We start from the raw sequence: 72,089 nt of genomic DNA on the forward strand, positions 1-72,089 counted from the left end.
CCTTTCTGATATTTCCTACCCATTTCTTCTCCCTTCCCTTATATTCCCTTTCACTATTATTTATATTCCCCAAATGAATGAGAACATATAATGTTTGTCCTTCTCCGATTGACTTACTGCACTCAGCATAATACCCTCCAGTTCCATCCACGTTGAAGCAAATGGTGGGTATTTGCCGTTTCTAATGGCTGAGTGATATTCCATCGTATACATAAACCACATCTTCTTTATCCATTCATCTTTCGATGGACACCGAGGCTCCTTCCACAGTTTGGTTATTGTGGATATTGCTGCTAGAAACATCGGGGTGCAGGTGTCCCAGCGTTTCATTGCATCTGTATCTTTGGAGTAAATCCCCAACAGTGCAATTGCTGGGTCATAGGGCAGGTCTATTTTTAACTCTTTGAGGAACCTCCACACAGTTTTCCAGAGTGGCTGCACCAGTTCACATTCCCACCAACAGTGTAAGAGGGTTCCCTTTTCTCTGCATCCTCTCCAACATTTGTGGTTTCCTGCCTTGTTAATTTTCCCCATTCTCACTGATGTGAGGTGGTATCTCATTGTGGTTTTGATTTGTATTTCCCTGATGGCAAGTGATGCAGAGCATTTTCTCATGTGCATGTTGGCCATGTCTATGTCTTCCTCTGTGAGATTTCTGTTCATGTCTTTTGCCCATTTCATGATTGGGTTGTTTGTTTCTTTGGTGTTGAGTTTAAGAAGTTCTTTATAGATCTTGGAAACTAGCCCTTTATCTGATACGTCATTTGCAAATATCTTCTCCCAATCTGTAGGTTGTCTTTTAGTTGTGTTGACTGTATCCTTTGCTGTTCAAAAGCTTCTTATCTTGATGAAGTCCCAATAGTTCATTTTTGCTTTTGTTTCTTTTGCCTTCGTGGATGTACCTTGCAAGAAGTTACTGTGGCCGAGTTCAAAAAGGGTGTTGCCTGTGTTCTCCTCTAGGATTTTGATGGAATCTTGTCTCACATTTGGATCTTTCATCCATTTTGAGTTTATCTTTGTGTATGGTGAAAGAGAGTGGCCTAGTTTCATTCTTCTGCATGTGGATGTCCAATTTTCCCAGCACCATTTATTGAAGAGACTGTCTTTCTTCCAATGGATAATCTTTCCTCCTTTATTGAATATCAGTTGACCATAAAGTTGAGGGTCCACTTCTGGGTTCTCTATTCTGTTCCATTGATCTATGTGTCTGTTTTTGTGCCAGTACCACACTGTCTTGATGACCACAGCTTTGTAGTACAACCTGAAATCTGGTATTGTGATGCCTCCAGATATGGTTTTCTTTTTTAAAATTCTCCTGGGTAGTCGGGGTCTTTTCTGATTCCACACAAATCTTAAAACAATTTGTTCTAACTCTCTGAAGAAAGTCCATGGTATTTTGATAGGGATTGCATTAAATATGTACATTTCCCTGGGTAACATTGACATTTTCACAATATTAATTCTGCCAATCCATGAGCATGGAATATTTTTCCATCTCTTTGTGTCTTCCTCAATTTCTTTCAGAAGTGTTCTATAGTTTTTAGGGTATAGATCCTTTACTCTTTGGTTAGGTTTATTCCCAGGTATCTTATGCTTTTGGGTGCAATTATAAATGGGATTGACTCCTTAATTTCTCTTTCTTCAGTCTCATTGTTAGTGTATAGAAATGCCACTGATTTCTGAGCATTGATTTTGTATCCTGCCACTCTGCCAAATTGCTGTATGAGTTCTAGCAATCTTGGGGTGGAGACTTTTGGGTTTTCTATGTAGAGTATCATGTCATCAGCAAAGAGGGAGAGTTTGACTTCTTCTTTGCCAATTTGAATGCCTTTAATGTCTTTTTGTTGTCTGATTGCTGAGGCTAGGACTTCCAGTACTATGTTGAATAGCAGTGGTGAGAGTAGACATCCCTGTTTTGTTCCTGATCTTAGGGGAAAGGCTCCCAGTGCTTCCCAATTGAGAATGATATTTGCTGTGGGCTTTTCGTAGTTGGCTTTTAAGATGTTGAGGAATGTTCCCTCTATCCCTACACTCTGAAGAGTTTTGATCAGGAATGGATGCTGTATTTTGTCAAATGCTTTCTCTGCATCTAATGAGAGGATCATATGGTTCTTGGTTTTTCTCTTGCTGATATGATGAATCACATTGATTGTTTTACGAGTGTTTTGAATTCTTGTTTTAAAGTAAATGTATCATATACAAGAAGTAATAGAAAAGAAGAAGCCTTTGGAGAGCTTGTCAGTAAATACACATAGCTGAAGAAAGAACTAATAAACCTGAAGTTAAGGAAACAGAAATTATGCAAAGTGAAAGAATGGAAAAGGGAAACCCAGAACAAAACATCCAAGACCAGGAGGCAATGTCAAATAGTTGAATTTACTTATAATCTTCAGAAGGAAAAGAGAGAAAAGATTAAGAAGAAAAAATATTTTAAGAGATAATGGCTGAAAATGATGAAATAAACCACAACTCAAGAAGTTCAGAAAACACCAAGCAGAAGAACAAATACCAGTAAACATTCCTAGACACACCATCTTCAAATGCTGAAAATCAAACATAAAGAGTAATTCTTAAAGGCAGCGAGGAGAAAAAGTCACCTTACACACAGAGGGGAAAAAAAAGAAAACAGATTTCATTAAGTTTGAAAAACAGAAAAATAAGTTATGTGAACTTTTAACTCAGAATTGTATATCTTGCAAAAATGTTTTTAATAATTAAAACATAATAAAGACTTTTAAAAACAAAAAAGTTAAATATACTAGGTATTTTCTTTAATACATTTATTTTTCCTTTTAAATAGCCTCCACATCCAATGTGGGGCTTGAACTCACAATCCTGAGATAAAGGGTCACATGCTCTACTGACTGGGCCAGCCAGGGATCCATTATACTCGTATGTTTTTCCTTTTAATTGCCCTGACAAAATTAGCTCTTTCATGCAAGAAGAGTGAAAAAAAAATTTTGGTTCATAGATTGTGTAAAGGAAAAATAAGTAACAATGCATAAAATGTGAGAGGGAGGAATTATAAATCTAAGTTCTTACACTATGCATGAAATGGGAAATAACCTTTCAAAGATAGGTTATGATTAATGAAAGATCTTTATTGTAACCAATTGAAAGATGCTACAATAATTTATAAAAAGAAATATAAACTATAAGTCAATAGTGAAGATAAACTAATCATAAGAAATTCACAATTACTATAAAAACAGGCAGGAAAGAGGAGAGAGGTAACAAAGCCCAGCTGAAACAAATAGTAAACAACAAACAGTATGTAGGCTTAAATCTAATCATATTACTGATTTATTAAATTTAAATGATGTAAACCTATCAATTAAAATACAAAGTGTCTTGATAACAAAGTAAAGACTTGAAAACAAAGACAAAACCATATGCTTTCTACGAGATGTGCATTTTAAATATAAGGAGATTGAGAAGTTAAAAGAAAAAATATATAGCACACAAATACCAGTCAAAAGAATGATGTATCTATATGAATTTCAGGTAAAATGGATTTTAGCACAAGGAAAATTGTCAATGAAAGAAACATTACATGATGTTAAGTGGGCTGATTAATTCAGGAAAACATACATATTCTGAATGTGAACGCAGCTAACAGAACTTCAAAATATGAAGCAGAACTGCAGAAGAGAAAGGAGAAATAAATCCATTATTATAGTTAGAAATTTTAAAACTTTTTCAGTTTATAGTTAGAAAAGATAGGCAAAGCATTGATAATGAACCAGAAGATCTGAACAGCCCAAGCAACAAACTTAACAATCGAAATTTGTGAAAACACGTCACTAAAAAACAGCTGAAAATACATCCTTTTCAAGTGCATATTGAACATCCACCAAGGGGATCCCTGGGTGGCGCTGTGGTTTGGCGCCTGCCTTTGGTCCAGGGCGCGATCCTGGAGACCTGGGATCGAATCCCACATCGGGCTCCCGGTGCATGGAGCCTGCTTCTCCCTCTGCCTGTGTCTCTGCCTCTCTCTCTCTCTCTCTCTGTGTGACTATCATAAATAAATTAAAAAAAAAAAAAAAAGAACATCCACCAAGATTCCGGAACATATTTTCTGGAACATATAAAGAAATCTCAACAAACTTAAAAGAATTGATATTCTAGAAATCATCTTCTTTGACCATTGCAGAATTGATAAAGAAATAAATAACAGACCTGGTAGATATTTGGACTATCTCCAGTTTTTTTTTTCTTTAAAAAGTGCTACTATAAACATTCTTGTTAGTTCTTTATAATGCATATACGTGTGCATGGAAAGGTGAAGCCCTTATATCTCAGAAGTGAATTATTGGTTTATAGATTATGCAAATGTTCATCTTCAGTGGATAATTCTAAACAAATTTCCTGACTGCTTGTAACAATTTGCAACTAACAGCAGAGTACGGGATTCCCAAATTCTTCCTTTCACTTGCTACTGTCAGATTTGTTTCTTTGAACTTCTAGTGGGTACATAATCATAGATCATTATTCTTATTCCTCATGATGTGACTTGTCAAATCCCCCATAAGGTACAAAGCAGAAGTGAATATGGAGCTGCCCCATTGTATTTCCCTTTCTCTAGGATTTTGACCTCTTGATACCTAACTGCTGCACTTGCTTTTTTATTTCTTTAGTTCATTTTATCAACTAGCTTTTATGATTATTCTCAGAAAAAGAATGAGTTTGATAAGATTACTGTAGCATGGCTGGAAGAGAATTCTCCTCATATCTTCTTTGTAATTGTAAAATATTTCTTTTTTTAAATATTTCAATCCTTTATTGAATAGTCCCCTATCATACAGATGTAAATCATATCCCATTTTTTTGCTATTTTTGATGTTACAGTGAATAATGTTGGACACGCATTGATAAACATATATAAATGTGTATGTATGCACCTCCCACACACATAAGGCTAAATTCATTGAAGAGGGATTTCAGATTCAAAAATAACATGCATTTATAATTTTGTAAAAGACTAATTGTTTCCAGATAACCTTGTCCCTGGGTATTGCTCCTTCTGAGGACTCTGAGTTGTTCATAGTGGTTAACATTTAGTATGGGGCCATCTCTTTATGGAAATGAATATTCACTGCTGGATTTTGAGCTCTGTCAATGCTAGGCTCTTCCATAGTCTGATTCTGAGCACTGTGTGCAATTGCCCATATAGATGTTGTTGATCTCACTTATGTTGGTTGCACTTAAAAACAGTTTTGAGTTTTCATGGGGTTTTTGTTTGTTTGTTTGTTTGTTCCCCACTTTAATTGAAGATACATGATTTTGGATTTTTTATTTGTTCATTTGTTTGGTTCTTTGCTATCCTATGTGGATTCCAAGAAGTAGAAAAATTGGATGCCATATTTCTCTTAGAAACAGAATAACATTCATTTCAAAAAATAAAATAAAATTTGGGGCACCTGGATGGCTCAGTGGTTGAGCATCTGCCTTTGGCTCAGGCATGATCCCGGGTTCCTGGGATGGAGTCCAACATCAGGCTACTGTGAGGAACCTGCTTCTCCCTCTGTCTATGTCTCTGCCTCTCTCTCCGTGTCTCTCATGAATAAATAAAAAGAATCTTTAAAAAAATTAAATAAAGCAAAATTCAATATTTTTAAAACTGGAAAATAAATTGTTTTAAATTGAAAGTACTCCATTGCTAACATCAGTTTACTGCTAAGGCTTTGGATGACTGAAATACAGAGACTTTTACAATTAATAGCCACCTGTTTCCTTCAAATAAAGTTTCAGCATGGATTAGGAAGCCAACCATACTTTTTTGAGCAATGGGGAAGACATTTACATTTGTAACTCTTAGTTACAGAAATTTGATAATATTAGGCAAAGATTTTCTAATTGGTCATTCTGAGTAACAAAAATCTGATGCCCACATTTCAGATCTCTGGAAATAATACCAACTTTTAATCTCATTATGAGCTATATGAAAAATATTTTAAAGAAATAAAAAGATCATAATTCACATTGTTAACACCCTCTGCTTTACAATTGTACCTTTGATGTGAAATAGTCTTTAGTTCTCCTTAGTTCAAAGACTCTGCCTGAAATATATGATAAATCCCATTCACATTCTATTTTATTCAGTTCTGTTAGAGTTTATAATCCCTGTCTAGCATGAAAGAAACTTATTATATGCATGTCTAAAATGACTTAACTAGCTGCTTAGCCATGCTAAAAACTGTTCAAAATAAAAAAGGCTTAAAATGGCTTCAATCCATGCTGTTGATATCCATCCTACTGAAATTTGTAATTATAAATCCAGTTTAAAAATATATTTTTTACTTTTAACTACAAACTCTTAGCTAGTTGAGGAGGAATTGGTAAATGTTATTTGCTTCACTAGTTGCTTCATATCACTTTTTACTATAACATAATACTAACCCCCTCAAAAAATAAAGCATATTTAGTATGTTGATTATTTAGAGCACATTTTGAGAAATGATATAAAAATTGTCCTTTACATTTTACATGACATAGCAAAAAAATAGCATATTTTACATGAATGGAATATCTACTGTGGAATATGAGACCACAACACAATTACATTTTCTGTAATTTAATTTCAGTGTTACTAACTTTACTCAAGAAATGGGCGACCTTTTGAAATAGAGAAAACAATTTTGAAATGGGCTGAAAGATTTTTATTCTTTGGTTACCAGGCCAATTCCTAGATCTATAAAGATATTTTTAAAGTATCTAATAGAATAAGAAGAATAAGACTCTAACCAAGTTAGAATAAAAATGTCAAAATCATTCCATAGTAGACTAACAACTAGAGCATAATAGTAATCAAACTAATAATCAAAAGTATAATGCTATTAGCTTACAGTTAATGAGGACATAATTTTTTTATACAAGCATACCTAGGAGATGTTGTGGGTTCCAATTTTAGACCACTGCAATAAAGTGAATCAAATGACTTTTTGGTTCCCTAGTGCATATAAAAGTTATGTCTATATACTGTAGTATTAAGTATGCAGTAGCATTATAAAAAACAATATAGATACCTTAATTTAAAAATACTTTTTTGTCAAAAAATTGCCAATGATCGTCTGAGCCTTCAGAGAGTCATAATCTTTTTGCTGGTGGAAAGTCTTGTCTCAATGTTGTTAGCTACTGACTCATCAAGGTGGCTGTTGCTGAAGGCTGGGGTGGCCATAGCAATTTCTTAAAATAAGACAACATTGAAGTCTGCCACGTTGTTAAGTCTTCCTTTGCAAACAATTTCTCTGCAGTGTGCTATTCTGTTTGACAGCATTTTATCCATGGTAGAATGTCTTTCAAAATTGAAATTAATCCTTTTAAACCCTGATGTTGCTTTATCAGCTAACTTTATGTTGTATTCTAAATTCTTTGTTGTCACTTTTTTTAAAAAAAAGATTTTATTTACTTATTCATGAGACACAGAGAGACAGAGAGAGAGAGAGAGAGAGAGAGAAGCAGAGACACAGGCAAAGAAAGAAGCAGGCTCCATGCAGGGAGCCCCACACAGGACTTGATCCTGGGTCTCAAGGGTCACACCCTGGGCCGAAGGCAGGCGCTAAACCACTGAGCCACCAGGGCTGCCCTTTGTTGTCATTTCCACTATCTTCACTGCATCTTCACCAGGAGAAGATTCCATCTGAAGAAACCACTTATTTTGCTCATTCCTAAGAAGTACCTCTTCCTCTGTTGAATTTTTATCATGAGAGTGCAAGAATTCAGTCACATCTTGGGGTTCGCTTCTAATTCTACTTCTTTTGCTCTTTTTACCACATCTGCATTTTCTTCCTCCACTGAAGTCTTGAACCCCTCAAAGTATCCATGAGGGTTGGAATGAAGTTTTTCCAAACTTCTGTTGATGTTGATATTTTGATCTCTTTTTCATGAATCACGAATGTTCTTAATGGCATCTGGAACAATGAATATTTTCCAAAGGTTTTTAATTTACTTTGCTCAGATCCATCAGAGGAATTATCTATGGCAGCAGTGGCTTTCCTCCAGCAGAGCTTTTGAGTGACCAGTGTGTTGTCAATGAGAAGTAATATTTTGAAAGGAATTTTTCTGAGCAATAGTTCTCAAGGGCAGACTTCAAATAATCAGTAAATCATTTTATGAACAGATATATTGTCATTCAGGCTTTATGGAGCACAAGCAGAGTAGAGTTGGCATAATTCTGAAGGACTTAGGATTTCAGAACGGTCCATAAATGTTGGCTTATACTTAAAGTCACCAGCTGGATTAGTCCCCAACAAGAGAATCAGCCAGTCTTTTGAAGCTTGGAAACCAAATATTGACTTTTTCTCTCCAGCTATGAAATTCGTACATAGCACGATCTTCTAATATAAGGCTCTTTGATCTACGTTGAAGATCTATTGTGTAGTGAAACCCCCTTCATGATCTCAGCTGAATCTTTTGGATAACTTACTGTAGCTTCTACATGAGCATTTGTTGCACCTCTTCACACCTCTATGCTTTGGAGATGGGTTCATTCCTTAAACTTCATGAACCAACCTCTACTTGCTTCAGACTTTTTTTCGTTAGTTTCCTCGCCTCTCTCAACTGTCATAGAATTGAAGAGAGTTAAAACTAAAATCAAAATTGGCTAACATAAAAAAACACAAGAAACAACAAGTGTTGGCAAAGATGGGGAGAATAAGGAATCCCTACACACTGTTGATGAGAATGCAAACTGGTGCAGCCACTGAGGAAAACAGTATGGCATTTCCTCAAAAAGTTAAATATAGAACTACCCTACTATCCAGAAATCACACCACTGGGTATTTACCAAAAAAATACAGAACATTAGTTCAAAGGGATACATGCACTCCTAAGTTTATAGCAATATTATTTACAATAGCCAAATTATGGTAACTGTCCTAGTGTCCATCAATTAGTGAATGCATAAAAGAAGATGTGGTCTATATATACAATGGAATATTTTTCAGCCATAAAAAAGAATAAAATCTTACCATTTTCAACAACACGAATGCAGCTAGGGAGTATACTGCTAAGTGAAATAAGCCTGACAGAATGACAAATACCATATAATTTCACTCATATATGGAATTTAAGAAACAAACAAACAAAAAAAGCAAAGAATAAAAAATGAGAGAGAGACAAATCAAGAAACAGACTCTTAACTGTAGAGAACAAAATGATGGTTACCGTGGAGGGGGTGGGTATGGAAGAAATAGGTGATGGAGATAAAAGAGGAAAGAGTACACTTACAATGAGCACTGAGTAATGTATGGAACTGTCGAATCCCTATATTGTACAGGTGAAACTAATATAACACTGTATGTTAACTATAATGGAATTACATTTTTAAAATTTTTTTTATTAAAATAAAAGAACTAAAGAGAGTTAGCTTTACTCTAGACTATGCTTTGGCTTAAGGGTATATTATAGCTGGCTTGATCTTCTATCCAGACCACTTAGACTTTTTCCATAACAGCAATAAGGCTGTTTTGCTTTCGTATCATTCATGTGTTCACTGGAGTAGCACTTTTAATTTCCTTCAGGAGCTTTTCCTTTGCATTCACAACTTGGCTACCTGTCTAGTCCAAGAGGCCTAGTGTTTGGCCTAGGACATACCTACCTCACTAAACTTAATCATTTTTAGCTTTTAATTTAAAGTAAAAGACATATAATTCTTCCTTTCATTTGAACACTTAGAGGCTATTGTACCACTGTAGGGTTATTAGTTGGCCTAATTTCAACTTGGTTGTGTCTTAGGCACTAGGGAGGCCAAAGGAGAGGGGGTGATGGGAGAATAGCTAGCTGGTCAATACCCACAACAGTTATTAATTTTGCCATCTTACATGGGTGCAGTTCATAGCACCGTTCCCCCCCATTACAATAGTAATATAGTAACATTACAGATGACCATAACAAATATAGTAATAATTTAAAACTTTAGGGGATCCCTGGGTGGCTCAGCAGTTTAGCCCCTGCCTTCCGCCCAGGGCTTGATCCTGGAGTCCCAGGATCGATTCCCACATCGGGCTTCCTACATGGAGCCTACTCTCCCTCTGCCTGTGTCTCTGCCTCTCTCTGTGTGTCTCTCATGAATAAATAAATACAATCTTTTTAAAAATAATAGTAAAATAAAATAAAACTTTAAAATATTGCAGGAATTGCCGATATGTGACAGAGAGGTAACAAATTTTGTGAAGAGAATTACTCAATGTAGGGTTGCCAAAACCTTTAATTTGTAAAAAGAAAAGAAAAGGAAACACCAATAACAAAACACAATAGCTGCCAAGTGCAATAAAGCAAATCACAATAAAATGAGATATGCTTGTATATGGAACACCAATTCAATGATAACAGGAATAAGTAACTTTATTTTTCCTTCAGAAAGGAAGTCTTTTATAAAAAGGTTTTTTTATTAAAAAAAAAAAAGTTTAAGAAATCTGTCCAGTTAATATTTATACTTATTTCAACAGGGATAAATTTTAAATGTTAGCAATGTTTCTTTATCCTTTACAGTCTATAGAAGAAGATATTATGTTTTGGGGGTCAGCCCTGTAACTCTCATTTATCAATCAGCTGAGAAATTAGTATTCGTGGATTTTACTTTTTTTAAAAAATAGCCATTCTAATAGGTACGTAATGATATCTCTTTGTGGTTTTATTCTGAATGATTAATCTACTGATTAATGACATTGAACATCTTTTCATATGTTTATTTTCCATCCATATATATTCTTTGATGAGCTGTCTATACAAATACGTTGCACTTAATAAAAATTAGACTTTCCTTATTACTGTATTTTGATGGGTCTACATACATTCTAGATGAGTCATTTGCCAGAAAAAAGTGTTTTGCAAATATTCCTTTGGTCTGTGTCATGTTCTTTGATTCATTTCACAGTGTCGAGTAGATGTTCAATTTGTCAAAATTTTCTTTTATGGATCTTGCATTTGCAGTCATATCTAAAAAAGCACTGTCCTATCCAGGGCCATAAAGACATTCTGCTGTTTTCTTCTATGTGTTTTACAGTTTTGAGTTTTACATTTAGGTCTCTGATCCATTTTGAATAAATTTTCACACATGTGCAAGATACAACAGAATGTCAGAGTTTATTTAATATGAATGCTAATTAGTCTATCATTTATTTAAAAGGTTATCTTTTCCACATAGATTTGGTTTTGTAATTTTTTTCCAAAACCAATTGATCATATATGTGTGTACCTATTTTTGGAACCCTTTTCCTCTTCTGTTGATGTCTATATCTTGCATTACACTAAAACACATTCATTGAATTTGAGTTGTTAATATTTTGTTAAAGAATTTTGCCTCTAGGTTCATGAAAGTTATTGATATTTGGGGTTCTTTCCCCCTTTCTTGTAATATCCTTGCTTAATTTTGTAAATGAGTAGAGAAATGGGTCATTTTCTTTTGTTTTATGGAGGGATTTGTTCAGAATTGGTGTTATTTCTTTCTTAAATGTCTCATAGAATTCATCAGTGAAGTTATCTGGGCTGTGAGTGCTGTCGTTGGAAGATTTTCAGTAAAAATTCCATTTTTAATATAGATACAGGATTGCTCAGGTTATCAATTTCTTCCTGTATGAAATTTGATAGTTTCTGTCTTCCTAGGAATTTGTCCTTTGTATCTAAGTTGTTGAATTTATAGACAAAGTTGTAATATTCTTTATTGGCCTTTTAATAACAGTAGAGTTGGTAGTGATGACCCATTCTTCATTTCTAATATTGGCAAATTTTAGTCTCTCTCATTCTGACTGGATGTTTATCAATTTTTTGAGCTTTTCAAAAAAACAGCTTTTGATTTCATTGATTTTTTTTGTTTCTCTATATTCAATTTTATTGGTTTCTACTATAACCTTTATAATTTTCATCCTTCTGTTCTGAATGTATTCACTATGTACATTCATGAATACTATAAAACAATGAAAAAGAATAAACTTCTATATGCAATAAAATGAATATGTCTCACTTGTATGCCTTAAATCACAGACTAGATACTGAACACAAAAATATGTAATTTACGATTTCATTCATGTGAAGGTCAAAACAGTCAAAACAATTTGGTAATAGAAGTCAGAGTAGCGGTTACCCAAGGGATACTGACTGGGTAAGACATGAATGAGACTCTGGAGCACTGTTAATGTTCTGTATAATGTTCTGTATCTTGACTTAGGTGATGATTTCATAGATGCATCTAGCTCTCTACTTGAGTTATGTACGTGAGATACCAGTCTATAGATGTTTATTAATAGGGAAGCTGTGTATGTCCTTGAATAAAGAAATAATCCAGGATACATTGTTAAGTGAAGAAAGGAAAGTACAGGATGATGTTTATGATATGCAGTGTTTGTGTAAGAAAGCAACAAAATGAGAATATGTATTTGTTTTCATTTGAATTTGCAGAGGATGGATACGTACGAATCTGTAAATGTGACTAGTTGTAGGAAGTAGAGGAGTGGTTGGGGAACTGAGGCAACAAGGTTGGGATGATATGACACTTTCCATGTATACCTTTAATATCATTTTGACTTTGAACAAGGTTAATAAATTCCCAATTTTAAAAATACTTTTTCATACATACATATTCCAAAGATGAAAATAAATTATTTATTTGCTACATTTGTTCCTCTAAATTGCTCAAATTCAGAGTTAGTTGTCTTTTTTTTTCTTTTTTGTAAAATATTTCCTTCTTTGTAGAGAATGCACCTTCCATTCAGGTCATCCTACATGTTCCTAATGGCATCAAATATATACAAATGCACAAATGATTTGTCACTGAGTTCTGAACATGAGCGAGAGATGCTTCTTCCCTAAGAAAAGACATATGCTAAATGTTTTGAGATACAACACTTAGTATTTATTTTGACACTGCCAACTTATGTTGCTGAAACACCTTCATATCTTCTAATGAATGTTTAATTCCATGGCTGCATCTCTGATGGGCTCATGAGTCACTTAGAGCTCCATCTCGAATTGCCATTCAGAGTACCACTTTTCCATAGACATCTCACAAGGACTGTGTGTTCTGATTCAGTCTTTTGAAGGATATTTTGCTATGTGATTTATAGCAATTCCCTGAAAATAATGCAAATTAATGGAGTTTCTCTAAAAAAAAATTATTTTTTTGCCAGTGGCAATGTTTCCATTTTTGTGGTTGGTTCATGGGGGTCTGACTTTCATTTGCTGCTTTGGCTTATACCACTTAGCAACACTTGATCTTCAGGGTAGGGCATATATGATCCATTTAATAACAAAGCTGGAAGGGAATTTGAAAGGTCTTAACAGTAATATCCCTTTACATGGTGCTTCCCCATAATTTTCCTCACCAAAGATGAATGTCCTTGTGCCACAGGAACTTTTATTTTTATTTAGAAGATGAAAAATTGAAGAACAGAGAAGATAAATGACCTGGAATTAGATAAATACTCCCAGAATTAGAATCTGACCTTGGGTTTGAGAGCCACTAATCCACCAGACGCTACCCCAGCATATTTATTCTGAAAACACATCTGGCCTGGCAACTCTGCTCAGAGGATGAAGTGTACTCCTGATAAGTTTTTAAAGAAAGATTTGCATGTAGTAGGGAAAGAAGTAAAATAGCACTACTGGCTTGATGCAAGTAGTTAGTTCTTGCTAAAAGTTTACCACAGAGTGTGGACACGGAGGTTGACAATCTTCCAAGGTGTACGTGACCAAGAGATGAATGTGGCTGTATAAGAAACCAAGAATTTCCTTCTTTGCTCTTACTATTTGATGACATGTACTTACTGGAATTTGTATGACTTAAATATTAACAAGCATTAATTCACTTCATTATTTATTCCGAGCTTTCCTTTAGAGTATAAATATGTTTTGAAAAGCATGTATTTTTATTTTAACTCACATTTCGGATGAGTCATGATTAATTTAAAGAGAGTTTTTTTTTGTTTTGTTTTCTTTCTATTTGGGGTAAATATTTGGGGTCTCTCAGTGACTTATAACATCTTCACAGTTAAATAGTATGGGAAAACGAAGCTATGTATCTTTGTACACAAGAGGAAACATCTGCAGGAATGTCCAAATGTTTTATGGGGACCCACGATTAACAAGGGGAAAAGGCACAGGGTAGCAGTAGCAGAAGTGTGAAAGGAGTAGAGCAATGGTGTCAGGAGGCCAGTTTCTGGAAAGCTGTGCTGAGTTTCCATGCTTTAATGAATTTGCAAATCACAGAGGGAAGCTTATAATGGTGGAAACATCACACGGAGTCACACGGAAAAGAATGTGTAGTGATTAGAAAACAGGACACTTGAGTTTTGGGTTTAGTTCTGCTCCTACTAGCAATGTGACCCTGGCATATCACTTAATATCTCTGAGATTCCTGTTCTGTATCTCTAAAGCAAATGAATGTGATTCACTCTTAATGTCCTTTTCAGCTCTTATATAGGAAAAAGCGAGCCTTTTCACATGGGGTTACATATCTGATACCAATTATAATTCAAAAAATGGATTTTGAGATGCTGGGTAAATTAGCTAACTTTTATAATAACACACTGAGGATGTAATTAAGAACAGTTAGGAACTAGCAGACTAAGGTTCTAGGCCAGGCTTTGAAGCAGTCAGTGACTTTGAGCAAATTTATGCATTTCTCTAGGGATTAGGTTTATCTTTCTCTATGTGCCAGTTGAGCTAGATGGTCCCTGAGTTTTCTTTTCTTTTTTTTTTTAAAGACTCTTGGATTGGTTGGATTCTTTTATTTTTTATTTTTTATTTATTTATGATAGTCACACAGAGAGAGAGAAAGAGAGGCAGAGGGAGAAGCAGGCTCCATACACTGGGAGCCTGACGTGGGATTCGATCCCGGGTCTCCAGGATTGCGCCCTAGGCCAAAGGTAGGTGCTAAACCGCTGCGCCACCCAGGGATCCCTGGTCCCTGAGTTTTTTTTATCAGCAATAACATTCATTATTCTCTTTGCCTTTTTCCAGTAAAATAACGTAAGGAAATATAGTTTCAGTTTCCAAAAATTTCTAGAGGAGTTTTTACATGGATATACCAGGATGATTTAATATGCAGGCACTTTCCATGGGAATTATTTTGAAAAAGACCTGTCCCTTTTGAATGATGATTTTTCTGACTTTATGAAAACTAAACATAAATAAAAACCTTAGGTAGTTATTAATTTTCTATAGACCTTCATCTATAAAGAGGAAGTGAAGTTTGGGGAAGAGTGGATGGTTGGGATAGGTACCTCATACCAATTGGACAAAATGGAGAACTAGGACAATTATTAAATATCACATACTTTTGACCAATATGACATGAATTGTGAGTGCTCTACTAAAGACAAAAACTTTTAACTGAACCATTTATCTTTTCCTTTTTAATGTAAAGCACAAACTTGAAAGGGCTAGAAATACTTTATTTAATGAAACGATTCAAACAGATGAGTTTCATCGTTTTTCAAGTGCTATCATCATTGTAACTTTAAGCAGATATATCTTTAATAATCATTATTAATGTTGTTTACATCTTAATTATTTGTTTAAATTCTAGTTACAATAAATTGTCCTTTTTTACTTCTTATTGGTTTTTATAATGACAGTAAAAGAAACAATGATATAATGTAGAAAAGCACTCAGGAAAAATTAGTGCCGCATCCAAAAGTATTATTTCTGAAATTTATTTTGATGTCATATTTGTATTAAGATATATTGTCATTGTCCACAGTACATCTGTGAGGTATCAGGTTGTTTGTCTTGATCCCTATTTCACACATAGGGAAACCATCATAGTACATTTAGGAAATTTTCCAAGGCCACATGTTGTGTCAGGACAGCACTGGGAATAGAATTTATCTCTAATAATTTTCTTATGTAGTCCAGTGCTTAACATAGTGCCCTAGAAAGAGTAAGTAGAGTAAGTACTCAATAGCCATTGAATGAAAGAATGGATAAACCATTCTATGAAATCTAAACAATTGTCATATTTTCTCTCCATTCCCTTCTTCATTAAATTGGACAAGCTGTAGGAACAGTTGAGTAATAAAGTTTATCTACAGTCCTACCCAAAAGTTTCCATTGCTACATGAAAGGGGGCTTTGCAAGATTATACCATGTGGTCAGTCCTGAAGGTACATACTCCAGGTCCCCCCAAAAGAGTGTCGTTAATCTTGGTTCATTAAAACATTGGCTTTTGTGGTGTGAGTTAGATCCACTAGCATGTGCCTGAGACCAACTCTTTTTGCCAAAGTCACTGAAAATCCATTATTGATACTGAATGTGTAACTGATGCCCTAGCCTAGTGATATTTTAGTAAAATAGTGACCTAACTAGGACTTAAAGAACTTACATAGTTACAGTCCTTGAAAATAAGTCACTTGGCTAGTATTGGCTCTGGCTACCCCACCAGAGGGTAATTAGAATGCCAAAAAAGGAGAACTTATTTCCTGAGCTTATTTGTCATAAGTTGAGTTGCAACTGTAAACATGATAAAGGTCACAGTGGCATGACTTTTAATGTTGATAGAAAAATGTGGTAAAGAACACAAGTGTTCATATCACTTGGAGACAAAAAGGTGACAAAACCATAATAGTCATTCCCAGTGATGCATTATCAAGTAACTTAAAGATAGTCATTTATTTCCTTGGCACTGATCACCACTTACTGCAAAAAACAAGTAAGACATCTCATGAAGCATTTATGGTTAAAATGCATTTCTTCAATTTTGATGACATTAACTTCTATATTTATATATGTATTTTTTGAGAAAGTAAACATATTTAACTGCATAGGATAATCCTATTAAAATGAAGTGAAATACGTTTGTGTCTGTCACCCATATTTAGTGACTGATCTAAAATTTCACCCAGGTGACATTTCTATTAGGACATAGTCTGGAGAAATCTGAAAATACTACATCTCATTTGCTTTTATTTTTTAAAAAACACTTTCACCAGACCTGCCTAACTGGATGGTTTATTTCCACTGGAGACAATGTCCTAATTATAATTCAAGATAAATCTTTGAAATAAGATTTATCAAACATCAAATATTTCTACTCCATCTTGCCATGTCCAAAGTTCAGAGATATTTTGAATTCTATGTGAAAGAGCATCACAAGGAACTTACAGCCCTATTTGTGGCAACTACTACCCATTCTTAGAGCATTACTGTAACTAAAATAGGAAGAGACATAAATAAAATTAAACTATTAACATCATCTTAGTGGTCAGATTGCGTTCAAAGATCCACATGATAAAGAGCAGCTTTCGTATAAGCTCCTGCACTCTTTTGAACTGAAAGCATCTGTGTTGTCACTTAAAACCACATCGCACTGAAATCAGGAATTCCATTTTGTAATTGCGTCAAGTATGTTTAAAAGATCATTAAGTAAACTTTAAATTAACTTGTGAGCAAAGCTACAGTGAGTAGAAATAAAAAAAAATATATAAGCATCCACACTAGCAACAAACACTAATAACAGATTCTTGAGTGCCAGATCTTTCAACGTGTTTGCTTATCATTCAAGAAGAGTAAAACAGTTTCAGAGACACTCCCCGGATTCATGATTTCAGTTGCCTATGTCACTGCAGACAAACAGAAGGTCCTATTTTCAAAGTCTTAAAGCACTTGGAAGGGCTGTGCGTAGGGGGTCTATTGTCCTTGTTGCTTCTGTCCTGGAGAACTTGGTTGGCCAGAGCTCTCTCCAGGACGGTATGCGGGAGTGACAGGAAACTGAAATCCGTAGCCATTGTATCCATCCAAGTAGACACACTGGAAGAAACTGATGGGGCCTAGGGAACAGAGCATGATAATCTGTTAAAACAAATAGAATGCGAGCAGGAACAAAGGTGAAACATGGCCTGATAGTACAATGTCAGTGAACATGGGATCTTCAGCCACAGAGACTTGACAATAACTAGCCAGTGAATCAACCATATTGTGTCTTGCATTCCTCACATGTAAAGTCAAAACACTATAGCGAAAGCTTCCTAGAAGTGTTGTGGAAAGTAAATCAGTAAGTGTATGCGAAGCACTTGAAATCTTTCCTGGCACCTAATAAGCCCTTAATAAATGATAATAAAAATGATCTGACATAGAAAGTCAAAGCACCGACATTACAGGAATCTGTTGGTGTGCGCAGCACTCAGAAAACTGTTATGTGGTAACAGATGCTAAAACATGAGCTTATCAATATGCCAAATAACTGATTTTTTTCTTTGAGTGTTTTAATAAAAGCACAGAGAGCCTTGTGGTTCCTAGAGTTGAGGTTTTCCACATGCCTTTACTCTGGAGGCTCTCCTCAAATGGCACAGTTACTTTTTACGGCAATGCTTCCAGGTAGCAGCTCTGCCGGCAGAGCGGAAAGCAACACAGAAAGACCTTAAAGACAAGCAAGGGCTGTAGTGCAGCAGGTAGGAGCTTGTGCTGCCGATGCCCCCCATGCTCCTGGTTGCAGTTTTGTTCAGAGACGGTAACTTTGGCTTTTCAAACCATCACGGGCACCCGCTGACTCTTCAGTGTTTTCCATTTCATTTATTTGCCATCTGTTAATGAGCCACTTTTTGCTGATGGCCAGGAAAGAGAAGGACCATTGAAGAGACTGCCATGTGGACTGTGGTGAAGCTGGCCAAATCCATATGAGTCTAAGGGGCTTATGAAGTAGCATAAAAACAAAGCAAAGCAACAGAAGGAAGCAATGAGGGAAATTATGAACTTAGTTCTTTCTACTTCATCTCATACAGAATCACTGTTCTTTTTTTTTTTAAGATTTTTTTATTTATTCATGAGAGACAGAGAGAGACACAGAGAGAGGCAGAGACACAGGCAGAGGGAGAAGCAGCCTCCAAGAAAGGAGCCCAATGTGGGACTCCATCCTGGGTCTCCAGCATCAGGCCCTGGGACGAAGGCAGGTGCTAAAACACTGAGCCACCGGGGCTGCCCCAGGATCACTGTTCTTCTTCTTCTTCTTCTTCTTATTATTATTTTGTTCCAGCTTCAGAGAGAGGCAGTAACACAACCTGTCCCACCTCCAAGGTTGTTGGGTGCTAACGGGGATGGCAATAAAGCTGGCTGCATATAAGCAATGGCAGCACCAGTGCTAAAAGTGGAAGAGTCCAGCTGAGGCAGGCTACCTTCTAGCTGAACTTACCACACATGGGCACAGTTCCGACACTTAATTGATGTCGATAGGGCTATTAATGAAAATATCATTATAGCTGCAAATTTTAGCTCTTATATAAAAGACTCAGGAATATCCGACTATAGAACCACTCCATAGTAAGATGAATATAGGAAATATTGTTTTTCTATAGTAAATCCCCCAATTGAACTTAAATATTTGGTAACTGTTTTACTAAAAATATTGAATTGATTTATTCATTCATTTATTTTTACTTAGACTTTTTATTTTGAGATTAGTCTAAAGTTGCACACAGTTGTAGGAAATGATACAGAGAGATTTCTGTATCTCTTTCACCGGGGTTTCCCCACAATGGTGACAACTTTGTAAAACTATAGTACAATATTCTAAACAGGAACTTGACATTGATGCAATCCACCTATCCTTCTGTGTGATTTTTTTTAATTATGTTTTTTTTGATTTTTAAAAAAGATATATTTATTCATGAGAATAAAAAGATGTATTTATTTATTCATCCCTTAAATTATGTTTTAATATTAATTTATAGAATAAAAGGCTTCAGCTGTTTCTGTGACATAGCCACAAATTTTTACCAGTAGATGAACAATTAGGAAACTACTATTTAAATCAGAAATATACCCAGTTTGATTTTATAAGATTTTGCGATAATATTGAGAAGTATTAAGACTGCTTATTTCCCCATATTTGTCACAAGCTGATGGTATGGATATGAAGGCTTCCAATGACTATCTCTCCTCTGGTGCAATATCCCCAGCATCTAAGGCAGAGCTTGGAACATAGTAGGCACTTAATATTTGTTCAATGAATCAAGTATTAATGCAGAGTAGGAGGCATTTGCTATTATAGTACGCATTTTAGTAATTTCCTTCAGAAATACATTAAAGAAACATTTAGAATTTGGAAAACATTATTGATGTCATTTCCTCAGATAAATGTGTATTCTTTACTTTAAAATCATGATGTGGGCAGCCCCGGTGGCCCAGCGGGTTAGTGCCGCCTTCGCCTTCAACCCGGGGTGTGATCCTGGAGACCCAGGATGGAGTCCCATGTCAGGCTTCCTGCATGGAGCCTGCTCTCCCTCTGCCTGTGTCTCTGCCTCTCTCTCTCTCTCTCTCTCTCTCTCTCTGTGAGTCTGTCATGAATAAATAGATTAAATCTTAAAAAAATAAAATAAAATAAAATAAAATAAAATAAAATAAAATAAAATAAAATAATGATGTGAGGGGCACCTGGGTGGCTCAGTTGATTAAGTGTCTACCTTCAACTCCCATCATGATCCCAAGGGTCCTAAAATCCAACCTGCATAGGGCTCCCTGCTCAGTGGGGAGCCTATTTCGTCCTCTCCCTCTGGCCCTACCTCCCCCAATGCCTGTGCTCTCTCTCCTTCTCAAGTAAAAAACAAAAACAAAAACAAAAAACCCATTATGTGAAACAAATCTCTGTCACACTTATTTCAAACATTGCTTCCTTTCGTCTGTCCAGCAATGACTTTAATGCAAATGTGGATGCAAAATGTATTGCTTCACCATTTGAAGAAAAATGTCTAATTTGGAAGTACCAGAATAATGAGAATCTTGGATATTGAATTTTGTAGCTGTACCTGAATGTTGATTGCATTTGAAATCAACAATCCCAAGGATTGAATATTGAGCCCCTGCCATATATCTAGAAAAACCAAAAAGAACTTTCAATCTTAGAAGTGAGTTTCTAAGCAATTGAATTGCCGAGTCCTAGAATTCTACATTTTTTTCATTTTCATATTAAAAAGTTTAGCATGTCACTTCAGCTGTCTTATTCTTACAGCAAGCAGTGACACACATTTAAGCATGGGTTCAGTGAGGGTGTTCAGGATCAGAGTTGTGCAGAATGGTTTGCAACAAATGCCACTTCAGTCATTACTTTTAATTCTTCCAAATACGTGCCTCTTGCCTGATGCAAAAAATGATGAACTTCTTTTAGAAATAGAAATGACCTACTTTAATGTTATTCTTCACGTCCAGGCTAGAAATCTTTTTCTTCTATTATGGGTCTTCTTAAGAGTCTTAAAGTGTCAATTTACACTTACCATCTTAATATAGAATGACTTTATCATTTTAATGTAACAATGAACTTACTTTTTTGCCTCTTTGTGGAAGACACATCTTCAGCTTCTTCTAATGGATACAAAAATATGAAAGTAAGTAATCTGTACATTCCCAGCTATCATACAAATATGGAGGGAGATGAAAATGTCTAAAGAGGTGTGCAGTATGAAAGAAACAAGAGTGAATGCTAGGTTCTTTTAATATATGCTAGGTTCTTATTCAGATTCTGCTCAATCTTTCACTATTTTAAAGGAGAGAAGAACCAGTTGAAGAAAAGAATGTGGCATTTGACAGGCAGTTGTTAAAACAGGAAAACTGGTCCTGATGTGTTGGATGTTAGTGGATGAGAACTAGATGACACACATTCTTTTCTTAGAAGAGGTCTTTGATTTTCAGAGTTGTAATATGGTAAGGGTAAGTTGGCTAAATGATGATATTTCAGTCAAAATCATTCTAAATTTTTTAGGAACTGCAGTTTTTTTGTGACCACCATTGCCATGAAAGAATATCACAGAATGGTGTCCTGTATCCTTCCCTTTTCTCATCTGGCTCAAGGGCTTCTCTCCTGTAGTGAATGGGCACCAGGCAGTTATCTAGTGATGGAGAAATTGAAGCTATCTCTGTGAACCCTTTCTCCAAGTTAGAAGTTCTTGTCTGGTATTCATATTTGGGCTTTTGGGGGGTTTCCTATAAAACTCTGAAATGTTAGAAAGATGTGAGTGTGTGTGTGTGTGTGTGTGTCTTTCATCAAAAGTTAGGTTTTAGACTTCATCAAAATCTGAATGAGCTCAAGGACCTTTTTCTCAAAGTGTGATCCAAATACCAAGAGTTTCACTATTACCTGGAGACTGACATAAAGGTAGTTCTTAGGCTCCAACCCAGATTTATTCCATTTTAAGACTGTCAGAATATTTATGTATAAAATAGTTTGAGAAGCAAAGATCTAGAAGTTGAAAACACATTAAGAGTTGTTGTTTTTAGGGGATCCCTGGGTGGCGCAGCGGTTTGGCGCCTGCCTTTGGCCCAGGGCGCGATCCTGGAGACCCGGGATCGAATCCCACATCAGGCTCCCGGTGCATGGAGCCTGCTTCTCCCTCCGCCTGTGTCTCCGCCTCTCTCTCTCTCTCTGTGACTATCATAAATAAATAAAAAAAAAAAAAAAAAAAGAGTTGTTGTTTTTAATAATTCAAGTTTAAAAAATATCTAAAAGTTCAGTATTCAAAACATATCTTAGGGAAAATGTAAATCATTTCTTAAGACTCAGGTGTCCATTCCCTTGTGTCTTTTCTCAAAGCACTACTTTCTACACTATTAATTAATTCTGGGCCCTGCTATAGTACTTATATTTTCATGGCAAGAACAACTTTTAGGAAAACTCTATTGCGTACAGGAAAGTTTAGAAGTAGAATAGAAAATATTTATTATATAATAAGCCAAACTATGGAGCCAGAAAACTCCTCAGAGAAAACACACACACTCACACACACACATCAAATTAGTTGAAACCCTTACAATATAGATAAGGAAATTTGGTCCTGAAAATACTTGCTCAAGATTATGCATCTGGTTGTGGCATATTTTTCTGAGGTTTGTCTTTCCATCCTCCTTCCATTCCTTTTTCCCTTCCTTCCTCTATGTAATTTCTGTCAGTATAGGCAAATTATTTCAAATATTCTTTTTTTTAAAAAAATATTTTTTAGTTATTTTTTTTTATTTTTTAATTTATGATAGTCACACAGAGAGAGAGAGAGAGGCAGAGACACAGGCAGAGGGAGAAGCAGGCTCCATGCACCGGGAGCCCGATGTGGGATTCGATCTCGGGTCTCCAGGATCGCGCCCTGGACCAAAGGCAGGCGCTAAACCGCTGCACCACCCAGGGATCCCTATTTCAAATATTCTTAATAAAAATATGCCAGGAATGCCTGCGTGGCTCAGTCTGCCTTTGGCTTAGGTCCTGATCTCAGGGCCTGGGATCGAGCCTCGAGTCTGCTTCTCCCTCTCCTCCTACCCCTCCCCCTACCCCACTCATGCTCTCTCTCTCTCTCATCTTTAAAAAATATATCAATTTCATCTTTGAACACTTAATGTGGTCCTCTTCCTGTCAAATAGCATCCCCACAATTCTTGGTGAAATGATAATTTTGAAATATTGTTCTTGTAAGTAGTTTGGACAATAAATGCATCTAATAATTACTTTTATTTTTTTAAATATTTTATTTATTTATTCATGAGAGACACAGAGAGAGGCAAAGACACAGGCAGAGGGAGAAGCAGGCTCTCTGCGGGGAGCCTGATGCGGAACTCGATCCCAGGACCCCAGGATCATGCCCTGAGCAAAGGCAGATGCTCAACCACTGAGCCACCCAGATGCCCCTAATAATTACTTTTAAATAAACCAGTGTCCATCCAACTAGTGCCTTCAATATGTGCAGATATTCACATATATCTATTTTTCCAAATACTGCAAAAAAGCTATTTGTTTTAAAAAATAGGCCTACCATCTAACCATTACTTAGGAAAAGCTGAGAACTAGATCAAAAATAGCTTAATAAAACAGACAAAACATTACAGCCTTAAGAGAAAACTTATAAATACATTGACAATCACAAACTCACCTTTAGCTTTCTTTGAAGCTGATACATCTTCCAAATCTTCTCCTAGAGAGTAAAGAAAGGACACATCAACCCACAGTCTATTTTCCAGATTTCCCAAAGAGGAAATTTTGTATTTAAAGATTTTTGAGTCACAGGATGTCTTACTCTATGAACTCAGCATCTAGTGTCCCTATGAATAGGAACTTCCTGACAAACAAGACAACTTCTCTGATGTGGGGAGAAGGTGGGGAGGAGATGGATTCCATGCCAGGCTGTGATCAGCAGGCTGGCAAAGGCTGGCTACGGAAAGAAGGGCTGACCGACAGTGCCTTTCCCAAACTTACTTTTCTTTCCTTCCCAAACCACCAGCATCCCTGGGATTTAGGAAGTTTGAGGTAAGTAGCTTCACATCCACAAGGTGGATTCTCAGAAAAATATCCACCCACATATTTTATTAGCAGACTGATTAGATTTTTGTCTTCTGACAATTGTAGAGGCAATTAAAAGTCATTAAAAGTTGAACCAAAGCTCAAATACATAAACAATGATTCTAATGGTACATTATGTAAATTTCTTGGTGTTTTGTGTACAGGCACATATGGAATAATGTGGAAGAAATTTTAAGTCTGAGATAATTTTAACACAATGTAATTAAATGATCTTTAAATATTCACATCAACTTTTTAGCATTCATAATGATCTGAAAGAGGGTTGGTTTTCTATCATTTATTCAGATTTTGCATACCAGCTGCTCACTAATAAATAGAAAAGGGGTAAAATAGGTCAGTATGCAAATTTTCTCTAATAAAAAATAAATGTGACCTTTAGGAAGAGATGCTATTATGTAAAAGAACAAAATGGGGAAAAGAAATAAAATTACTAGCATTTCTTTTACAGTGAATATTTAAAAACTATTTATTTAAAATAGTATTTTTTAATTAACCACCTTGGGAAAAAAGTCACACCAGGATTCCAAAGTAAAGACAGAGACCCCAAAAGAGCTTTCTTTCTTTCTTTCTTTCTTTTTTTTTTTTTTTTCTTGTCAGGATGGAGCAGAGTTTAAATCAGGCAAGAACCACTCCAGCTCTGTCCACAGCTTACTCTCTACAGCTGGATCTTAGGTATGGTGGTTACAAACTGGCTTCACTTCATTCAAGGTCATAGTTCAGAGCATTTATGATTTCCTCAATTTGAGCATCCTTTACTCCTGCCCTTGGCAGTGTCGCTTAAATGTGGACTGGAGCATCCACTTGGTCCGGAGCGGTGAATTATTAAAATTTCAACCTGATAAATTTAGAGGTATTGAAATATAGGGGTGCTTGGGTGGCTCAGTCAGTTGTCTGCCTTTGGCTCAGGTCATAATCCCAGGGTCTTGGGATCAAGCCCCAGGTCAGGCTCCCCGCTCAGTGGGGAGTCTGCTTCTCCATCTCCCTCTGCCCCTTCTCCCTGCTGTACTCGCTCTCTCTTTCAAATAAATAAAAACTTAAGAAATAAATAAGGCAGCTAAAAAAGGGAACTATTTAAATATAAGTTTAACTCAAATACTGAATTAAATAACCATGGTCTTAAACTACTCAGCAGTTATGAATAAAGAAAAGGTATAAATGAGTATATGATAATTTAAAATAATAACTCTATTTTTAAAATGAGGTTAGAGTTTTTAGAAGAATCAAATAATAGTTTTATTTTCATTGTGTAGCAAGAATCTGCTAATATCTATGGATGACGTTTATAAAAATAAAATAATGCCAGGTTCTTGTACACAAGAAATATAGATTTTATTTTTGTAGATTATAGCACATTTAGAACTAAGACACTTATTCTCTCGATCCACTTTTATCCTTGGGGAAAGAAATATGGGTAGAATAAAAACCTTAGCTTCTTCTCTTATCCAAATTCTGTATTCTGAGCCAGCATAACGTAGATACAAGTGATAAAAGCTGGTAAGAAACGAGTCACATGTCAATCGCTCCGGCTCATGGAAGGCACAAGAAGGGCAAGTACAAGCCTAGGGCAGTTGCTATAGAGATGCAGTCTCTGTGCAAGCAGCTTAATGGCAACAAAAATTTACTGAACTAGGAATAACGAATGTACTGTGACTGTCACTGCTCAGAATACAAAGAAACAGCATATTTACAGTCCATTTACTTTTATAACTTGAGCATTGATTATGTGAGTGGTGGTTTTGATAAAACAAATACTTGACTCTCTAAAAAGGTATAGTCATTACCATAAAAGATGTATCAACATGTGCCAATGGAATTTTAAGGAATAATTTCCTTGGGGCGGGGGGAGGGACAGTCAGGAAAATAGTTTATGAAGGAAGTCTAATTTATTTTTATTTTTATTTTTTTCCTTGGAAGGTTTACCTGAGGAAATATACTTTAGGTGAGATGTGGAAAAAGTCAAGAAATATTGATGTACAACAGCCATACCCAAGTTTGGTATCAAATAGAGATGGTTCAATTTTTTGTTAAGTTTGCACAAGAATAAGGAATGTGATATTTTTCCTTTTGTCAGTTTTTAGGGTCCTATCAGTGCAGATACCCCACTTTAGTTGAAGGATAAACAGTTCAAGCTGCTAAAGTGAATAATTTGGTATTTGTTGCCTTAGAGGCAGGCCTGAGCTGGACAGCACAGCCTCTAAGCCAAATTCCTAAGCCTGAGGACAAGGACTGGGAAGCAGAATCAGATAACGAGTTAGGGGCCTTGGGGTTCTGTGATGAGCTGAGTGTACCTGTATCTTATTTGTGAAAGGGAAGGGAAGGGAGAATTATTCAAAACTTACCACTGAAACTTCACAGCTATTAGAACATTGATTTTTTAAAAAATAATTTTTATAACTTGTACAATTTTAGAGCACAATGAGTTTTATTTTCTCACATATCCCTTAATAAATGGTACCTTTTCATTAAAAAGAAAAAAAAAAAAAGGAAGCCTAATTTAAAATGGGTCCCCTAGGGCAGCCCAGGTGGCTCAGCGGTTTAGCTAGCGCTGCCTTCGGCCCAGGGCCTGATCCTGGAGATCTGGGATCAAGTCTCACATCAGGCTCCCTACATGGAGCCTGCTTCTCCCTCTGCCCGTGTCTCTGCCTCTGAAGTGTGTGTGTGTGTGTGTGTGTCTCTCATGAATAAATAAACAAAATCTTTTAAAAAATGGGTCCCCTCATATAGAGGGGATTTTGACTGAGGGAGATGGCCAATTTGCAGCGAAGGCAACCATCAGAAGACTAGAAGAAGACAGCAAAGCACAGAATATATTCAAGGATCACAGGGAATGTTGAGGTTAGAAAGATTATCATGTGGAAAGACAGATGTCAGGCTGAGTAGTCTCTACTTAATGTCATAGCCAGTGAAGGTTGTTCAAGAGGGAAATCATATGTTAATGTACTTTGTAAAAATAACAAGACTAGAATATGAGAGAAGGGATTCAGAAAAAGAAATTGGGAATGTATTTTAATCGTCCACATAGAAACAATGATTTCTGTGGCTGCAGGGGTTGAGTGTAAATGAAGCTTTGTAGGTTGAGTGAAGTGGGATTGAATACATATGAATGCAGGTCTTTGGTGTAACAAGGGATAGCCTAATGTGTTGAGTTTGGAGGAAGATAGTGATGCCATTCTCAGCAACAAGGAAATCTCAGGAGGCACTCATTAGCTGGGAGTTATGAAAAGTTTAGTTTCCTAGTTCAGTTGTGGTGTTGTGGTGTTGGCGGTCATAAAGTTGCAAGTTGTGGTGTTGGCGGTCATAAAATTGCAAGTGTCTAATAGGAAGAAAGAAGGCAGGATATCTGGAAAAGTTTAGAAGTGGCAGGCATTGAGTTAATAGGCAAAACTGAGTGAGTTGAGAGGTCACTTTTAATGATAGTTAATAAGTCTTTATACCATCTGCTGTGCCTTATTATTTCATATGTTTTAGCACATTCAATTCTGACGAGCCCTCTGTGAGGTGAGTGTTCTTATTTTAAATCTCCTATACAGATGGGGCAGAGAGGGGTTAAGTGCTGCCCAAGGTCACGGAGTGACTTAAGTGGAAGGACTGGACTGGAGATCCCAATCTACCTGGATTAGAGTCACTTGAATGAGGATTTATATTTATTGCAGATAGTATACCTGTTATGTTGCAGCCACTGTTCTAAGCACTTTATAAATAATAAAATATTTCACTTCCTCTGGAAATTTGGGAAGAGGATCCTATTACTATTCCCATTTTGTAGGTAGGACAAATGGCTAGAGACTCAAGGTTTGCGAGATAGTTGGTGGGGAAAACTGGGATTCGGACTCAGGCCTTCTGGTTCTGGAGATTGTGTTACCAATCATTGTGCCATTCCACCTCTTGAGGATGGCCTCCTAGACCTAGTTCTCTCTCATTCTAGAACCTATGCATTATATTACTGGCTGCAAGAATCATGAACTTGTGCAGAGCAGAGATGAAGGAATGTCTCTCTTCCAACAATCCATTCTTTTTCAGAGGGTATGAATAGAAGAGTTACTTGGCTGTATTTGAAAATGATAATGACAATGAAGAGGAAAATATATCTGTTCTGTGTGCTTAACCACTGTAATTTAGACAATCATATTCCAAACAATTAAGAATGATAATATTATCCTGACTTTCAATTTGTAGACTCCATCCTTTATGTATATAGAAACTTAGATTTGAAAAAAAACAAAGAAAGAAACTTAGATTCTGAAGGAATCACAAGTGTTAATGAAACCATCCTCTAATCAAATTCAGACATCTCTACTATAACAGAGTCAAAAACACATGGGAGGATTTGTCTGTGCGGCTACCATTTCAATCTTTTAAACATTTTGACGTCAAAGTCTGGCTTTTGTATAACTCTTTTATACTTATTGAATTAAGGCTACAGACACAGGGGTTCTTAGAGAACTATTAGTTTATGAAAACAATAAAATGATGATGATAGAAAGGTCTAAATTATGTATTTTCAAGTAGTGCATGGATCTTCTCATTAACTAAAAGAATTTCTTCTTTGTCTCAATTTCACAATCTGCCTCATTTCACATAAGTGTCTGTTCCAATACTTAACTATATGTATATAAATTTATAAACAGGTAAATTTATAATATATAGATGTGTGTGTGTGTTATTTTGTAATTGAATGTAATGCACTGAAAAAAAAAACAGAAATTCTCTTTGCCCTTTGTATGAAAGTATTTGCTGAGCTCTCAGCCTGATCTCCAGTCATGGATCAAAAAGAGAACAGGATGGGATTTTACAAAAGTTCAGGAGGTAAGTCTTTGCAGGGAGTCAAAGGTAGCCTTGGTTCTACGAGGCTGAAAACAGATATAACTTCAACAGCTAATATGTTGGCATTAAGGAGACTGTGAGTGTATATACATATATGTGTGTATGTGTGTTTGTATAACATACAAATATACATGGATATATATATATTTATATAACATTAATATTAAAACTAAAATTTGGAGGGGAATTCTAAGAACAATAAAAAATGTGGAGTCTAGTCTTAGGTCACTGATAGATATGGCGTATAATTACATGTATTTTTAAACACGTGGACTTGATATATGAATTAGCAAATTTTATACTAAAAATTATATATTTATCATTCTCAACAAGCAATCTTATCTTGATTCCATTTCTTATTCTCCATAATGGTAGCTCTCAAACTTTTGGTTACAGAAACCCTTTACAATCTTAAAAAATTAAGGACCTAAAAGAACATTTGTTTATATGGATTATGTCTACTGATAATTAATGTAATAGAAATTAAAATAGCCATTTTTTTTGTAAACACAAGAATTCACAAGCAAACCATTCCTTTATATAAGAGTGATGATGTTCTTACATGCCATTTGGAGAATTCCACTGTATACGTCTGAGAAAAATGAGACTGACAAAGGTAAGTAATGGCTGAGTATTAATATGTAAAACGTTTCAGATCACCTAAAAGGATTTTGGAGTTCTTAGAGATCCACAGACTATTACATTGAGAAGTATTACTCTAGATAAAGAATTCTATCTCTGTGAAACAACCAACATGTTACCAAAGGAAATAATTAAACATAAATCTGTCAAAAGGAAAGATAATTATTTAAAAAATAAGTTCATAGCCATGTAAATCAATAACAGTGCAAAGTATTTGAGAAAACAACAAAGTGAATGTTACCTTTTGAGGGCAAAAAAACCCCTGTCTTATTTCTCTGACACAGAAACAAGTAAAATAATGTCATATATAAGCAGGACACAGACAAAGCAAAGCTAGATTCTTTAAAATAAGAATTGTTACAAAGGAAATACTCGTAAATCCACCTACCTTTTTATTTTATGGAAAATTATCACAACAATAGCAACCATTTGCCAATTAACTAATGCTAGTTTTGCATTAAAAGAAATATTTTAAATTAATTTGAAATTACAATAAATGTAAATGTTTTAGATTTAGGGTTAGATATCAACTTCTTGTTTGGTTTTTTCCTTGCTTTCTCTCTTTTTCTCTCTCTTCTTCTTTCTATATTAAAAGCATCCCACCTAAACTTGGAAAACTGGAATTAATTTAACATCATTATCACACACAGTCATATTAACTCATTAGAAACATATTTACAGTGGTTTTTAAAGGTTGTTGGAATCTCAGATTGTTCTTTATATAAAGGGTATGATTCATCATTCATATTTTATGATGTATTTTATATGTTTACAATATAAAAATATCTGAAATTGAATCAGAATCAAAAAACTCCCAATAACCAATAGTCCAAGACAAAACAGCTTCACAGGTGAATTCTACCAGACATTTTTAAAAAGAGTTAATACCTAATATTCTTGAACTATTCCAAAAACATAGAAAAGAAAATTTCCAAATTCATTTTATGAAGCCGGTATTACCCTGATACTATCACCAGTTAAAGACACCACAAAATAAAGAGAACTACAGACCAATACTTTAGATGACTCTAATGCAAAAATCCTCAACAAAATACTAGCAAACAAACAAACAATACTAGCAAAGCAAATCCAACAATTCATTAAAAATTTTTTTCACCACAATCAAGGTGGGGTTTATTCCCAGAACTCAAGGATGGTTCAATATTCACAAATCAGTCAACTTGATAGACCACATCAATAAGAGCAAAGATAAAAAACATATGATCAGGCAGCCTGGGTGGTTCAGCAGTTTAGTGCTGCCTTCAGCCCAGGGCCTTATCCTGGAGATCCGGGATCGAGTCCCACGTCAGGCTCCCTGCATGGAGCCTGCTTCTCCCTCTACCTGTGTCTCTGCCTCTCTCTCTCTCTCTCTGTGTGTGTCTCTCATAAATAAATAAATAAAATCTTAAAAAAAACCTAAAACAAACAAACAAAAAAACACCCATATGATCTTTTCAATAGATGCAGCATTATTTACAATAATCAAATTATGAAAGCAGCCCAAGCGACTATTGATATTTGAATGGATAAAGAAAAGGTGGTATACATATATATGTAATGGAATGTTATTCAGCCATAAAAAGGAATGAAACCTTGCTATTTACAACAGCATGGATAAAGCTAGAGAGTATGATGCTAAATGAAATAAGTCAGAGAAAGACAAATACCAAGTGGTTTCAAAACGAAACAAAAGAAATGAGCAAGAGAGAAAGAAAGTTAAGAAACAAAACAAATGAGCAAAAGGGAACAAAAAAAAGAAAGAGACAAACTGAGAAATGGACTCTTAACTATAGAGAACAAACTGCTGGTTACCAGAGAGGATATTGAGGGATGGGTGAAAGAAGGGATGGGAATTAAGAGTACACTTATCATGATGAGAGGTGCCTGGGTGACTCATTCAGTTAAGCATCCGACTCTTGGTTTTGGCTCAGGTCATGATCTCAGAGTCCTGAGATCAAGCCCCAAGTCCAGCTCCATGCTCAGTGGGGAATCTGCCTGAAGATTCTCTCCCTCTGCCTCTCCGCCTACTCACAGGAGCTCTTCCATTCTTTCTCTCTCTCTCAGATAAATACATAAATCTTTAAAAAAAAAAAGTGCACTTATCATGATGAACACTGAATAATGTATCAAATTGTTGAATCACCATATGGTACACCTGAAACTAATATCACCCTTTATGTTAAAAATTCAAAACTTAAAAAAAAGGCCCAAAATAACAAACATTTTCTAGAGGAACTTAAAGTAAATAAGAGCAATGTATGTAACAGCAAAAAAACTTTGAAAGAATGCTAATCTATAATTGAAAATAGCACAGAAAAAAATACTGAATAAAGAAAAAATAATATAAAAATGTCAAAATTAAGGCAGACTTTAAAAACGATCAGTTTAATTTTCCAAAGTGAATATTACCTTAAAGTTTTCTTGCAATTTATTCATTTAGGAAATAGTTACTCTTTCAGCAACAATAACAGTAGCTACAATGAGCTTTTTTTTTCTGTGCAGGTGCTCCACTAGGTACTTTACATATGTTTTCACTTAAGTCTTACAATTCACTAAGAAACAGGTGGAACATCCTCATTTTACAAGAGAACACTGAGACTCAGGGGATTTAAAACGTGTTAAGCATTGCATTTTTAAAGTATTAAAAGGAGATATAAAGCTAATTTTCTAGAACTTCTAGACACTCTTTCAACTAAACTTTCTTATCTCTACTTTCAGAGCACATTGCCATGTTCTTTGGAAGAACCAAAAGAAAATACAAAAGAAGTAATTTGTAGTCATAGAGAAAATGGACCAGTATCCAAACAAATAAAAGATACTATGAGTTGCAATGTAGTATATGACAATCGTCAAAATAAGTGTAAGGTGTTTTCAATGGTGGAATGGTCACTTCCTCCTACGGAGATCAAAGAAATTTTCTGGAAGCTATCCTATGGGAGATGGACCTTGGGGAGTCATGATGAACTGGAGATGGGCTGTGAAGGATCATATGGCTGGAAATGGGAAGAAAAATCCAAGAAAAAAGAATGACAGGGTCAAAGGATGGAGGAAAGTAAAAAACATGGACACTTGAATTGCTTTGGTGTCCCCTATTGGTATAAACAATGGTTATAGAAAAAGGATTTAAAATGTAGTTTAAGACTGGATCATAGAGGCTTTAGACCCTCAGGCTAAGAAATGTAGAATGTAGTCTAAATTTGCCGTGAGGAAATATTGAATACCTATTATATAAATGGTCTAATCAATCTGAAGTTTTGGAAAACTTAATCTATTTAGTAGACATGACATGGAGGAATGACAGAAACCAGAAAGGGACCTTCTGGAAAGTCACTATAATGGTTCAGAGGAGAAATAGTACATGCTAACATGACTTGGCACTGAGTTAGAGCCATAGACAAAGCATAGTGATTAGTCAAAGTAGAATTTGAAGTTTTATGTCTAAGTAACTGAAGAATGGAAATCACACGTCATTTCCTTTTAGCATTTGCTGGGGTCAAGGGATAAGCGAGAAAAGAGGGATATAATAGGAAGGTCAGTCATAAACCTATGCAGACAAAAGGTGAAGCTGGGAGTTGAAAATGTGGGGCCAGAGCTGATAAGTCAGGTTAGGCTTCAGAACAATTTGAGGCCTTAGCCTTAAAGAGGTGGACAACAAGGTGGGATGCCCCCATTGAGAAAAAGTGCTAAGAGGAGGAAAGAGAGCTGAGACTGGAAGAACTAATCCTCTGGAAAAAGAAAGAGCAGCAGAAACCCATACTGAGCAAATATACTCATACCGAAAAAAGGAATCTGATATTATGATAACCAAGAGAGGAAAACATTTCAAAAAGGACATGAGACCAACAATGTTGAGTGCATCAGAGAGGAAGAAGTGAGAAGAAGGAGAGGTGAGGAGAAGAGAAGAAGTGATTGCCCAGCAATCAGGACATCTGGGCTGAGCTTCAAGTGTGGTATTTGAGGAAAATGTTGGAAGGCAATGCTCAGGTTGCCTGAAGAATTGGTGGGAGACTTACCTCAGAAGTGTGATTGTAAATGAAAGCAAAAGTACCATGACCTCAGGAAGCAAAAAGAGCAAGGAAAATTGCATGTGAAAGAACAGTTGGAAGATATTGTAGGTGAAGGGAGAAGGCTTCTTAGAGCGAGAACTGAAGATGCAGGATGGAGGGATGGAGGGGGCCAGGATCATGGGAGGCAAGAAGGGATAGAGTCAAGGAGAACATGGAGTGATAAATCTTGGGTGAGAAGCAATGCTTCCTCATCTGAGCATGGGAGCATGGGAGTGGGTAAAATAATGGGAAAGGTTAAAAGAGACTGTAATATGGAGGGAAAAACATTTCAGGGAAACCATATTGATGGCCTAGATTGTGAACTTTATTTTTCTTGTTTTTAAAGATAAAATTTCCTGTGTAGTGCCCAGCTTGCTCTGTGTACTCTTAGCAAACATGATAAATAAATAAAAAGTACCTAAATAATGCATGCATGTGTACCAGCAGTTACTGCATGTTCATTTCTACCAGCAATCTGTTCTGATTTGTGCCAGAGTTTCGAGAAATACTCATAGGTAAACAGCTGGAATCCTAAAGCATCGACACAAAAGTAACTTTGCATGGATTTTTTTCCCATTTTTGCTCCTCTTATTTTATCTAATTCACTGCATCACTTTGTCACTATAGACATCCCAAAGGCTTTAAAATATTTTCTCAGTTGATTTGCTGAATTATGTGTAAATGGTTTGGTGGAATATTACATTCTAGGAGTCAACAGTTTTTCAAGAAATCAGAAGAATACATGGTGGTTCAAAGCAGCAGTCGATAGCCTGTTTCTTTTAGTTTTTAAATCTGAATGCTTCCTCTATACTATCTTTAAAATGATCATGAGTTTTAAAGAAAATTTACTGCTACGCTGAGCAATAGCCACAGAATTCTTGAAGACTGACCTCAGGGGGTAATAAAGAATGCAGACAGTTCACATTTGGAATTGTGCACACAGTGTTCAATAAAGGTATGCAATCCCCTCTGAGTGTCTGTCCTGTCACTCTGAGGAGAAGACAAAACTGTCTTGAGGGCAATGTCAGAACAACTTAATATCACCAATAAATGAATGAGGCCACATTGCTGGGACCCAAAGACTAATCATCGACAGTGACAACCATTTGACCAAATGTGCCTTATACACAGACGCTTTCTGAGGCTAGCAAGGGGAGCGATCAGAGAAGGAAAGCACGGCAGCTGGTACCTATTTTGAAGGCTTCAACCAAGTTACTGCTCCATTTTTTTTCGCCTGAAGCAAAGTTTCCATGAGGATAATCACCCTTCCTCTAAAAAGTAGGATTGTTTTAAACCACCCCAAAATGAGTAAGATGTTTTCTCTCACATGATTGTATCTTACCATTTCTCCAGTTTGACACAAAGCTTAATAAGTGAAACCTGTTCCTAACTAGGAAAAGTAGCACAGCATGCCATAGTCATTTCCGTCCCCATCATTATCATCACCACCCTCATGGATGCCAATTAATAATCACTTATTGGACTCCAGTTATTATTTATGTACCTACTATTTTGTCTTACCTAATCTCCCTCAAATTTCTATGAGGTAATATTATTATTATCCACATTTCAAAAATAAGGCTAACAAGCACGGAGATGTTATGAAGCTTTCCCAAGTTTTCACAGTTTTTAGGCCAATTTCCCTGGCATAAGCCACTATCTGATGATGATTTTTATATTTCTATCATGAATTTGGTGCTAATTTGTTCTTAACAAAAACTACATTGATGTTGATATTCATTAGCACTCCATTCCAGCAGGTGATCTCCAATAATATCCCACATGTCTTATTAAAACAAGATTCATGGATAACATTAAAAAAGCAACTATTGGAATGTTAGGCTACTGATAATATGATAGATAATATTCATGACAAAATCATACTTTTTGTTGCAGTGCTGGGCTCAGAGGGCATAAAGGAACCCTCCAGAATCTTCCTCCTGCCCTGAGAGGGGAAGAAGAAAACCTGCTGATACATGAAAGAGTAGGTCATCCTGTGGACAAGTGTTTATATTAAAACTGGAACTCAGAGACTAAGTGTGCAAGAAGTAAAGTGGGGTCACAGAAGCTGTGCCAGGGTGGGATGAAAATATAACTAACTTCCTCCGTGGATTCTGGGAAGGTGGCAACAACACAGTATTTCAATCTCTTCCAAATCCCCTTGTAAAAAGAGATAATGAAACCCATGGACAATATTCATAACAAAATGAAATGAGCCCTAAAACACATGTGGATTTGAACAAACAGTCAAAATCTACCAGGCATTAGTGTTTGTAGAAGAAAAAGCACAAGGAGACAATGGGGAATCTGAGAGACATCCCAGAACCCCCAAACAGCCAATAGGTATTTTCTGAAAAGCCAGTAATGACAACTTGAGATCATCCGCTGAAACTGGGAGGGGCTTTGCCCAGTTCAAGAGCAGGTGAGCATAAGGGGTTCACCATGAGGTCTGAGTGCAGGTACTGTCAGGAACCCTGTGACTTTGGGAAACCCATGAGCCAGGGTTCACTTCTAGGACAGGACCCCACAAATGGTAAGAAACTGCTAGGAGTGGAATAAAAGTTGAGCAGGACAGGGAAAACAGAGAGAAAGAAGGATTTGTTTAAACAAAAGGAGTATGAGCTCACAGTCAAAGTTCCGATTACAGAAATTAAAAACCCATCATGAAGAAGAGTCTGAAGAAACAATAAACAACAACTTTACATAAGAAAGTACTTCAGATACTGGAATTTTTATGCTCAAACTTTAACACACATATGAAATGTTTTAAGAAATAAAGTATGAATTCTAAAATCGGGTCAAGCAATAGGAGATTATGAACATAACCAGTAAGACTTGAAAAATAACTATTATGATAAAAATATAAATAATATAAAATCTCACTGGATAAGTTAAATATCATTATATAGAGCTGAAGAAATAATCAGCGAACATATGTTAAAACCGATCAAATTACACTAAATACAGCAGAGAGAAATGAGGAACTGAAAAATTTGAAAGAAAAAAAGGCGAGTATACCTAACATATTAATAATCAGCAGAAGGAAAAAAACAAAGTGATAGTATTAGAAGAAATAATGGCTATCAATTCTCCAAACTAGTAAAAGAAAAAAATAATTCGCTGAGTGAAGTAAGTCAATCGGAGAAGGACAAACATTATATGTTCTCATTCATTTGGGGAATATAAATAATAGTGAAAGGGAATATAAGGGAAGGGAGAAGAAATGTGTGGGAAATATCAGAAAGGGAGACAGAACATAAAGACTCCTAACTCTGGGAAACGAACTAGGGGTGGTGGAAGGGGAGGAGGGCGGGGGGGGGGGGCGAGGGTGGGGGTGAATGGGTGATGGGCACTGAGGGGGGCACTTGACGGGATGAGCACTGGGTCTTATTCTGTATGTTGGTAAATTGAACACCAGTAAAAAATAAATTTATCAAAAAAAATAAGAAAAAAGAAAAAAATAATTCCACATGTCCTGGAGGAATTTCACAGTATAAAGCAGCTCTCACTCCATAAACTATAGTGAACCTGCAATGAATCAAAGGCAAAGAGAAAATATTTAAAGAAGAAAAAGAAAAGATAGATCACATAGGAAGGAATGACAATTCGATTGGTAACAGAATTCCCTGCCTTTGTGGAGGATGAAAAAACAAAACAGTGAAATAATATAACCAAAGTGCACAAAGTGCTAACTGGTGACCTAAATTTTGTGCCTAGCAACAGGCTTTCAAAGGGAATGAGGATGATTTAAAGACAGTGTCAGATAAATAAAAACTGAGAATGCTTTCACCAATAGGTCTTTGCTCAAGACACTTGTAAAGAAGGTGCTGCTGGAAAAGAAAGAAGTAGAAGCCAAGTCAGAGACGCAAGAACAATGAAACTGAGAAACCTGTAGGGGAAGATAGACACATTGACGGAAGAATTACTACTAACACAATTTGACATTCAGATTCTTCGAAAGGTTAGAATTAAAATATTGAACAAGATGAGCATGTAAATCAGCATTGGATGTGATGAAATTTAAATGTTCTAACATCCCTCTCTTGTTTAGAAGTGGTGTTGTATAGTAATTTTATTCTTTAAAAAGAATAGTAAAATGTCAAGGGCTACCACCAAAGTAAGAGAAATAGAGTATAGTCTTTCCAAATAAGTAGAGGCTAGAAAATGAAAAAAATAAAAACACATTTAGAGGAAAATATTTTTTTTTAATTTGTTTAAAGACTTTATTTATTCATAGAGGAAAATATTCAATTTGTAAAAGACAAGAAAAAAATATAAAGAAATGTTGAGAGGGCATGAGAAATATAAAAAAAGAACTTAGATGGTAAAAATTAGACCTAAAATAATAATCACAATGAATGGTAAGTAGTTAAAGTTCATCAGATTAAAAGTGAAGGCCATTGTACTGGGTAAAGTAAAAAGTAAATTTTAGCTTTATGTTATTTACTAAGGACATATCTGAAACAGACTGTCATTAGAAGACATAAACAAATGTTTTTAAAAAAATTCTGATAAGATGCTAACCAAAAGAAAGCTGGGATAATTGTAAGGTCATTTTACTTACAAAAAGATCATTATATGGAATATAGAAGTTATCATAAAAAGATAAATGTTCAATTCACCAGAAAGATACAATTAAGCATGTATGGAACTTATAAAACAGCTCCTAATATAAAATTTGATAACACTACAGGGACTACAGGGTTAAACTGATAATTTTCCATCAGTGGGAGATTTCAATATAATTTATTCAATTACTGATACTTCTAACATTCAAAAAATTAATGAAGATACAGGGTAATTTAAAAGCAATGAAGCTTGACTCAATCAATAGAGAATCACACTCCCGACCATTAGAAAATGCACATTACTCTCAATGTCATATAGAATATTTACTAAAACTAATAATATATTTGTTCATAAGGCAGAGCTCAACACATTTTATTTTATTTTTATTTATTTATTTATTTATTTATTTATTTATTTATTTATTTTAGTCACAGAGAGAGAGAGAGAGAGAGGGGCAGAGACATAGGCAGAGGGAGAAGCAGGCTCCATACACCGGGAGCCTGACGTGGGATTCGATCCCAGGTCTCCAGGATCACGCTCTGGGCCAAAGGCAGGCGCCAAACCGCTGTGCCACCCAGGGATCCCTGAGCTCAACACATTTTAAAGAGTAGATCATTTTCTTTCACCACTACACAATTAAACTAGAAGATGATTAAAAGAGGATGATCTTTATAATTCTCACAGGTTTAGAAATTTAAAAATAGGTTCTAAAACTTCCATGTAAAATACTGAAGAATTTATTACAATGGAATTAAAGTACATGTGCAACTGAACAATAAGGAAAATACTCCATATAAAAGCTTATGGGATGCTGCTGAGGTAGCATTTAAAACTACTGCCTTATATTCTTATATTAGTAAAGGAGAAAGGTAGAGACTAGAAAATATCTATTGATATTAGAATAGATTAAAATATGTATATTCACAAAGTAATATACTATACAGCAGTGAACATGAATAACCTATAATATAATAAAACTCCAATGAATCTGAGAACATAACATTAGCAGCAAAATATCAGGATACATCCTATAATTTGATATGCCTGAGAGACTACCATGTGACAAAATTAGAAAAAAATCAACTAAATTAGTCTGAGATGACAGGAATAAATTGATTTAGACATAAATTAGCCATTAGTTGAGTTCAATCATTTTGGAAAAGATGATCAATTTAATTATTTATAAAAGGGAATTATATACAATATCAACATAAAGCAAAGCATACTCTTTTCGTGTTTAAGAATTTATGAAAAATAGTTCTTTTTGCCACTAGATTATAATTTTATAATTCGCAGACTCGTTAGTAGTTTGTCTTAAAAAGTGAAATATTCTTTCAAATGAGAATTACAAGCTTATTAGTAAACTCTGGCTTTTTGAAATTCTTGAAAATTTTCAGTGCAGGGACATATAATCAATACAAAATAGGTTATACTTTTATTATGACAAATGATATACTTTAGTTATGTTTAATTATATTCTTTCAAAAGGAGTCTGTCTCTCTCCAATAAATGCAATCTTAAAAAAAAATACTTATTTTACGGGGAAAGCCAATCTATCTTTACTTAAATATTGACTACCAAACAATAAAAATGAAAAAACTATAGGTTTCTATAAAATCTTTTTCCTTGGTACACCACACCCATTGTTATAAATACATTGTCAACGTCTTAGCTATGTCAAGAGCCTTGCAATTCCTCTAGGTGCTAGTCTTCCCTTGGCACCTTTTGCCTTTTAATAATGTATGTTTTCATTCTTCTGTTTTATTTTATGTTTTGCCTTTGGGCAACTTCCTGGGGAGTAATGTTTTTGGATGTACAGTTTTTTTTTTTCCAGAAAAAAATTCTCTGAAGACTTAAAATATTAATAGCAAATGGCTGTGCTATTTAAAATTCAAAAATATGTTCATTTTGCTTTTAACTTTTAAGGTAATGGATCTTAAATATAATACAATCTAACATCCCTGGTGTCTTCCTCTCAATTCTATGGAAAGCAAATTATTTATTATATATTTACCATAGCTAGAAAAAAATACAGAATGAAAATCAAGTGGACATTTAGAATCAGAAAACTCATCCTTTAAAAAATAGACCTGCAGATACAAGCGTCAATTAAACCACAATCATCCAGGAATCATGGAAAATTTGATTTTGCAATGTTACTTTTCACTGATGCAGTAGAGAGATATTCATGTGTTGCTGATTCTTATCAGTATCTTTTCCATTCCTATAATAAAACCTCAGATATTTGAAAATCCAGTCCATGCAGACAGTTGTAAGCATCTCAATCAGAGTGAATCAGAATTTAGGAAGGGGTACCTCTCTTGTTTTATATGGATCCTTTCCCACATATTAACATTCTCTTCCTTCCCAGCCAAAAAACCTGGGAGTGAAGGACAGTCTCTGTGCATCCCATACCAAAGCAGAAAAACCAGCCTGTCAGAAGTAGAGGATCTGATCCTGTCCAGAGGACAAGAGAAGCAGGCACAAGGGAGGAAGGGAGCAATATGTTTAAAGCAAAAGCTATTTGCAAACCTCCTTTATGAAAGACAAAGGACTGAAAGATAAATAAGAAATATGACCAAAAATAAATGCACATATACATAATGTTGAAAAGGGTTCAGAAAAAGAGTGATGAATCTTCAGTTTAAATTATCTTCAGTATGTTTTATTTGATAAATATAGAAAGTTTTTGATGATTGCCTCCAAAAAGGTATGACAAAAAAATTATATGCTATGGAGAATATGATCTCCATGTGTGCAGCAACCAATTGATTAAAATGTATCATCTCATGATGTTCTTGGATATTTATCTCCTATGATCCATAAGAAAGAGTAGACATTTTTTTTCTGGTCACACTTTTTCTCTTTTCCATTACTATTATTATTTCTTATTTACTTCCTATTTACCCCTACTTCTTCCCAACAATTCCCTCCACTTTCCTCCTTTTGATAAATTAACCCACAACTTCCTGTGGCAGTAAGTCTTAAGTCCTTTCGCCTTCAGGATCTCTGCCTCGTAGAGGCCTTACCTCCACTGCTTTCTGACACTAGCTCTTAACGTCAGCCAACTCTTCTTCTGATGGCCTCTATATGCCATGCTTTTTTGGTCGCCAACTTTGAAATAATAGAAAATATAATATATTGGTTTCTACCCTTTGTCTCTGGTACAGGGTTTCTAAATCTCCTGGGTGATGGAAGGGTTTTTGTTCTGATGAGGCAATGCTTGGTGGGCTCCTGGTTGGGGGTTGGTCACCAAAAAGTCCAAGCTGTGATTAGAAGCTGGAACTTTCAGTTCCACTTCCCATCCTCCAGAAAGGGGAAGGGGGCTGGAAATTGAGATAATGATCAATCATGCCTATGTAATAAAGCCTCCATAAAAAAAAATCTCAGAGGTACAGGGTTCAGGGAACTTCTGGGTTGGTAAACACACCTACATACAAGGAAAATGGCTCACCCCAACTCCACAGGGAAAGATGTTCCTGTGTTTGGGACCCTTTCAGACCTTGCCTGATGTACCTCTTCATCTGGCTATTCATCTGTATCCTTTATAATATCCTTTATTATTTAATAAACTAGTAAATGTAGTAGTGATTCTCTACATTCCATAAGCTGTTCTAGCAAATGAATCCAAAGGAAGAAGTGATGAGAACCTCTAATTTCTAGCCATCTTGGACAGAAATTGTGAGTAACTTGGGAACCTACCACTTATGGTTGGCAACTGAAGTAGGAAGCAGGCTTGTAGGACTGAGCCCTTAAACTGTGCTGTGCTAAGTCCAGGTTAGTGTCAGAAGTGACTGACATTGTGTGACACCTAGCTGGCATCACAGGTAATTTCTTGGTGTGGAAACCAACCAACCAACCAACCAACCAACCAACCAACCAACCAGTCAACCATACATCTAGTGTAGGAAGTTCTGGGAGCATGGTGCTTCTGTCAGAGTGAATAAGAGACAGGAGAAATGAGTTTTTCTTCATATCATTTCCATCTTTTTCCAGTCATTCAAAGCAAAGTATTCTTCCAAGTACAAATTATGGAATCACCTCCTTCACGAAGTGTACCCTGACTACCTGTAGGTGTAGGGGAAGAGTGTAGAGTGGGATGGTTTCAGAGGGCTTTCCTGAGGATCAAGTGGGAGCTTGGCCCTTGCATCCATGAGACAATTCTGTACCCTTGTAATTACTTTCCTTTTTGAAATCCCTGAAGCAAGTTCATGTGGGGTTCTATTATTTGCAGTCAAGGAGTGTTGAATGAGATATGTGGCAAGTACCACATTTAATGTTTGTTTTGTAGGTCATCAATACTCACTATGTGATGGGCACAATGGAAGCACTCAATAGATATTGAGATCTGTTCCATCCAATGCAGTAGCTACTAACCACATGAGGATTTGGGCTACTGAAATGTGACTAGTACCAACTGAAATGTGCTATAAGTGTAAATCACACACACAATTAAAAAAATAGTGTAAATATCAATATATTTCTAAATTGATACATGCAGAAATAATATTTATATACAGAGTTAAATAAACATTGAAATTATTTTAACATGTTTCTCCTCACCCTTTGAATGTATCTACTAGAAAATTTAAAATTACATGTGTTGTTCACATGATTTTGCACTAGACAGCATTGATTTAAAATGATGGTTTTTAAAATCAGAAAACATGGGAGGGAAAGTTCTATTTCCCAGAATTTTAGGAGCTTATGGAAAATTTAAAGTCGTATCCTGTATATTTAGAATGCCTATGTGTGTCTAGATATTGATATTTTAGAGGTTTTTTTCTGAGAGTTTTGTCTGTTTACAACCTACAAGCTTAGATCCATTCCTAACTCTGTTATTCTTCTCAGATATATAATTATATTTAAGTTAATGAACATTGAAAAACATCAGCGAATAAAACATGATCGCTCAACCATATGTGCTCTGTAGCAAATCTTTAGTGATTGAAGGTTTAAGGCAGAAACAAGATTATTTTATTTCATTCTACTTAAATTGCTGAAAAAAAATTATGTATTTGAATGCAAGTCACTTTAATCTTTAGGCTTGAGAACATGAAAAGTATTTGTTCCAAGTCATCATTTCAAATAACATAGTTTTTTAAGTTTCAACATAACTAAGTTTAAAAGTTAAATTCCTGTCAGAAGGTTTAGTATGAAATGACTCAATCTCTGAACACATTAAAAATATAAATATTTTATGAATTTTAGCTGGAGATTTATACTGCATGCCAAAGAGAATTTATCTTCAATACAAGCAGTACTTACTTGATACTCTTGCAGGTTTTTCTGCTAAAAATAAAAGAAAATAAGTTTTGTTTAACTCAGATAAAATGCAAAGAAATTATACGTTGATGGACCACATGAAAGAATCTAACATCTTTTGACTTCCTTATTAAGAGTTAATGAAAAGGGGATCCCTGGATGGCTCAGTGATTTAACACCTGCCTTCGGCCTAGGGTGGGATCCTGGAGACCTGGGATGGAGTCCCGCATCGGGCTCCCTGCATGGAGTCTGCTCCTCTCTCTGCCTGTGTCTTGCCTCTCTTTCTCTGTGTCTCTCATGAATAAATAAAGACTTTTAAAAAAAGAGTTAATGAAAGAATATAACTATTGCCTGAGAACATGGGTCTTTGAATATATTGATTATTTTTAATGTGAAATATCAGAAAAGCTATTAATCATTGTAGATGTCACAACATATTTACACTTTTAAAATACTAAAATCAGTAGGATCTTTGTTAAATTAAGGATCTCGATTCAATTCTAATTATAGCTGACTTGAGTAAAAATACTTTGTATGATGTAATTAATCTAAATATTTGTTTAAAGTTTCAATTCCATAAAATGTATCATTGAGAATTATTTTCCTTTCAAAAATTATAAGGACAAATAACTAACCTTAATAAACTACATGCAAAATTAGTTTATTTTTTCATAACCATTTGTCTATTAGTTTCAATGAGAAACCATAATTCTTCAAAGTAGTATTGTTTTACATTAAAGTGTGTGTATATAGGACAAAAATATCAAGTGAGATGATTGTCCCAAATACTACAACAGAAATGCTAACTTCTTGAAAAGTAAAAAAAAAAATTCATAACATTTACTTTGTACTATATTAGTCTAACTTCTTTTTTTTTTTAAATATGGTCGACACATAATTTTACAGAAGTTTCAGGTATATAATTTAGTGATTTGACAGGTTTATACATTATGGAATGTTCACCCCAAGTGTAGCTACTGTCCCATTAGTCTAATTTAAAGGGCTGGACTTGATATATAAATTTTTAAATGAATCTGCATTACATGATTTATTTTGAGACTTGTAGAGCTTCTAATATAAACCCAAGGGTTACAAATTTACCAAAGTTAGTTAATACCAATAAAATTTTTTTCATTTGAGACACATGATTTTAGTGATATTACGACCACATTCTTCACGTATAAAATTACAAAATAGCATGTCATTTTTTCCTTTAAAAATACTTTCACTGGCTAAAAAATGGAAACTTAAAAGGTATACAACAAACATTTATTGAAATACAATGAACCATCTGTTGAATGAAGGAATGAATAAGAATGTGCCTGTGTTCTCAACTAGCTCAGGGTTAGTCTTGTGCTTTTACTTATAATACCTTGTCTTGTGTATTCATAATATGAAGACCTTGGAAATGATGGGCTCCAGATTGGGGTAAGAAAGGACTGTCTATCCAAAGCCTAAATACCTTGTACAGCCCTCAAGTTATAGTTTGAACAGACTACTCGCTTGGGGACAAAGTTGAGTACATTTACATTTTACCTTTGGGCTGCTCTGATTGGTAGAAAGCTTCTCTAATGTGTGCCATAGTGTGATGGGGTAGTGAAATGTAAATGAATGAGTTCAACTGTTAAGTCTTTGGACCAAATCCTGTCTCTACCATGTAAACATTCTGGGATTTTAGACCTCCCTCATTGCACCTACCTCATCTTTCATTTGGGCATGATAATTGGGCCTGTTGTGAGGATTAAATGAACAAATAATAGGAAAGGATGTACCAAAGAGTTTTTTTAAGTAACTGGAATTTTCTTATTCTTCTGGTTAATTATTTTAAAAGATGCTAAGCCATATTCTAAAAGTTAAGAAAGTTGAAATATAAAATGTATGCCCCTATATGCTTCTATAAATTTGGTTTGCTCTTATTGTAAATTTTACCCTCTAATATTACTGAGAATTATATGTCTAAATTACTGATAACTATATGTCTAAGTTATATGTCTAGATAAGTCCTGCCATTTGGGGCATCCATAATACAGTAAGCAGAAAGAAGGAACCAGTGAAAATACAGCACTGATTTCCCTTCCCCCCACACTGGAATTCCATATATTTACAATGTTGAAAACAATTGTTCAATTGTGACATGTTTACTTAGCATCTTAAAATTTAAAATATTTAAATCCCATTACGTTTTGAATTAATTACATTTGTTCAAAATTATATCGCCTAGGCTATATAATTCAGTTATAACATGTATTTATAGTTTTTTGATAGTCAATATTACCGAAATAGGTTATTCTTATTTTAGGTGAAGGACATCTTCCTGCTGTGTACATGCTGGCATTTTCCCTCTACAAAACACTTTTTGTCTAAGTGGACTTAATTTAAAGGCCAACTTTAAATAATAAAAACTTTATTTATGATAATGGTTATATTTATGTAATACATAAAATAATTGTCAGCTCTATTTTTTTTTTACTGCTATATCATTTTGACCTTATAATTCATATTATGAAAGTCTTTTGTAAAAGAGAAATTTATCTTCTGGTATGTACTGGAATATTTTATTGAATGATTATGTTGTTAATAGTTCAGATTTCTTCTTTCTAGTTTTCCATGGAAATGTAAATCTCCTGCTAGGTTTCCCACCTGTCCACTTCCTCTGCCATTAGCAGAAGTGTATAAATGCTAGACTTCGTTGCTTTAAAAAATTTTAGGGTTAATATTAAGTGCAAGCATAATTTAGGCACCTCACCTCCATACCAATTTAGCATTTGAATATTTACAAAGTTGATTCAGGATTACCTTTTGTTACGTTGTGTGATTGAAGACTTTCTTTTCTTGTTGAGACTGTGGATAAGGAAAATGTAAATTAACTCTGACTTTTTAAAGGGAATTTTCATTAAAATTTTGGCTCACTTCAACTAAGCTTTGGGAACATGGGAATTATTTAAATAATGTAAATATTTTCTCAGGGTCATTAAAAAATTTTCTCTTCTAACACCTAGCAAAAACAAATGTTACCAGTAGAGATTGTTTTGTTTGCATAAACAGATTTACATGTTTGCAGTGATTACAGTATTTAATGAGACTCCATGTACAATGGGTCATTCTAAGTAACTGAATTTGGAGATAAACCAAAAAAAAAAAAAAAAAAAAAACAAAAACAAAAACGAACAAAAAAACCCAACCTGTCGTATTATTAACAATCTTTTTGATATGTTTAAGAATGCTTTCTTCTTGATACAATAGAATATTTCTTTATAAGTAAGGCCTTTATAAGTTTTTCAGATAACTACTTTGAAAATCAGTGATTATCATTATATTTTGTAGGTTAGCAAATAAATACACCCAATGTTAAGAAAATAAAGTCACTCTGATGCAGCTTCTAAACTTGCTGCTCACCAATGGCACAACAACACATGAACGCATGCTTGCTGGGACCGGCCTGCTATCCATTGTTCCTTCAACCCAGCCATTACCACATATCCGTATTTCCCACATTTCTTCCTTTAATTACACTAGTGCTCATCATATACACAAATACAAGTTTTATCTTAAAGTGATATAAATGGGGCACCTGGGTGGGTGAGTCAGTTAAGCATCTGCCTTCGGCTCAGGTCATGATCCCAGAGTCCTGGGATTAAGCCCGGAATCAAGCCACCTGCTCAGTGGTGTGTCTGCTTCTCCCTCTCTCTCTCTCTGCTTCCACTCTCTCTCTCTTTCTCTTCCCCTCAATAAATAAATTAATAAAGTCTTTTAAAAAATAAAAATAATAAAGTGAAAAAATAAGCCTCAATTATTTTTTCTTTAGGGCTTTGCAGTGTTTTTCAGTCTCTTAAAAATTACCTTTTTCTTCTTTAAGATGTTTCATTTCTGCTTTTTCTGTAGAGAGAAAAAAAGGTAATTTTGAGTCATATATCATGTATTCATAAGTCTTCCTAAGGTTCGGAATGAACTTTTTTGTAGTCAACATTCACAATTCAGGCATTATATGAAAAGAATTCTATGTTGTTAATTTAGAAATAGCAGAACCTAAACCTAAACCTAACCTTCTATTCTCTTTAGATATCTAATAACAAATGACGCCTACCCTCTTGCTTGGAAAATGCTACAGTGAACTGTAATTCTGAAACATGCTTTAAAAATCTCTGTCTAGGGGATCCCTGGGTGGCGCAGCGGTTTGGCGCCTGCCTTTGGCCCAGGGCGCGATCCTGGAGACCCGGGATCGAGTCCCACATCGGGCTCCCGGTGCATGGAGCCTGTTTCTCCCTCTGCCTGTGTCTCTGCCTCTCTCTCTCTCTCCCTCTCTGTGACTATCATAAATAAATAAAAATTAAAAAAAATAAAAATCTCTGTCCACATTTTCTGGAATTGCTAAATGATCTAATTTGTATAATTATGTATTTTTTATTTCTGTGTTTTTATTGTTAATTTGGTGTACATGTCTTTAAATGTCATCTTTACCTTTACTTTCTTTTTCAGATTTTTCAATTTTCTTCTTCCCTAGAGGGGAAATATAACAAGAAATCATCAGTTTAAAAAAAATGACTTCTTTCTCAATTGTGAAGTGAACACTTGGAGATGAGACTTAATCCCATAAGTGGAGGGGGTCAGGGCTCTGCTTTTTCAAAATAAGAAGGAAGAGTATGCCTCCTATTGTGTGAGAACATATGTATTTTTGTTACGCTTGGTTATTTGGCTTATATTCAGTCACCTGGATGGCAGAGTCCTCTCCCTTTTTCTTTTTATCTCTGTTTTCATGTGCTTTGAAGGAAAGCTCTAGCGAGCCATGCATTTAAATGTAAACTAGTAACAACAGGAAAAACATCCAGAATTTCTATTGTTTTCTTTAGGAAATGAGAATCTGGTGCTATGGATGCTCAATAAATAAACTGAAATAAAAACAATGAGAGTCACAAAATATCTCCAAGCAAAAAGTGGACACATGCCTTTTCAGAAGTTTCAGTTGATTAATAGTTTTTCTTCAACTGGATATATCAAACGATACTGAGAAGAAAACCAGGTAGTGGGGATGTGGCATATCTTATCTTATTTAAAGCTCATAACAAGCCAAATTTTGGGAAGTCATTTTGTCTGTTCTATAGATGAGGAAACCAGGAACCTGAGCCATCCAACAGATTTTCCCAAATGTTACACAGCTACATAGAGATTCAAATTTACACATAAATCTGTCTTCACAGATCTATGTTCCCTCCTTTGGGAAAGTAATTTTTTACCTGATTCTGTGACTTCTGGTGTTTCCTCTTTAAGGAAAAAAAAAAAGAATATAGTAAAAAAAGAAAAGGACAGAATAGTATTTCAGTAGCAGACAATTGAGCTTCATCTCTAGGTATTTCCTATTAAATTCCACTAGTAATGACAATAAACACATAAGCTCAGAATGGCAAAGAGATGCACTAATAACCAATATCTCTGAAAACTAACTAGAACTCTATTTGGAAATTAGAACTACTCGATAAACGAACCTAAAACATTCTATGCCTAAATGGTCGCATTAATCAATTTGAAGTCCTTTGGTTTTCTTAATTACAAATTACAAATTATAAATCTCTGCTTCACAGACTTTTAACTTGTTCTTCATATATGCACGAATACATTCATTCATTGAATATTTATAAAGTAACTTCATGTATAAGATGTTATACTAACTGCAATGGGTGGGATTGTGGGATAAGGTTGAAAAATATCACAGAAATTCAACTCTCGGTGACTTTTGTCAGAGTAGTGAGACAAGATATAAAATGTTATTTATCTTTAGTCTCTGATAATACAGAAACAGCCTCTCTTTTTGTTCTTTTAGTTAAAGCATAGACCAATAATATTGTAAAATGTAACATGACAGGATTTTTAAAAATATATTTTTCCTCACAGTTCAGTTCAAGTGACAACATACCTATAAACCTGATACATTTAATTATAAGTCTTCTATAGCTTCTCTGGAAGCTTTATTCAAAACTTAAGAAAAAATGATTAAAATATTTTATGATGATAAAGACAAAAATGAATAACATTTCATAAATGAAACAGTATTTACAAGTGATTATGGTGAACTTCATATTAGCATTCTAGTTTTGACTTTCAACTCTTAATTTTTGCATACCCTTAGCAATAATAAAAGCTAAATGTAGTGGAGATTTTCTCCAACCCAAAGGCAACATTTAATATTTTAACATCAAATTCAATTAGGAGAAAATTGTAGCTGCATTTGTAAGGAGACTGTCATGATACTCTTAAGGAACCGGGTTACTCCTTGGCATTTAAAAACTTTAGATAGAACTTCTAGATACACTTTTGATTGAAATGCACATATTTTTACCCCAGGTTAAAGTCTGGGTCATAATTTAACAGTATTAAATAATTATTTTATTTTTATGAATTACATAAAACTTCATAAATTTTCAAAAGCTGTTGCATTGGTATTATTGCTTGGAATGTCAAAATAAAATAGAGATTCTGAAATACTAAAACAACTTACCTTCAGGTGTTGAAAAAGTAAAATAATAAAAGTCTAATGTGCTAAGATTAATAATTGGAGACAGGTATTATGTGTTCTAAATTTTTCTTAACCCAGCAGTGACTATTAGAGGAATCTCCATACTGTGTTTACTCAATACATCCTCACAAACAAATGGAGGTACATAAAAGAGAGATGAAACCACTTTTTTTCCCTACACAAACATTACTTATCTTGGTAAATGCATTAATTACATAGGCATGAAAACAGAAAACATTTTTGGCATTCCCTCACATACCCTGGTACAGTGTAATATAACTGATTGGTGCTCAGTAAAGTCACGTTCAAGGATTAATGAATACGATACACACAATATTCTTTGTCAGAATCATTTATATAGGTGATGGCGTCCTGCCTATTGCACTAATAAACACACTGTCTTTTTTTTGGCTGCATATACAATACAAAGAGATCATAAAATTAGTGTGATTTAAATAACAAATTCTTAACATTTTAAAGTGGTACACTTACTTGAGGTTGGTTTGGGTTTGTCTAAAAAGTAAAGAAGAAAAGTAAACCGGTGATCATTTTTCCCCTATAGGTAAATATCAGCACTTTATATTCCTATTTCTGTCCAAGTTAAACTAGAAGTAGGCTAAACATATTAAAATGAGCAATAGAAAATACATTTTGAATAATTTTAAAGTTATATTCCTAACAAATTCCCTGCAGAAGAAATCGTAAAGCTTTCAGATATAGAATCTTCTTGGTCTCTTCATCCCTATGAAATCTTATCTGATTTAATGCAATATGAATGCTCACGGTAATTTGAATGCCTCACTGTTTCTGAGGAGCGTAAAATGCATATTGTGTCATCATCCTTTCAGAATGCATGTTAGTATTAATATTCTAAATTTTTCTTAGAAAAAGGAAAGGAAGGATATTTTCACACCCTCCAGTAGTGTGTGCCTTAGAGTTTGAATGATGCCAACTACCATATCTTTTAAAAAATCAAATAGCATTTTTTTAAAGAATGAAGCTACCATTTATATATTTTATATTTAAGAAAAGATATCAAGTGGAAATTCATGATTAGTTTTTAGTAAAAGGTAATTTCTGTAATTTGGCAAGATATTTTATAATCTTACCTTGAATCAACTTAATCAGTGTGACAAATGGCATTAACACGGACAACAGTGAAAGGGGCTTGTGAACCATGAATGTAATACTATTTTGTTAATACTGCTATTACTATTATAAATATAAGAGACTCTTATCTATAGAGAACGAACGAACTGAGGGTTGCTAGGAGGGCGGTGGGCAGGGGGGATGGGCTAAATGGGTGACGAGTATTATGGAGGGCACTTGTGATGAGCACTGGGTGTTGTATGCAAGTGATGAAGCACTGAATTTTACTCCTGAAACCAATATTATACTATATGTTAACTAACTGGAATTGAAATAAAAGCACAAAACAAACAAAAAAAACCCCCTACTGTATCATAATAGTATGTTTGACAATCCTATACATATGTGTTATAATACTTAGCAAAATGTATGATTTTCAACAGTAACACAACCAAAATGTCAGATAAACTAGATTTCCTAGAAAACCAGAAGACTGAACAGTACCAGGAAATAAGATGAAAAGCACTCGTATGCTCTGTTTGAATTTTTAAACCTAATAACACTAGTGAATTAAGACAATGTAAAAGCACCTGTTTTTATAGTTGGAGATTCTTTTTCTTGGTGTTCAGCTTTTTCTAGAAAGAGAAATTAAAATTAATTGGCAATCTGTGGATTGTTTGTGTAGCAAGCATTTCTTATTTATGTATTTGTGGGTGATCCTCAGTTTATATAGGAAGCATGCCCTCAAAGTCATTTGCATGTTGGAACACAGAAAGCACATTGCCATAGAAACAGATTATAAACAAGGTCAGGTTCATTCTCAGGGCATCCTGTAAGACAGTAGGAAGATACTAGCCCTCTTGGGGCCTTGTGGTATAAGAAGAAGAGGATAGAATATGACAAAGAGGAGAATAAAAAAGAGGATTTTTCTTTCTCTGCTGAAGGTAAAATCATTCCTTGGGGATAATTTAAAGTAGATGACATTTGCCTTTGGCATTTTACAAGCTCCTCTTTTTACCCCTCTGACTCCTCCTAGTTCCTTTTTGCCAGGTCAGAAGCAATTTGTGCCGGACATTAGTTTCTCATTGAAAATTTAACCTAGACCCCCCCTATACCAGAAAGTATCACATTCTGTATTTTCATTTTCCTGGACCACCTTCTCCTTCCAGCTCCAGTTCAAACTCTCAGAGATGAATCTCAACTGAGTCTAGGACAGGACAAATGGAACCAAATATGCAATTGATATTCCTCTGAAAAATATTTGAAATAAAAAAAAAATAGGAGATCTCTCTCTTTCCTTAAAAGTGGAATTTCAAATGAAGCCATTATAGGGTAGGATACTTTGAATGTAGTTAAGAATAGTTGGAAATAGAGCCGATCACTGCCAAGTGTTAGTGCTTCAAATCACCCTCAAGGTTAGTCCTCCTGAACTGTTATTGATGTTTACCTGTCTTTTTCTTCCCTCACTCCTGAATTTGGAGATGCTAAAAGTACTACCATTTTTCCCCAACAACATGCACCAAGAGTGAAGTAGGTGGGAAGATGTAGGACCTAGGTGGTCATAAGACTAAACTGGATATTTGTAATTTGGGGCTTGACAGTATTTAAGCATAAAACTTTCATGAACTAAATCTGTATAAGTGTTAATATTCGATAAACATGCAAAATAAAATAAAATTGAAAAGCTGATACTCAACTTATTAAACTGTCACAATAACAGCTCTGCAAAAGTATACTGGATTACAGTGACGATAATAATATAAAATGCATACTCAACATACATGCAACATGTTCTAGAATGTGAATATATTCTATTAGGCTCCATACATTTGCATCTTACCTCCTGAAACCACTTATGTGGTCTCCTAACTGAACTCACCAAATTCATCTTTGGACTGTGTCGATCCATTTTTCATACAGGATCCAGGGAATATTTGACTAACACACTTTCATTGAAATTGTGTTACATAAATACACAGAATTCAAGGACCAACATCACAATTTGGACACACTTTTGGACTTATTTACTGTGTGACAATGAGCCCATGCTCATGCCTTTCTGAGCCCAATAGTCAGCTTTTGAACTCTCTGCCACTGTAATCTCTGAAAATGGCTGATCTTTTAAGTTCATACTCATGAGAAAAAGTCCATGATTTTAATAAACAAATGGCAATATGATTATGATCTCTGGATTTCTAACCACCAAAGTCTACCTACAGTGTGATTAGTGCTACTTACCCAAACCAATATGTGGTTCATAACACTGATACTGTGTATCATTTCATTCTCCTTTGTTATTTGTTATGTGTGTTTGAGAGATTGCCAGTTCATCCTACCTTCTCAGTGGTATTTTATAGCTCATATGGACTCACTCTTTCAGTATTAGTAATAGTGATACAACTTCCAGAGATTTCCTCTGTATAACTATAGCAAAGTATTTTTTTAAAAGATTTTATTTATTTATTCACAAGAGACACAGAGAGGCAGAGGCAGAGATCTCCTATTTTTTTTTATTTCAAATATTTTTCAGAGGAATATCAATTGCATATTTGGTTCCATTTGTCCTGTCCTAGACTCAGTTGAGATTCATCTCTGAGAGTTTGAACTGGAGCTGGAAGGAGAAGGTGGTCCAGGAAAATGAAAATACAGAATGTGATACTTTCTGGTATAGGGGGAGTCTAGGTTTTTTTTCCTCTGTATAACTATAGCAAAGTATTTTTTTAAAGATTTTATTTATTTATTCACAAGAGACACAGAGAGGCAGAGACAGAGGCAGAGGGAGAAGCAGGCTCCCTGTGGGATTTGGTCCCGGAACCCCGGAATCACAAACCCTGAGTGGAAGGCAGATGCTCAACCACTGAGCCACCCAGGTGTCCCTATAGCAAAGTATTAATAGTGTAAGACAAAGATGTCAAAAAGCTATAGCAAAACATTATTTTATCATCTATACAGCTAAACTAAGGTAATACTAAAATTAACAATTAAAGGGAAAAAAACAAGCAAATTATTAAAGTTGAAATGGCCAAGCAATGCTTTTTAGACTTTATTCTTTTCATCTCTTACTTGCTGGTTTGGGCTTGACTGTAGAGAAGAACAGAGAAAAGAAAATGGCATATTGATGAGTACAAACAATTGAAATAGGTAACTCTTTATCTTCTGTATTTATTTCTTCTTAGTTTTAGGTTTTCTTCTTATATTAGGCTTATTCCATTCTCTCTGAGCACTATTATTTCACTCAGAAAATATTTCAATCACACTGCTTGCTGAAGAGTTAAGACACACCAAAATGTATGCAAAATTTAAAGCTATATATTGGACATACAAATACATTGGGCTAGCCTCTTGCTAATCCCCAAATACCCATATAACTAAACGAGACCCTCAGAGGCCACATTAACACCTTAGGGTGCAAATTAGAGGAATACTAGTTGAAATTATGAGCTTTGACAATGGCTTTAATAGAGTACAAGGGACATGTGAAGTGATGTGTAAATGACCTTATAAGATTTCTTTCTTTCTCATGTGTTAATAGTCTATAATTTTATAATTAGTTTTTTCCTGAATTCTATTATATTTTCTTCTGAGAAATTGGATTTAAATCTGATTGTCATGATTATCTTAGTTAAAATGAAATTATATCACAGACTTTTTCTTTTGAAATGAACTTTTTTTGCTTTTAGTAAGAAATGGGACTCTGTTAACTGCCTGTTGCCCACTTGGAATTCAGTGAAGAGATTCAGTAGTTTGGGATGTCAGTTGAGGTGAAGACCCTGTTTCATTCATCCCTATAGGAAAGAACTTCAGAATGGCCAAGAGTGTGTGCACCCCTCTTTTCTCCTCACCTGAAATACTAAGAGATACAGTTTTAATATTGTATGTTGTCTATGTTCATACAACCATATAACTGTCTGTGGAGCCCCCATGAAAGGATATTTTTCCATATAATACATAAACAGTAGATTTCATAGTTTCAGACTCCTGTGATCTTACAGTTTGAGGAAATGTGGTTTTAAAATAAGATTAAATACCTGGTAGTATATGATAATCATTGAATTACTTGGATTACCTCACAAGTTCTATGTAAGTTTAGATCAAACAGACTTAAATAATTAAATTACAATATTCTAGTATTCCATTGTTAATTTTATTGACTATTTCTTTCAGTATTTATAAGAATTTGTAATCTTAGAATTTATGGTGCTGAAACTCTGCACACTTCAGTGAAGTTTTGTGTGTACTCAAGTAACAAAGCTCATAAACAGGAGAAAAATATGAAATATCTTATTTACCTGTTTTTTCTATAGCTGCTTTTTCTGTAGCTTTTACCTGCTTGACAACTTTTTCTTCTGTGATAGGAAAAAATGTTAACACAAGTAGAAAATGTAAATGCATCAGTATAAAACAGTGACATATGTCAAGTTTGATATTTTGTATTCTCTTTGAAATAACACCAATACTGAGAAAAACTTAGTTTTTTTTTTTTTTTCCCTGGAAAAGCAGCAAGTGATATCTTCCATTCAAATTGGATGGAGCACAAAAAAAATGTGTACAGCTGCAGACATCCTTTGCAACTCTCCTGCCCTAAAAGTTTTGCCAATTGGAATTATCCCCTGACCTGCCAATACACATCTACCCCTTGACTTCACTGTATTTCACTGTATTTATCTACACAGGGGTTGTTTTATAAGACACATGTTCTTTTTAAATAATTGAACTAGAGCAGGAAGAAACAATTTTTTATTTTTCTTGTGCAAGATTCCTCCCTGAGAACCCAAGATTAGTCTTGCAACCCAAGTTTTTTATGGTGCAGAGTTGGGGAAGGGCAAGAGGAATACATGTAGGGGATGTCTTCTGTCCTCTATATGGTTTTATAGATATAATCAAAGAGATTTGGGTCAACGTAGAGAGATTAGGACAATGATCCTATGTAAAATTGACCTTGTCAATAATTCAACAGCAGGAATGAGTCAATCAGAAAGTTTCCCTGGGAAGCAGAATTTAGAGTATGAACATTATCCCTAAAATAAAAGGAAGGTGTGGCTGGAGGAGAGTATGCTTATTGTACTCTCAGAGACTAAAGTCTCACTCTGTATTTCGGTTCAAAATGACTGACATTTGGGACTATCAGGAAAATAATAGGGTTTTATTATTCATTAGCGAGGAGGTTCTAAAAGTTATTTCTAAGGTTCTGTTTAGAACCTTAGAATACAGACAGCTATTCTTGGCTCCTCATGCTCCTGGTCTGCTTTTTGTATTCCTGTTGGTGTCTCATATACTTTAAAACATAGGCAAAGGAAATCAAATGGCCTCAAACCCATTTTAAACAATTTTTCTACAGTAAAAAGTCTGAAAGTGTAAGCAAAATGTTTCCTAAGATAGGCTTAGAGAAACCATGTTTCTAACTTATTAAAAATTCTTCCCTAACCATGTTCATAGCTTTGGGTAAACAAGTCGGTCTGGAATGAAGGACACAAAAACTGAGGCACGGGACTGCCTCAAAATTAAACTCATATTTAATTAGCATAAATGAAAACTTAAAAGTTTTTATTTTGGGGGCTCCTGGGTGGCTCAGTCAGTTAGGCAGCTGACTCTTGATTTTGGCTCAGGTCATGATCTCAGGGTCATGACAGCCAGTCTCTCACCTCCAGCTCTGCACACAGAGCGGGGTCTGCTTGCCTTTTCCCTACCCCCACTCTCTCAAATAATTAAATATCTTTATAAAAACTTAAAAGTTTTTATTCTTGAATAAAAAAATCCAATTGATAAATTTGTGTTGGTAAATTCTGTATGTCTCTTTATGAACAGAACATACAGGCTTACCTCTATTATCTCCAGGAATGAAAAACAAAAAAAGTGAGGCAAAGATGGAAGAAGGAAGGAGGAAGGGAAGCAGGGCGAAATGTTGATTTCCTTTACTTGGGGTTGTTGGAATTTAAAATGATTGTGTTTGAATGAGCCATTCTGAATTATAAGTTTTCCAAAGATGACTTGCCTCAAACAGGACAGAATAAAATAACCATAGAGCCCATTCACCCGAGTGCTAAGATCTCCTAATAGATGGACATCCTCCATCTAATACATAAAAAGCAGATTTCATTGTTTCAGATTCCTGCAATCTTACAGTTTGAGGAAATGTGGTTTTAAAATAAGATTAAGCTGTCTCTGTTGGGAAGGGATAGACTAGCTGCAGGTGACACTTGACAGGTCAAGTCCTCAGTTCAGAACACGTTGTGGAGATGACTAAAATTGGAGATGTTCTAGAAGTTGGATGACTTAAGACATGAATCATCCTGAAAACTTTAGATTCGACATTAAGCTCTTCATCCTGCTGAAACTGGACCAAGGAAAGACAATTTGATACTACAGGTACCACCTGCAAAATACCTGGTTTCCCATGAGAAACAGTCTTTTCTGGTTTTGCTATGTCTTGTTCTGAAAATAATAAAAAGAAAATCTTTTCAGATATTTGGAAGATTTATAAATCAACATATGGTGGTTTTATTTCCTGTTTCATAGGCCAGTGATTTGTTATGCAGAGAATAACAGATTTCAAAGAATGTGTCCATGGAGAAAAACTGTTTCTAGATTTTCATGTCATTTTAATTTATGTGAAAAACTTAAAGATTTTGGTTGCATGAAACTATATACCAAGAATTCTTATTTACATTTAAGTACTTATGACTTCCAAGACATAGGCTGCAATAAAACATAAATGCTAAAGCATAGATAGCAAGTATATATTACTGAAAATATTTAACATTTTCTTGTCAAAATTCTATATAAACATTTGGGATGAAATGGATATATATATGTATTTGAGTTTTTTTCAGATGAAGTTCAAAAAAATATTCATGTATGAAAAAAAATCAGAATCAATTAAATTACCTGCAAAATTGTGGTGTTTTACAATAGTAAATAAAAGTTTGCTTATTTATTTATTTAAAAGATTTTATTCATTTATTTGACAGAGAGAGAGAGAGAGAGAGAGAGACAGTTCCAAGCAAGGGGGAGTAGGAGAGGGAGAAGCAGGCTCCCAGCAGAGCAGGGAGCCCCGATGTGGGGCTTGATCCCAGGACACTGAGATCATGACCTGAGCTGGAGGCAGATGCTTAATTGACTGAGCCATCCAGGTGCCCCATAAAGTTTAAATGGCAGTAGGTTGAACTACAAGTTTTAAATGGTATTGGGCTTCCGTTTTAAAAAAGAAAATAAGGAAAATGCAAAATGTTTCCATCTGGTCACATGCATCTGCAGAAAAAAAAATACAGTCAGAAAATAAATTATAAGAGTAATTAGGGGGCACCTGGTTGGTTCAGTCCAAAGAGTGTGAGACTCTTGATTTCAGGGTCTTGAGTTTGAGCCCCATGCTGGATGTAGAGAGTTCTTAAATAAATTTAAAAAACTTTAAAATAAATAAATAAATACAAATTTTACAAAGACAGTACTTAGGCATTTATAAGGCTTGATACATTAAGAATATATTATTGATAAAAGCAACTAGATTTAAGCTTATGATCAGTTACTAGGTAAATTTGATGAGAATTAAAGGACTAAGATAGTATTCTATGTCCATCTAAATTTGGATTCTTGAATGTGTTGATATTGAGGAATTCTGCTGTGTAATATTTTAGTGAAGGACTAGCTTCCATAGAGCTGGAGGTTTTTTTTTTTTTTTTTTTTTTTTTAACTTGCCTCAGGAGGTTTTTTTTTTTTTTTTTTTTTTTTTTTTTTTTTTTTTTTTAACTTGCCTCAGGCCAGTAGCTAGTTGGTACCAGAGCTAGGACTCAAACACTACACAGCAATGTAAACTTGGAAAGGTCATCTTGATTTTAGATCAATGTTACCTCTTAATAAAATGATCCTTAGTCTGGGACAATCTCTTAGTGGGAGTTTTGAGTAAATCAAACATGGGCAGGATCCTAGCTCCAATGTATTAGCTTGAAAATCTTGGAAAAATAACTTATTTTCTGAATTGAGTTTATTGAACTATTTCCACAGGCATGAAATATGGATAGTAATTGTCCTGCTGCATGTCTCTCGGAGTGATATAATGGCAATAAAAATCCTGTGCTGTTTCTGAGCTCATAATAGATGCTTAATAAGTTCTTGCCATTTTTCTCTTCAAACCCCAGTAGTCTATGAATCTGTGATTTTATAACTGCTATGTCCTTGGAAATAATCCTACAAATTAAATATGATCATCCTAGGGTTTGAAGGACTCCAAGAGATGTCTTCTGAAACCCAGAATGTCTGCTGAGGTCCATTTAAAGCCATTTTCTAGATGTTCTCACTTACAGGATATCCCTGTTCTCAGCTAACCCAGTCCCATAAAACCATATTGAGCAAAAAAGTAGGAAAAATAATGAGGCTCTGGGAGACTCTGCAGATCTCCAGTTGACAGGTGGTAAGCTCTTTTAGTTCTAAAAATGAAGGCAATATCAGTTCTGTATCTATTTAAGAATAAAAATATTTTTACCTGGTTTTGCTTCTTTTTTAACTTGTGACTCTAGAAGGAAAACAAAAGGCAGAGATTTTAAAATCTGAAAAAATAAACCAAAGCACAGACTCATTTCTGGAAACATTTTATTTTGTTTACCATAATTAAAAAGGCAGAATTTTACTAAAAATTATTTGTTTCCTGCTGGTTTGTTAGTGCTGGACTATTAAGTACGCAGTAGTTAATACCAGGCAATATACTTATCTGCCATTAAGTTGTTGCTACTGCTAATTAATTTCACGTTGATTTTCTGTTTTCTCAAGATGATTATTGTGGAGTATAGTTTTAGTGTCAATATAAATTATTTGATGGCAGGAATGAAAGAGTATCTTTGAAATATATTTGAATACTTTTACGATTTAAAATTTAGACAAATAGTGTTACAGGTTGAATCACATCCCACAAAAAGATGTGTTGAAGTCCTAACCTGCCATACCTCAGAATGTGATCTTATTTGGAACTCAGATTGTTGCAGATGTGATTCATTAAGATAAGACAAGGTCATACTGGGGATCCCTGGGTGGCGCAGCGGTTTGGCGCCTGCCTTTGGCCCAGGGCACGATCCTGGAGACCCAGGATCGAATCCCACATTGGGCTCCCGGTGCATGGAGCCTGCTTCTTCCTCTGCCTGTGTCTCTGCCTCTCTCTCTCTATCTCTCTGTATGACTATCATAAATAAATTAAAAAAAAAAAAAAGACAAGGTCATACTGAAGCAGGATGGGTCCTTAATTAATCCAATCTGACTGGTGTCCTTATAAGGAGAGGGAAAGAGACACAGCAATAGAGACACACTGGGAGAAGAAGGCTATGTGATGTTGGAGACAGAGCTTGGAGTGGATGGATCTATAAGCCAAGGAATACCAAGAATTGCTCAGAAACTCCAGAAGTGAAAGAAACTAGTAAAGATTCTCCTCTAGGCGTTTCAAAAGAAGCATGGCTTTGCTAACATCTTGACTTTAGACTTTGAGCCTCTAACACTATGAGAGAGTAAATTTTTGCTGTTTTAAGCTACCTAGATTGTGGCACTTTATTCCAGCTATCCAGGGGAACGAACAGATTTTGATACCAGGAGATAGGGTGCTGCTGTAACAAATACATATAAATGTGAAAGTGGCTTTGGAATTGGCTGATGAGTAGAGGCTGGAATATTTTTTAGATACTTGCTAGAGAAAAAAGACCCTCCATCTCCTTGAAAAGGATCCTAGTAGAAATATTGACAAAGCCTTTTCTGCTGGGACTTAAAAAGAACTAAGGAGAGCTATAAAGAAAGCTTCTGAGAATTTAGAAAATACGTATACCCTCATCAAATATATATATCAACAAAATGTTGCTGGAAATAGGAATGGTAAGTGTGCTTCTGGGGAGTTCTCAGAAGGAAATGCTATTGGACCCTGCAGGGGTGATTTTTGTTATATGGTGGCAGAGAACTTGGCTGGATTGTGTTCCTCAGTTGGGTGGTAGTGAAACCGTGCCCCATAGGGTCAATGAAGTTGAAACTAGCAGAAGTAGTAAAGCTTGTTTTTCAGAGAACATTTTCCTTCTAGTTAGCTACTATGTCTTTTTGACTCCACTAACAAATCCACTAGCTGGTTCCATAGAGGTCTGGATTCAAGGTCGACTGATACTGTTCCAACCTATGAACAAGCAAAACTCTGAATTCTTTCCTGAGATAAGAAGCTTAAGACCCCATCCATGTCATACCAGCACCCAGGGCATGCCCATAGTCCCTTCTCCTCATCCTAAGACAACCTCTTGAAATCAGGGGCCGAATTTTGCCTTGTTCTAGTGTTAGGTCTCCATCCCAAAGTGAACATGAGATGGATGTTACATATACATTTGCTCAATGCACATGCTCCAGCTTCCCTCTCCCCACCCTTTTCATCAATATGTATGTAATCTACTACCCTGAATTTCCCCTTTATTTTTTTTAAAGATGTTATTTACTTACTTGAGAGAGAGAATAAGTACGAGCAGTGGGGAGGAGCAGAGGGAGAGGGGCAGCAGGAGAGTGAGGGGGAGAAGCAGACTCCTTGCAGAGCAGAGAGCCTGCGCCTGGGGTTCCATCCTGGGACCCTGGGACCCCATCCTGGGACCCTGGGACCAACCTGAGCTGAAGGTAGACACTTAACTGACAGAGCCACCTAGGTGCCCCTGAATTTCCCCTTTAAAAGCTCCTGCTTCTTAACTGGGAAACTGGGAGATGGACTTTGGACCTCAGTCTACCACCTCTCCAGGTTGCCAGACGTTTGAATAAAGCAACCTTTCCTTTGAAACCAACATTTGTCTCTGGAATATTGGCTTTCAAGCAGTGAGCAGCTGAACTTGGGTTTTAATAACAGAAGGTAGATCTGTAAGTGAAGAACATGGATATCTAGCCAAAGAAATTTCCAAGTAAAGTGTGGAAGGTGCGGCCTGATTTCTCTTTGCTGCTTATAATAAAATGTGAAAGGGAAGATTAGTTGTGGCGTGAACTGTTAAGCAAAAAGAATCCGTACTTGATGATTTGGAAAATTCTCAACTTATTGAGACAGCGTGCCATGGAGCAGGGCCAGGAGAGTGGCTGGACAAACTTGCAGATCCAACCTACCACCTCAGCAGAAGGTAGGGTTAGAAATGTAGTTATGAGGAAAGATCTGTGGAGGACTGCCTTGTCCAATGGCATGGATCATCATGAATTGAATGCAGAACTTGTTATATATTTGAGAATTCTATCCAAATAAAAAAAATGCTGCCTGATAGAAATAGAGAGAGAATGAAATGAAGGAATAGCAACTTTCAGAACAGAGTCACAGATTCAGAAGCTTGGGTTGATGGGAATTCCTTGGGTAGAGAGAGCAGGGCCACCACCCAGGTGGGCTAGAAAGGCAGACTCCCCACCATACGAGATCCAGAAGACAGTGTATTTGGCTAAAGAGGATAATCTCAGGTCCTGACATCTAATGGAATTTTCCCTGCTATGTTTTGGATTTACTTGAGACCCATAATGCCTTTGTTTCCTTTTTTTTTTTCTTCCCTTTTGAAATGGGAATGTCTATCCCACTGTTTTATTTTGAAAGCAGATAATTTGTTTTCTGATTTTGCAGATGGAGAGAGATTTTCTGCAAGAAGAATCATACCCTGCATTTCCATAAATGTTTAGGATAATGAGATTTGGGACTTTGAACTGATGAAATGTTCGATGCATGGAGGGTGCAGGGGATAGGACTCTATGGGCTGAATTGTGTCCTCCCAAAAGATAGGCTGAAGTCCCAACCCCCAAAATGTAATCTGATTTGGAAATATGGTCTTTGTAGGTGTAATTAATTTAGATGTAGTTACATGGGAATATGCTGGGTCCTTAATCTAATACGACTAGTGTTCTTACAAGAAGAGGAGAAAAGACAGAGATAAAGACACAAAGGAAGAAGACATCCATGGGATGATAGAGGCTGAGATTGGAACAATGTAATTTTAAGCCAAGGAACGCCAAGGATTGCTTGCAAACACCAGAGGTCAGAAAAGGCAAGGAATCTTGTCTCACATCCAGTTTCATTCTTCTGCATGTGGATGTCCAATTTTCCCAGCACCATTTATTGAAGAGACTGTCTTTTTTTCCAGTGGATAGTCTTTCCTGCTTTGTCAAATATTAGTTGACCATAAAGCTGAGGGTTCACTTCAAGATTCTCTACTATGTTCCACTGATCTATGTGTCTGTTTTTGTGCCAGTACCACACTGTCTTGATGACCACAGCTTTGTAGTACAACCTGAAATCTGGCATTGTGATGCCCCCAGATATGGTTTTCTTTTATAAAATTCCCCTGGCTATTCGGGGTCTTTTCTGATTCCACACAAATCTTAAGATGATTTGTTCGAATTCTCTGAAGAAAGTCCATGGTATTTTGATAGGGATTGCATTAAACGTGTAAATTGCCCTGGGAAACATTGCTATTTTCACAATATTAATTCTTCCAATCCATGAGCATGGAATATTTTTCCATCTCTTTGTGTCTTCCTCAATTTCTTTCAGAAGTGTATAGATCCTTTACCTCTTTGGTTAGGTTTATTCCTAGGTATCTTATGCTTTTGGGTGCAATTGTAAATGGGATTGGCTCCTTAATTTCTCTTTCTTCAGTCTCATTGTTAGTGTATAGAAATGCCACTGATTTCTGGGCATTGATTTTGTATCCTGCCACACTGCCGAATTACTGTATGAGTTCTAGCAATCTTGGGGTGGAGTCTTTGTGTTTTCTATGTACAGTATCATGTCATCTGCAAAGAGGGAGAGTGTACTCAGCCATTGGAATGACAAATACCCACCATTTGCTTTGATGTGGATGGAACTGGAAGGTATTATGCTGAGTGAAATAAGTCAATCATAGAAGGACAAACATATGGTCTCATTCATATGGGGAATATAAAAAATAGTGAAAAATAATAAAAAATACTGAAAGGGAATAAAGGGGAAAGGAGAGAAAATGAGTGGGAAATATCTGAGAGGGAGACAGGACATGAGAGACTCCTAACTCTGGGAAATGAACAAGGGGGGATGGAAAAGGAAGTGGGTGGGGGGTGGGGGTGACTGGTGACCGGGCACTGAGGGGGGCACTTGATGGGATGAGCACTGGGTGTTATGCTATATGTTGGCAAATTGAACTCCAAAAAAAATAAAATAAAATAAAATAAAAAGGCAAGGAAGGGTTCTTCCCTCCAGGTTCAAAAGAATCCTGACCTTGCTGACACCTTGATTTCAGACTTCTACCTTCCAGAACTGTGAAAGAATAAATTTCTGCCTAAGATATCCAATTTGTGATATTTTATTTTATTACAACAGCTTTATAACACAAATAGTAAACATGAACCAAAGATTTAACTGTTTTGAGAATCAGATTTCTATGTGTTCTTTTAAAAAAAGTTTCTGTTGCATACTGGAAGCCTTAGAAATGTTCATTTCACTCAGGTGCTCCAAAAAAAAAAAAAAAAAAAAAAACCTCAGAATGAAAGGACCAGTTTTCCTGACAGGATATCTGCATCCTAGAGTAATCAGTAAAAATAGAGGTTTTGTAGGTCAACTCAATTGCTTCTTCTGAACCAGATCCATTTCTCAGAAATTTCTCCTTTGTAAGTAGAATTTTTTCTAGGAACAGGTGGTATAAATAAATATGTATTATGTTTGTCTTATTTTAAAATTTGGTAAAGGATAACATTTTGTGTATCCTTTTTGTGTATCCATTTTGCACTAGGACACAACATTGGCAAAGAGGTAATATGCTATTTGCTATAAATATGGAATGCAAGTATGAATTTATACATAAAACATACATACCTGATTTCTCTTCTTTCTTTACTTGTGACTCTAAAAATATAGGTGAACATTAATAATGATGATTATACAAAGATAATTTTTTCTGTATTCATGCATATTTCTTTTACATATTATTTTTTTAGATTTTCCATATTGATTTTCTTCTTTTTATGGATGCAGCAAGTTGATACAAACAGGCAAATAAAGGTTACTTATTATCCATCACAGTAAGAATTATTTTGAGCTAAAATGAAAATGTGAACTAAAATTTTTATGAGAAGTTAATGAAAGGTATTGGTCTGTGCCTTAAGTGAACAAAGGTTGGAAAAAAATCTTAGCATAGCATGTTTTCAGAAACACAGAGGATATTAGATACAAAGGGCATTAGAAATATGAGGATATTAAGCACATTGTCTACACAAAATAGTTATGATTCTAATAGCTTGATTCTAAGCAAAATACTCAACTATGAAATCAGGGGTTGAGTAAAAGCATGCATTTAAGTTTTGTTTTATTTATTTATTTTTTGGCATACAAAAACATACGTGGAGGCTTAGGCTTGACTTCTTTGTCTAGAAAGAGTTTAAAATTATTAAAGTCTGGGTCAGTAAATTGACTGAATTGACATTGAATATGAAAGAATATTACACATTTGAAAATTAAAATAAAACAGTAAACAACTATTGTTCTTTATTTAAATTCTACAGGATATGCAATTTAATGTCTATACAAAATCACTAATAGAAAAAAAATCATTTTTAAATGGCAAAACTCTTAGCTTAATTTTATTGCACCATTAAAAATAATTTGCTCACAAACTCTTGTGTGCAACATTAACTTTTAAGTCTAATATTAAGATAGAACACATAATTTTATTTTGAGAAATTTCTTCTATCTCTTATTATTGAAGATAAAAAATATTACCTATTATTTTCATTTCCATTAATATTATTAAATTTTATCTAGCCTCGTATAATATATTAAAAATGATTGCTACTGAAATTGAAACTCCAAATGACTAGAAATATATGTTTTTATTGCATACTGGATCCATAGTGTAAGGGTTGGCAAACCTTCTATGAAAGATCAAATAGTATATATTTTTTTTACTTTAGGCCATATGATCTCTTTCACAACTATTCAACTCTGTTGTAACACAGAAACAGCTATAAATAATATGTAAATGAATGGGCATGGCTGTGTTTCAATAAAACTTTATTTATAGAAAATAAATAAAGGTGTTCAGTCTGTAGGTCATTGTTTGTCAGCCCCTGCCTTCCCCATAGTCATTTTAAATTTTCTTTATTTTTTTTTATCTCAACAAAGATTTCAACAGTAAACAAAAACAGCTTCCTTTGATACTGTATTCCCTTATAAATATCATCCAGTACCTATCATTGTTCAACTCAGCTTCTTGGGAATGTCATCTATACTTGCTTTTTCTACTTCCTGACTCTGATTTAATTGTTAATTCACTAAAATCTAGTTTCTATTTCCACCATTTCATTTATCAGGTCTCTCTGGTCATCAATTCCCGCCCCCCTCTTTGCCAACACCAATAGATGTAGTTAACTGTATTGATCATTTTTCCTTTTTAAATTCCCATTCACTTGACTTCTGATTAGTCCTCACACTTAAAGCTATAGAAAACAGACAAAATATGTGAAACACTGGCTTTAAAGGTATTGGGTATAGACAACAAAGGATAGTGATTTTTAAGTGATGGGAAACAAATGATATATGTCCTATGATTGCTCCAGCTTAATGCCTTAATAGAATTATAAGGCCTTAGTGAAGGAACAGAATTGAACTGATGAGATGGAACTGGGAGTCTGGAAAGGCCAAGATAGCTAGAGATCATAGGTCAGAGTCATGTAAAGTAAGGCTGCAGAGAAGAGAAAGAGAAAAAGAGATAAAGTTCTAGAGATTGGTGGAAGGCCCTCTTAAATCTTCAGATGAACACTAACCAGCATAGGCACACATGGAAATTACTTGGGGTCAGGAAAAGTGTCAGTCTTCCAAGTTTGATCTTTACTTCAGTATTGTGTTGGCTGCTGTGAGGGTTTTTTACATTTTTTCCCCCATTCCACATAACTTTTAGAATCAGTTTGTCAATATTCACAAAATAACTTGCTGGAATTTGATGGAAATTGCATTAAATCCATAGATCACTTTGGGAGCAACTGACATCCTAATAACTGTGAATCTTCTACTTCCACACATACACTATCTCACCATTTATGCAGATATTTTGATTTTATGAATTCAGGAATTACATTAAAACATAAAATGCATGCTAAAATTATTATACACTTCCTTGGACTTGGCATGAAAACCAACCTTTCTAATATTCAGGCAAGGATAAAAAGCCCGATTAATTATAAAATTCACAATGTTTTAAGACATTAATAGGTTTTTACAGGGAATTCCTTGTATAGCAATTCCTGGTACTGTTAACTGAGTACATTTGTTTTATGTTCTCAACAGGAAAAAAATAGTATAATGTAGTAAATAACATCTTAAAAAAAATCCCTACCCTAAATATATGACAGATTTCTACCCTCTACTCTCACTATGAGCCAATTACACTATACCAAGCACAGTCCAATAAGAGAAATGTTACTTTAAGTCCAATCAGTTCTACTCATCCTTGCAATCAAGTTGTGACAAACACTGAATGACTATTTATTTCCACAAAGCTGTTTAATTATAATATCTGGGTTTCAGAGTTGGTTTTTACATGCCCTCTCCCATATATATTTATTTCCAAGTCAATTTCAATTGCAGCCTATATTATTCTGCTGTTCTCTTTACACTCTGCCCTATAGATTTCATCGTGTTCCCCCAAAAGTTATGTTGAAGTCCTAAGGCTCAGTATCTTGTCAACTGACCTTATTTAGAAATAAGGTTTTTGCAGACATAATTAAGGTGAGGTCATTAGGTAGGGTGGGTCCTAATCTAATATGACTGATATCCTTATAAGAGGAGAAGAGACACAGAATTGGACATGCATATATAGAGAGAAGATAATGTGAAAACATACAGGGATAATACCATGTTGTGACAGAAACAGAAATTTGAATGATGTTTCTACAAGCCAAGGAACACCAAGGTTTGCTGGGCAATTCTAGAAGCTAAGGGAAAGGGATGGAACAGATAATCCTCCAAACCTTCAAGGAAAGCATGACCTTTCCTACAACTAGATTTTGGACTTCTATCTCATGAATGATGAGAGAATAAATTTGTGTTATTTCAAGCCACCCAGCTTGTGGTGGCCCCAATGGCCATTCTATTCTCTTACTTGTATGAATTCAGCTCCTTCATATTACATATATAAGTGAGAACATACATTATTTGTCTTTCTCTGTCTGACTTATTTCACTTAGCATCAGGCTTTCAAGATCCATCCATGTAATCACAAAGGCAAGATTTCCTTCTTTTTTTGTGGATGAATAATATTCTATTGTATACATATGTCATTATTTCTTTTTTTTAAAGATTTTATTTATTCATGAGAGAGAGAGAGAGAGAAAGAGAGAGAGAGACAGAGACACAGGCAAGGGAGAAGTAGGCTCCATGCAGGGAGCCTGACATGGCATTCGATCCCGGGTCTTCAGGATCACACCCAGGGCTGAAGGCAGGCACTTAACCACTGAGCCACCCAGGGATCCCTATATCATTATTTCTTTATCTTCTCATTCATTGACAGATGGACATTTAGGTTGTTTCCACATATTGGCTATTGTGAGTAATGCTGCAACATATATGGGGTGCAAACATCTCTCTAAGATGGTGATTTTATTTCCCTCAGGTATAGACCTGGAAGTGTAGGATTGCTGGATTATATAATAGTTCTATTTTTAATCGTTGAATTACCTCCATACTTTATCCCAATTTACATTCCCATCAGTAGTGCATGAAAGTTTCCTTTTCTTCACATCCTCACCAACACTTACTTCCTGTATTTTTGATAATTACCATTCTAGTAGATATGAGGTGATGTCTCACTATGGTTATCACTGCTAATTAGCAATGATGAACATCTTTTCATATATCAGGTGGACATTTGTATGTCTTTAGAAAAACATCTGTTCATGTTCTCTGACCATTTTTAAACTGGATTACTTGGTTTTTGCTATAAAGTGTAGTAGTTCCTCATATATTTTGGATAGTGACTCTTTACTAGATAGATGGTTTGCAACTATTTCCCCCCATTCCATAGATTGTCATTTCGTTTGTTGATTATTTCCTTTGAGGTTTATAAGCTTTTAAGTTTGATGTAATCTCACTAATTTATTTTTGCTTTTGTCACTAGTATTTTTGGTATCATATGCAAAAAATCATTGTCAAGACCAATGTCAAGGAATTTTTTCCCTACCTTTTCTTCTAGCAGATTTATATATTTGGGTCTTGCATTTTTGTCTTTAATGTATTTCTAGTTAATTTTTGTGAATTGTGTAAGCCAGGGGTTCAGTTTAATTCTTTTGGATGTGAACATCCAGTCTTCTCAGAACCATTAGTTGAAGAGATCATCCTTCCTCATCATCTTGAGAATTCTTGGCTTCCTTGTCAAATCAAATATTAATGGACTGGATATGCATGGGTTTATTTCTAAACTCTTGGTTCTGTTTCATTGGTGTCTTCTCTGCTTTTATGCCAGTACCATACTGTTTTAATTACTACAGCTTTGTTACAAAGTTTCAAATCAGGAAATTTGATGACTCTAGCTTTCTTCGTTCTCAGGATTGATTTGGGCTATTTAGGGTCTTTTGTGGTTTTATATTAATTCTAGGATTGCTTTTTATTTTTGTAAAAAGTGTCATCGGAATTTAGAGTGGGATTTCAGTAAGTCTATAGATGGCTTTGGATAATATGAACATTTTAACAATATTAATTCTTCCAATCCCTGTACATGAGATATCTTTCCATATATTTGTGACTTCTTCAATTTCATCCATCAATGTCTTATAACTTTCAGTGTATAGATATTCTACCTCATTAGATAAAATTATTCCTAAGGATTTTTATTATTTTTTATGCTATCACAAGTGAAATTTTTTCTTTATCCCTTTTCCAGATAGTTTACTGTTAGAATATGGAAATGCAAGTGATTTCAGCCTGTTTATTTTTTATCTGCAACTTTACAGAATTTGTTTGTTAGTTCTAAGAGTTTTTTAGTGGAGTCTTTAGGATTTTTCTATTTCTATATACATATATATATCTGCTACTAGAAATAATTTTACTTTTCCCTTCGTGATTTGGATGCCTTTTATTTCTTTTTCTTAATTAATTGCTCTGGCTAGGACTTCTGGTACTGTGCTGAAAAATAACTGATGAGAATGGGCATCCTTGTCTTATTCCTAATCTTAGCAAGAAAGTTTTCACTTTGTACCATAAGGAGGATGTTAGCTATAAATTTTTCACATATAAACTTTATTATGTTGAGGTACATTCCTTCTATATCCAAGTTGTTGATAGATTTTGTCATGAAAAAAATGAAAAAAATTAAAAAAAAAGATTTTATCATGAAAGGATGTTGAATTTTTTTCAAATGCTTTTCCTGTGTCTACTGAGATAATTACATATTTTCATTTTGCATTCTATTAATATAGTGTACCACATTTATTTATTTGTGTATATTGAACTATTTTGCATTCCAGGGATAAACCCCACTTCATCATGGTGTATAATCCTTTCAATGTGCTGTTGAATTAAATTTGCTAGTATTTTGTTGAGAATTTTTGTATTTATATATATATTTTGTATTTATATTCATCAATGATATTGACTTAGTTTTCTTTTCTTGGAGGATCCTTAGTTGACCTTGGATATTTTTCAGGATTTATCAGGATAATACTGGCTACATGCCAGGGACCACTGGGATGGACCTGGCATCTGGGTCTTAGGGGTTGGACCAGTATTGGGATAGTTTGACAGACTGGTTTCAGAGGAGCCAGCTTAGAGTCTGGGGACCATGTGAGCTGCCCTCGTCCTGGGGCAGGACAGGAACCTAGGTCTGTGGGAGCCATTCCTAAACCCAGGACCTCAGAAAGCCACGAAGGATGACTTGGTGCTGGGGTAGGGCAGGAGCCTGGGTTCACAGGATCCCAGTTGGAGCCTGGGTCTATTGGGGTTTACCTAGCTTGGGATCAGGCTGGGAATCTTGGTCTATAGGAGCTTGCTTAGAGCCTGAGGCTGCAGGTGCCAGCCTGGTACCGGGGCCGGCTCTGATCCTGGGGTCTGTGGGAGGTGGCTGGTACTAGGATGGACCAGCAGGAGATTCATGGTAACCTGCTAAGAAACTTGTGCTATGATTGCTACTCTGAGGCTGTGGGAGCTGGTCAGTGCCAGGGTAGGGTGGGAGCGTAGTACCATGGGAGTCACCTAGGACTTTGAGAGTCAGTCTGGTGGTAGCACAGGCCAACACTGGGGTCTGCATTGAATTTGGGCGATCTCTTTACTCTCCTTCCTCCCTTTCAAGAAAAGTATCTTTTTCTGTTAAGCTGCCCAAGTATGGAAGATGGGGCAGGGATAATGTGAATCTGTATTGCCATCTTCCTCAATGTCTTATTGTTTTTCTGTGCTTCACCTAGGTGCTATATTCCCTCACCTGGAATCTTTAGCTCTTCTGAAAGTATTTTCTGTGTAGATAGCTTTCAAATTGATGTTTTAGGGAGGGAATGGACACTAAAAATTTCTATGCCATCATCTTGCTGATGTTATTCCCACATGTTCTTTACCTCTTTTATATTCTGTTTCATAATCTTATATATTCAGTTAAGAGGTGATATTATACCAGTTTAAAATCTGATGAAGCTTCACAGGAAAACACATCTGAAGATACATGAATGAATAAAGTGCATGTGTGTGTCTGTCTATACATGTTCAAAGGCTATATATTCCCTAAGGCCTACACTTAGCAGTAAGTGCAAGGCCAATATCGATTGTTTGTTGGAGGAGAATTCTATAAGGCAATGACTCTCAAACATTAATGTAATCTGGGAATTTGTTAGGGATGTATATGCTGGATCCCACGCTTGACCTCTAGAATCATAAATTGGGGTGCCCTTCAGGTATATCAGACACATTTTGAAGTTTGAAAGCCACT

At 35.3% G+C, this 72,089-nt stretch overlaps 1 protein-coding gene across 1 annotated transcript; it reads right to left on the minus strand.

The window, feature by feature from the left end:
• Positions 1-15,368: 15,368 nt before the first annotated feature.
• On the minus strand, positions 15,369-51,291 carry LOC121478059 (triadin-like). The gene is made up of 8 exons (XM_041732866.1): positions 51,222-51,291; positions 50,605-50,625; positions 48,836-48,862; positions 48,063-48,101; positions 47,445-47,480; positions 43,608-43,631; positions 23,831-23,872; positions 15,369-17,762 (listed from the first exon to the last, which is right to left on the minus strand). The coding sequence occupies exons 1-8, from the start codon at positions 51,289-51,291 to the stop codon at positions 17,623-17,625; spliced, it is 399 nt and encodes a 132-aa protein (XP_041588800.1). The 3' UTR covers positions 15,369-17,622.
• Between the last annotated feature and the right edge of the window lie 20,798 nt (positions 51,292-72,089).

The sequence above is a fragment of the Vulpes lagopus genome, chromosome 2 (assembly GCF_018345385.1).
Source record: "Vulpes lagopus strain Blue_001 chromosome 2, ASM1834538v1, whole genome shotgun sequence".
NCBI lineage: Eukaryota > Metazoa > Chordata > Mammalia > Carnivora > Canidae > Vulpes > Vulpes lagopus.

Excerpts from the sequence above, each read along its gene's own strand:
- LOC121478059 (XM_041732866.1), bottom strand. The coding sequence starts at position 51,291 with ATGGTTCACAAGCCCCTTTCACTGTTGTCCGTGTTAATGCCATTTGTC. Across the intron at positions 48,863-50,604 it reads CAAACCCAAACCAACCTCAA|AGGAAACACCAGAAGTCACA; the intron begins GTAAGTGTACCA and ends TTTTCCTTAAAG. Across the intron at positions 47,481-48,062 it reads ATCTGAAAAAGAAAGTAAAG|AAAAAGCAGAAATGAAACAT; the intron begins GTAAAGATGACA and ends TTCTCTCTACAG.